The sequence below is a fragment of the Pteronotus mesoamericanus genome, unplaced genomic scaffold (genome assembly GCF_021234165.1).
Source record: "Pteronotus mesoamericanus isolate MK-2021 breed Mesoamerican mustached bat unplaced genomic scaffold, CSHL_Meso_final contig_347, whole genome shotgun sequence".
NCBI lineage: Eukaryota > Metazoa > Chordata > Mammalia > Chiroptera > Mormoopidae > Pteronotus > Pteronotus mesoamericanus.
The window spans coordinates 1,038,828-1,106,308 of NW_026555137.1; the positions used below are offsets into that span (position 1 = coordinate 1,038,828).

At 65.6% G+C, this 67,481-nt stretch overlaps 3 protein-coding genes across 4 annotated transcripts in view; all 3 read right to left on the reverse strand.

The window, feature by feature from the left end:
- Positions 1–10,877: 10,877 nt before the first annotated feature.
- Positions 10,878–25,258, reverse strand: INAVA (innate immunity activator). The gene is made up of 10 exons (XM_054576432.1): positions 25,065–25,258; positions 19,465–19,610; positions 19,057–19,208; positions 18,671–18,787; positions 17,865–18,087; positions 14,586–14,639; positions 13,622–13,808; positions 13,332–13,475; positions 12,052–12,685; positions 10,878–10,970 (listed from the first exon to the last, which is right to left on the reverse strand). Exons 1-10 carry the CDS (start codon positions 25,223–25,225, stop codon positions 10,878–10,880), a joined length of 1,911 nt encoding a protein of 636 aa, XP_054432407.1. The 5' UTR covers positions 25,226–25,258.
- Positions 25,259–36,968: 11,710 nt separating this feature from the next.
- On the reverse strand, positions 36,969–38,033 carry GPR25 (G protein-coupled receptor 25). Its single transcript, XM_054576433.1, has one exon. The coding sequence runs from the start codon at positions 38,031–38,033 to the stop codon at positions 36,969–36,971; it is 1,065 nt and encodes a 354-aa protein (XP_054432408.1).
- Positions 38,034–46,112: 8,079 nt separating this feature from the next.
- CAMSAP2 (calmodulin regulated spectrin associated protein family member 2) overlaps positions 46,113–67,481 on the reverse strand; it is a 35,653-nt gene continuing 14,284 nt past the window's right edge. The window contains exons 4-18 of one of the 2 annotated variants that reach the window (XM_054576541.1): positions 66,807–66,890; positions 62,717–62,749; positions 60,229–60,370; positions 59,912–60,051; positions 57,823–57,916; positions 56,461–56,521; positions 55,162–55,238; positions 54,826–54,895; positions 52,032–54,225; positions 50,567–50,703; positions 49,862–50,082; positions 49,038–49,110; positions 48,299–48,414; positions 46,940–47,058; positions 46,113–46,418 (exon numbers count right to left, since the gene is read on the reverse strand). In XM_054576541.1, coding sequence (XP_054432516.1) covers positions 46,113–46,418; positions 46,940–47,058; positions 48,299–48,414; positions 49,038–49,110; positions 49,862–50,082; positions 50,567–50,703; positions 52,032–54,225; positions 54,826–54,895; positions 55,162–55,238; positions 56,461–56,521; positions 57,823–57,916; positions 59,912–60,051; positions 60,229–60,370; positions 62,717–62,749; positions 66,807–66,890 — 3,867 coding nt within the window. The remainder of the gene's footprint in view (positions 46,419–46,939; positions 47,059–48,298; positions 48,415–49,037; positions 49,111–49,861; positions 50,083–50,566; positions 50,704–52,031; positions 54,226–54,825; positions 54,896–55,161; positions 55,239–56,460; positions 56,522–57,822; positions 57,917–59,911; positions 60,052–60,228; positions 60,371–62,716; positions 62,750–66,806; positions 66,891–67,481) is intronic. The other variant, XM_054576542.1, reaches the window with a different exon arrangement.

Below are 67,481 nucleotides of genomic sequence, written 5' to 3' on the forward strand. Positions count from 1 at the left end.
AGGCGACTCGGGGACGTGCAGGTGCCAACCGCGATGGCGGCCCCAGGCCCTCGTTAGAACGGCTGGACTTCGTTCGGGGATGGTTCGGAGCGCAGACGAGGGTGCAAGCCAAGGGCTCCCGTGTGGCTGCTGGGGACACCACGCTGCGGCCGCGGGGGCAGGGGGGACTCTTCAGGTTACACACGCCCCTCCCCGAAAGCCCAGCAGCCCCCGCACCGGGAGCTTATCCAAGAAAAACGAAGGTGAGCGATTCCACGGAAACCTATGTGCGAATGTTGACAGATACGTTATTCGTAACAACCCCGAACAGGAAACGGCCCTCAAGGGGAAGGGACAAAGTGTGGCCCGGACACACAGTGGGACACTCTTCAGAAGGAGAGCCACACGGCCACCTTCCCGGTCCCACCCGCGTGACGCTGACTGAGAGAAGCCGGCTCTGCCGCTGCGGGGACCGCACAGGGCTTCCCAGGGGTGGGGGTGGCGGCAGGGGGGTCTCGGGGTGACGGAAATGCTCGGTGACTTGACAGGCTACCCGTGGGAGGAGACCCGGAGAGCTGTACGCCAAGGGGGGAACGGCGCCGCCTACAGACTAAATCAAAGAGCTGAGCAAAGGACATGCACAGTGTCAGACGTCCATGCGAAATAAAGTTAGACGGCCAGCAAAACTATGTTTACAAAGGGTTTTGCACTGTGCTCAAGTGTTACAGGGAAAGATCTGCTCATCGGCATATACAGGGCGAGCGTGACGGTTCATTTTTTAACAGCGTTCTGAAAAGGGAGATGAATTATACAACGATCACCACGTGATGGCAAAGCTTGCCTGGGGGCGGGGCGGGGGGGTTAAAGTTTTTCTTTTTGGCCTTTTCAACATCGCACCTGTTCTCAGATTTCCTGCCCTACGCCCGTGTGAGTCTTACAGCCACCTCACCCCGAACAAACGAGGGACGGACCCGCGTCCGCGAGCGCCCACCTTGGGGACTGGTCCTGCATCCCAAACAAGGTCAGGATGACGTCGTCGGTGTAGGCCTGGGCCAGCAGCTGCAGGACCCTGTTCACGGTCCCCTCAGCTGTGGCCTGCGGGACGCTGTTCATGTTGCGGCAAACATACTGCACCATTTCCGGGACCTGAGGTGGGGAGGGGGGGGGTTCTTCCTGGATGCGCAAGCCCGCACGTCGGGGGCCCCCAGCCAGGCGCCCACGGGAAGGACGGGCCGCACACGGTGCGCCTCCGAAACCAACGTGACGTCGTCGGGGACGTCCACAGACACTGAATCGTCCTCAAACCGTTAAACTGCGCTGTTGCGGTTGGACGGCGAGCCAGCCCACCTCGGACGAGAGTCCGGGTGTTCCGCCTCTCACACGTGTCTGTGTCCCTGCCCCACGCACGCGGGAGATGCGTGTACACATATCCGGGCCATGTGTTCTCCCACCAGAGCGAAGAAAGCCCCCCAGCCTGAACAGGACGCATGAGGGCAACAGAGGTCGCGCAGACGCTGATCTACTTCCACGGCTTGGACGCGTGTCCCTGTCCCTTCCCGGGGAGATGGATGCCAAGTGGTTGCCCCTCCCATGGAAGGACCTTACACACAAAGAAAAAAAACACCGCCCCATGGAACCTTTTTCCCCTCTGGGTTCAAGGACTGCGATTCCCTAAACGCCAGCCTCAGGGAAGAGAACGAATTCCAACACAGAACAGAAGGGAAGCACCTCCCGGCCCCGCAGGGGGCTACCTTCCCGACGTCCGGCTCCGAGGACCGCAGGACCGCCCTCAGTATCTGGGACGCCGCGCCGACGTCACTCTCCCGGGCGCTGGCCACGGCCTCCATCAACACCAGGATCACGTCCGCTCTCTCCTCGGGCGCCAGGTACTTCCTGAAGACCTGAAGGGACAAAAGAACCGCTTCCTCCGCTGCGGCAGCCCCCGCTCTGGCTCCCCCAGAGCCTCGGGACTCCCTGCGACCGGCCACCGGGGCGACCGACGGTCTGCAGCGACCTGCCTCCTGTCCGAGTCCGCGCATCCTGTGACACCCATGCGCTCGGACAGCACCCGTCCCACCCCGCCCGGCTCTGGTGCTGGGGGCTGGGGACCCCCAGAGAGGACACCCGCTGCCAGGACAGAGCGGGCTCCGAAGCCCGACGTGGGCGACCCCCCAGGTCCTCGCCTGGTGAAAACAGGGACGGGGGGTCCCAGGCGGACGGAACAGGCTGTGCAGAGGCGTGAAGCGGAGCGGAGCCTGGCTACCACGTCCTGCAGCCGGGGCCTGGCCTGGCCGGGAGCGGGAGCGAGACCGGGGAGGCCGGAGCGTGAGCTAAGGAAGGGGAGCCCTCGGGGGCTGCGGGACGGGGCTTCAGAGTGAGAAGAGCAGGGAGCTAGCGCCAAGCAGGAGGGCGGGAAACAGGCGCTGCTGGCCGCTGAGGAAGCACCCCCTGGCCGCAGCGCCGGAAACGGGACGACCTCCCACTTCCGTCCGCCAAGCGCAGCCAGGGCGATGGGCCTTGACCTCCGGGCACGTCCCCCTGTGGGGGGCTTCCTCCCTGTGGCCCCGCCAGGCCCCCTGTCTCCGCTGCGGACACACGCCCCCCCGGCCGCGCCCGCACGCAGTGGACGGCAGACGGCGAGGGTTACCATCTCGAAATCCTGTATGGCGACGAGCCACATCCCACGGAAGTGCTTCTGCAGATTTCTCAGGACCATCTCTGTCTTCCGTGCCCCACCTGGACCCAGAAACGGCAGCTGGGGCAGGGCCTCACCAGGGACAGGGAGTACGCCTTCCCCACGGCAGAGACGGTCCGCGGGCTCCGCGTGCGGCCCACGGAACCGGGGGCCGCCCCACTGCCCGGCTGAGGCGGGGGGTGGCGCATCTGGGGAGGGGGTGGCCACCCGCAGCCGCTGTCCCCACACAGGCGGGCACGCGGACTGTCCCCAACCCCACCTGCTGCTGGGCAGACACTGTTTTTGGGGGGTGAATCCTCCCGAATCACAAGAAGCCAAGGTTTCTGAGACCCCCTTGGCGGTACTTGCAAATTCCTCCCCCCACAACCCCGCCACAGGCGGGCGCGGCTGGCCACCTCTTTGGTTTTCCCGGGACAGAGAAAGTCCACGTCAGGGTCTCCCCGTTTGTCCCCTGGAAAGGACGCTCACTTCCCGAGCCTCCCACCCAGCGGCCGCGACGGGACAGCGGGCAAGTCCTGAGGATCCACGGTGATCTCACAAGTGGCTGCAAGTCTAGCCCTTCCCCTGTTTCCCCCAAGAATCTTCTAGAATCTCTTGAGAGGGCGTGGCCTCAGCAATGGCCTCGGGGGTGTCCAGGCCAGACGAGCCGCGGAGCCCTCGCGGAGCCTGGCCCAGGGCCCGGGGCCCGGGGCCCGGGGCCGGTGCCGGGCGGTCCTGTGGGTCGCGGGCCCCCAGGCGCACCACACAGCCCTCCAGGCCGCCGTTGCTTACGCCTGTGAAGCACCAGGATCTTGAACAGGTAATGCAGTCCCTCCAAGGCGCCCATGCTGACGTCGTGGTTGGGGTTCATGCAGAAGATCCCCAAGATGCCCATCAGCCTCCCGCTGACGGAGAAATCCTCCATGTGCTGCAGGGAGCGGGAGCTGTCCCCTGGGCCCCGTCCGCCCTCCCTGAGGGCAGCCCCCCGCCCTCACTCAGCCGTCTGCCCGTAGGACACCCCGCCTCGTCGGCTCTGCACAAGGAGAGCCCTTCCAAACCGGCTCCTGGGGACACGGCAGCCAGGCCCCCGGAACCCACCAGCCAGCGGGAAGCTGCGGACCCAACCCAGCAGCCCGGGCCCCCCCACGGCCAAGGGGCGTCCGGCCAACGGGAGCTTGCCAGGCCAAGGGCAGTGCCCCATCGGAGCAGAGCCGCGCTCGGACCCCATCCGGCCCTGCCGGGCACGGTCCCACGCTGGCCAGGCGCCCGTGGGCAGAGAGGTCCCCGGGCCAGCCGCTCACGCCCAGCGCTCACCAACAGCTCCGGGAAGGTGCTGCTAAACCTCAGCACACGGGAGACGGTGCCCAGCGCCCGGGTGTGCTCCTGCTCCTTCTCTGACGTTGTTAACCAAGGTAGGATGATCTGGGGGGCGGGGGGGTCACAAGCCCTTCTGCGACCCCCCTCCCCGCCAGGAGCCTGACAGCCACACGACACGCAGCGCCCGCAGCCTTGGCGAAGCAAGGCCGAGCCCGAGCGCCTCTGCGCTCTCCCTGCCAGAGTGTCCAGAGGCAGCGCTGCCCAAGTCCCCACGCAGAGGCCGGAGAGGGGGCGGGGCCGGGGCCAGCCGGGGAGGGGCTCCCTGGGGCAGACCACACCCCCTCCCGCACCTGCAGGCCGGCCCGGGGCGCAGGTGCTGTCTGCACGCCACCCACTTCTGGAGGTTAGTGCTCCAGGTGACTCGTGCTCTGCACGTTGCTGCCAACAGCCCTAGGAGAGGGCGCTGTTGCTCCCTCGAGCTGAAACACCGCGCTGGGGGCGAGCGGCGGAGCAAACCTTTGAAAAGCGCGTCCCCCCTCCCACCTGTGGACGGGAGCCCAGAGGGCGGCCTCTCTGCCAGAGCCCTAAACCCTTCGCCAGAGGCTGCACCGAGGAATTTGTCCCCAGGCCACTGTGGGGGGGCTTGAGGCCTTGCGCAAGGAAGACACCCCAGGGGTCCGTTCCCCTGCTGCGCTGCCCTGACACACCGCCCGCCAGGAGGCGCTGGGCCCCGCGCGCCGGCTCCCCGGCCGCTCACCTCCAGCAGCTTCTGCAGCAGGGCCATGTCTGGGCCCCGGCGGTCCACCACGAGGGCCTGTAACATGTCGTCCAAGGCCTGGACCGTCTGGCAAGTCGGGACACGTGGAGTTGGGGCGCGGAGAGCCTTAGGCACCGCCCAGGCCCGCGGGCCCCCTCCGGAGCGAAGGCAGCGGGGGCCGGTCCCGCTCCGCCGCCACGTCCCCGTGTTCCTGGACCTCGCGGGGGCCGGGCCAGGCCCACCCAAAGGTGGGGCACATGGGGGGAGCCGGCATGGGGGGTTCTCCCGGTCGAACGCAGCCCCGGGGACCCAGTCCATTAGGGTCGTTCGGTCAGATGGAGGAAACTCCCGTTTTAAAAACCGGAGGGCCTGGCGCCTATCGCTCCGTTACCCCGGAGACTCCGGTTTTCTCGTTAGACAGCCTGCTCCTGAGGTGGAGGCTGGGGCGCCGGGGCGGCAGATGGGAGCCCCCCGGCAGGGGAGCCCCCAGGCCGGGGCCGCTCCCCCATGGGGCCCACCTGGAGGTAGAGGCTGCCGCTGTCCTTGCGGTCCAGGCTGGGTGCAATGGGCGGCAGCGGGAACACGCGGGAGAGGGCCGCGCTCACCAGGCCCAGCTTCTGGGCTACAGAAAAGGGCGGGTCCACCTGGCTGGGGGAGGGCAGTGGGGGCACTCGGGGGCGGGGCCACGCGCCCAGGACCCTGTGGAAGAGCCTCGCCTGCTGCCCCTCAGGCGCAGGGCACCACGCGGGCCCGAGTCCTCGCCACGGACGGCGGCCCCGGAACCTGCCCCGCAACCCGGTCCTCACAGGCTCCCGGCCGTGAAGCGGGGCACCCCCCACCCCCGGAGGCTGGTAGACGGGTGGCAGTCACCGGGCCCTCCGCCCACGGCCCAGAAATCAAGTCCCACAGCTTGCCCTTCCTCCCGACCCCAATGCTCTCAGCGTGAAGACCCCAGGGCCCGGGGGGCGGGGCGGGAACCTCAGGGCCACGATGCAGTGCATGGCTTGCTGGCACACGCTGCTGGTCAGGCGCTCCCCCGCCTCCTCAAGGATCAGGGCCTAGAAGGGCGGGGAGGACACAAGAGTCGCCTTCAGCCCTGGCAGGTGCGGCTCCGTGGACTGAGCGCCGGCCTGCGGGAGTGCAAGGTCACCAGGTCGATTCCCAGGCAGGACACCTGCCTGGGCGGCAGGCCAGGTCCCCAGCGGGGGGCGCGTGAGAGGCGGCCCGTCCGTGTGCACCCATGTTTCTCTCCCTCCCCCACTTCTCAACGTAAATACAACTGTTTTTTAAAACGAGTCCCCACCGGAGAGATGCTGAACCCAGGACCGGGACCTGCCGCCCCCCGCCCCCCGCCCGGAGAGCTGGTCTTTCTCACCTCGATGGTCTTGGCCAGAACGGTTTTGGGTAAGTAGTCGTTCATGGTGCCGCCGGCCTGGGCGCGGACGGCGCCACACAGAGTGTCCACGGCCCGCAGGAACTGGAGCTTGTCGGGCTCGGCCTGGGGCAGAACACACCAGGGCCTGGCCCCGCACTCCCTACGGGGACGCCTGGGCCGCTCACGCCCAGCCCAGCCCTCCGGCCGGCCGGCCGGCGCCGTGCTCTGGCCCCGGGACAGGTGTCCTGGCCCCCTCTGGGGACAATGGGGCTCAGGCTCTATGAGGACGTCCTCTCATACGGATCCACCCTGTGGCCCGGCCACCGGGACGGCCCAGGCCAGGGGCGCCCGCGGGCGGAACCCAGGAGGTGGGAGCCTCCTTTGTCGCCCCATTTTCCCGCTCAGCTCTCACACGTCCCCGAGAATTTCCTTACCATGTCCTCTTGTTCTAGACAATCCAGAATGAGCCCGTAGGCCTGTTTCTCTGACTGGCGCAGTCCTGCAAGGGGACGTCGTTGGCTCCGGCTGCGGCGTCCGCAGCCGCAGCCGCCCCGCCCCGCCCCGCCCCGCTGGCCTCTGCCGAGAAGGCTCCGCGGCCGGCGGGGCCCTGGGCGTCGGTCCCGGTCCGAGAGCCGGCTTCTCCGGGCCCGCGGCCCCCTGGGGGCCTCAGCAGCCCCCGGGGAAAGGCAGCGATGCAGGTGAAGCGGTTTTCCCGATCAGGCAGGGCCAGCGGCGGAAGGTTGGAAAGAGGGAGACCTGCGAGCACCCCCTGGAACCCCAAACTACTTCAGTTGTCCCGCATGGGCTTTGAAATTCTTGAAGGCGAGTGAACGGGCTTCGAACCCCAAATCAGCCTTGGGAGCCCCGCCGCTGGGCAAGCCGCCCCGAGCAGGGACTCGGGCGTGCACCCTGAGGCGGCTCAGGGGTGAGGCCAGGACCAGAGCCCCTCCACCCCCAGGGGCATCGGGGGAGGGGGTGGAGGCGGTGGCGACGTGGACCCACTTCGAGGGCCTGCAAAGGTGTGCCCTGGGGCGGGGCTTGAAGCCGCAGGTCGGCAGTTAAAGGTCAAACCACCAAGTTCAAAGCTCAGGGCTTCCCCTCCATCGCCCTGTGGCGGTTGGCAACTAAAGGCCTCCGCTTCCTCTTCCTGTCTGTGCAGCCAGGGGGCACGGCAGACAGGCTCTGTGACTGTCGCAGGAGCCACCCCGAGCGGATCGCAGCCCCGTTTCGGCTCAGCGCAGGCATGGCGGTCACGGTCTGTTACGGTCGCGAGGGGTCAGGCGCTGCGTCCACCCTGAGGTGGGGCCCGCAAGACCGGCGACGGGCAGGAGCGGAGCCTGAGGGACAGGCCGAAGTGAGGCTGGCCGGAGGAACAGAAGGGCCGAGCCGCAGCAGCTGGGGTGTGCGGCGGGTGTGGGGCCGGGAGGGACGTTTGGGACGCGTTGACCCTGAGACCCCTGCCCTGGCCGGTGTGGCTCAGCACGCTGGAGCGTCGTCCCGTAAACCGAAAGGCTGTGAGTCTGATTCCGGCCAGGGCACAGGCCTGGCCTGCGGGCTCGACTGGCCGTGGGTACGGACAGCGGGCGGCAGACGGGCCTTTGTCTTGCGTTGAAGTTCCCCTCCCTCTCTCCCCTTCCCCTTTCTCTAAAATCAACAAACGTACCCTCGGGGGAGGATTTTCAAAAAATAAAACAAAAGCTAAAATAGAACCGCTTGAGACCCCGGCCAGGCATCCAAGCGGAGACTCGCTAGAACCCGGAACTCAGACGCCGATCGAGGGCTGCGGGGCCGGGAGGGGTCGCACGTGGGCGGAGCCGGCAGGGTCCTGTCCCCGCCTGGCTCCGGGCTCCGGGCTCCCTGGCGGCCGGTCGGCAGAGGGACAGGCCGGCGGAGCTCGGAGGGGACTGAGGAGGCACAGCCCTTGCCGTCGCCTCCGAGCTGCCGCCGTGACGGGAGCCCAGCCGGCCCGCGGCTCACCCGTCCAGTTGGGCTTCCAGGGGGCACGCTCAGCGGGCGGCCTGAAGGTCACTTGGTTTGGTTTTTGCCTGTTGGGGTTGGGGTTCATTTGCGCACGCGGGGCGGTGCTCCACCGCTTCCAACGACCGCAGGGACCGGGCCGGGCACAACGCTCCTTTCGGGGGACGCAGCTGGTCCACAACGGGGGGCACAGACGCAGGAGGCAGGCCCTGGTCCTGTCGGGGACGGGAGGTGGCTGGGCCGGGTGGGGGGGCGCTGGGCCGCAGCACCGGCTTCCCTGTCCCTCCCCGTGGGAAGATTCGGGGCCCCCTGCAGGGCCCGATGTGCCCCGGCTTCCCAGGGGTCTCCCATTTGGGGGCCGCCCCCCCGTGCAGGGGACATTTCGGACTCAGACGTGACCTCCCCCGTCCTGTGTTCACCCTGTGCCCTGCGAGCCCTGCCACCGAGGCCCCGCGTCCCCCGTTCGGAACCCCGGCTGCCCTGGGACGGGGCCCCCGCGGCCTGCTCCCCGAGGGAGCGGGCTGCGGGCCAGGAACCCCTGCCTGACCCAGCTCGCCACGCCCTGCGCTCGGGGCCCCCAGACGACCGCCCCTTAGGCGCCCCGCACGTGGGGATCCCCGTCCCCGCTCCTCTGGGCTGGCCCCAGACCGTCCTGGGGCTGGGAGCTGCCGTCCCAAGGCGTCCCCGACACCGGGGTCCCCACTTGTCACAGAGTCTAAGATGCTTAACCAAGCGCCCGTGTCCACGGCTCAGACGGCGCTGGCTCCCCTCCCCCCGGGACGGACACCCCGGGCCTCGGAGGGCCGGCCCCGAGCCCCAGGGACCCCCAGCCTCCAGGGCTGGGCACCACAGGGCGCGAGGCTGCACTGCCGGCCCCCGCTGCGGCTGGGAGGGGGCAGGCGGGACCCCCTACCTGACGTGCGGGCGCCTCGGCCGCAGGCAGGAGCCCTGCTCCTCCGGGGGGCACCACAGCCCCATGGGCTCCACGCCCACCCCCGCGTCGGGGCGACCCCTGCAGGGCGGGCAGGGCGGCCGGGGCCTGGCAGGAGCGCCCCTCCCCCTCTGTTGTCCTGGAGACGGGGGAGGCTGTTCAGCCCCCCCCCCCCGCCCAGGGCCCCGCGGACGCTCCCCCTTGTCCAGCTTTGCGGACGGGGCAGCAGGGCCTCCTGGACCGGCCAGAGGAGCCGAGGCTGAGCCACACTCACCGCCGACCACCGCCGGGCAGCCCCGCTCCCAGCCTGCCGGGGAAGCAGGTGGCGCGAGGCTCTCCTGCCCAGGGCTGCCCAGGACCGGGCCACGCGGCCACCCCGAGGGCCGGGCGGAGCTGCTCGGCGCAAAAGAACCTTCACCCAGTCAGCTCGGCCGGTCACAGAAAACAGACTTTATTGAAGTATTTGGCACTAAAACCCACACAGGTGCGGCCCCACAGCCGAGGACACGGCCAGCACCCTCCGGGACCAATAAGTTAACACAAAGGACACTCAGGTGTGTGGGAAGGTGGGCACTCAGCCGCCTCCCGGCTCCGGACCCCCGAGGATGCTGGGAGGGGAGGCAGCTGGACCAGGGAAGGGGCCCAGACACAAACCGGACGCGAACAACATCCAAAGTAGGACATTCGAACATGCAGGTGCCACCCCTCCTCCCTCCTGCCTCGGACGGCCACCGGGTACGCCGCCCTCTGTCCCGTGGGAGGCGGGGCCTCTCGCGGGCCAGGCACCGCTTTCCTGAGGCCGCGGCTGTGTTTGCAGCCGCCGACCACCTCCGGGGACCCCGGAGAGGAAGCGTCCGCCTGGGCGAAACCGGAGCCCGGGCTCGCGCCTTTCTCCTTGAAGCAGGACCTGCCCCTGAGCACCACACCCAGCGGCAGAGGCCCCGAGCCCAGAGCTGGGCCCGCCGGGCGCTCGGGCCTGCTCAGACGCCGGCAGCGGGGCAGGTCGCCGACACCCCGCAGCGGGGGCACTCCTGCCAGTGAGCGCCAGGGCCGGCTGTGGCCAGGAGTCCATTCTCCACGCCGGGGCGGGTGCGTGTGGGGCCCTGACCCCACCCACCCACCCCAGAACGGCCGCAGAGGCGGCGCCTCCCCACAGTGTTTGCCCAGGGCTGGTCTTTGGGACTGCGATGCCCCAAGAAGGGGGTCACGGTGAGCCTTCTCCAGCCAGCACCGCGGGCCGGCCCCTGGCCCGGCCTCCGGACGCCCACGGCTCAGAGGTCAGCAGGTGCCGGGCGCCCGCAGGGCCCGCGCCGATGGCGAGGGGGGCCCCGTGTGGGACTTGGGGGGCCGGGAAGACAGTCCTCTCCCGGGACACAAACCGGCCACCCTCACTTGGTGTGTGCATCACAGAGCACATTGCAAGGGGCGAGGCGCCCGGCCCGGCGTCCCCGTGCGGCCTGGCCCTCTGGGGAGCCGGGCAGGGGTGCCAGGCTGCTCTCGGGACGGCCTCCGACTCGGGACGCAGCGTGTGGGCACCCGCGGGGGCCCCGGCCGCCGGCCGTCCCACCACGCGGGCTGCCCGAGGAGACACGCCGCCAGTCCCACCGCCAAGGGAGGCCCCGGGTCCAGCCGGCCAGTCTCCGAGGAGCAACGCCTCGCCCTGTGACAGGGGTCTCGAGGGCGAGTGACAATGTAAATCCACAGACCAGGACTTCTGAACAAAAACTGGTAAAAAAAAAAAAAGGAAGTCTCAGCTCCAGGCCATCGGCCGGCGACGGGACGGGGAGCTGCGGAAGGCACAGGCGGTGGCGGCGGCCCGAGCCCCGCTGGGGCGCGGCGCGGGGGGCACGGGGCGCCCCGGCCACGGCTACACCTGGCTGATGATCTCCCCGTTCTCAGGCACGAAGACTTGCACGGGGGCCCCCTCGGGCGATCTGCGGAGCACACACACAGCCGGCACCTGCCAGGGTCGGAGCAGAGGCGGGAGGGTAAGCAGACTGGGCCCAGCGGGGCGGCCCCGTGGCCTGCCCGGGGCACCAAGCCCCGAAGGCCCCCAAGTGGTAGCAGCCCCGGCCCCCCACCTGGGGAGGCCACTGTTCCCCCAGGGACCACCCTCCCCCGCTTTCCCCGCCGGCGGCCTTCGGGCCGCGCCGGGAGCTCTGACCTCCTACCCGCCTTTCCTGGGCTCCCCTCTCTCCACCCTCCCCGTCTGACAGGTTGGGACGGGCTGGGCCCGGGGCCGAGGACAGGTCCGAGCCTGCAGGAGGGGAAGGGAGGAGGGTGCGGCCCAGGACGGGGCGGCTGGTGCCGGGCCCAAAGCGGCGGAAGGAGGGGACCGCCACGTCCCGCTGGGCTGCAGGTGACACCTCGGGCGTCAGGGAAGCAGCCGGTGGACCGTCAGGAGCCCTCAGTCCCAGCGGAAACAGCACGCGCTCGTGGCCGCTGCCCCCCCTTCGGAGGGGAGAAACCGGCCGCAGAGCCCTGGCGGCCGCCCCAGCATCACAGGCCTCCGGCCGCCCAGCCTGGCCCGAGGCCAGCTGTCCGGCGCTTACCACGCTCCCCCTAGTCACTTTACGCGCAGTCGTGACAAGTCCTCGGCGGTCTGGGATAACGCCTGCTTACCTCCCCCTTCTCCGAGGGCGTAGGAGGCGGGGAGGAGCCCCCCCCCGCCGGCCCACGGCCCGGGCATGGCAGGGCCGAGCGGGGAGCCTCCCAGGCTCCGGCCCCTGTGGACCCTTTTCCCGACTCTCCCCTTGTCCCGGCCCCTCGAGCCGGGACAGCTCGGGGGTTAATGTGGCCAGACTTTGGCGAGGCCTCTGCGCTCGGGGGGACCCTCTCCCGCGCGCACATGGGCTTGTGCGCGGGAGCCGGACACACGGCCGGGGACTCGGGTGCCCCCCAGCGCCCAGAGGCGATGGTTTGGGCCTGTCCTTCGCAGCTGGGATCCCCCGGCCCCCAGGCTGCGGGAGTATTTTTCACTCGACCCTCGGGCCTGCGCGACGGGCTCCCCCCCTCCGGCGGGAAGGCCCGGTGACCCTCACCTGCGTCCGGGGCCCCAGGGACCGCCCCAGGGGCAGGCTGCGCACGCGGAAGGCGCCCTGGCGGTCCAGCGAGTGGGGGCGCGCGCTCCGCAGGCGGGCTCGCTCGTGCCAGCACTGCAGCTCCTGGCTGACGGCCGCCCTGCAGAGCGCGCGGCCGGTGGGGCTGTCCTTGAGGGAGGGCGCGCGCGCCGGGCGGCCACGGGGGCGCACGTGCTGCTGCAGCTGCTGCAGCTGCTGGAGGCGCAGCGCCAGCCGCTCCTCCTCCAGGGTCACGCGGCTCCGCTCGCCGGGCGGCAGGCGGCCCTCGGTCACCAGCATGTACAGCTCGGCCGGGAAGGGCCCGGGCGGCGGCGGCAGCGGCAGCAGCGACGGCCGGGGGGTGTCCGGGCCCCAGGCCCCGTGGCAGCCGGGCGCCCTGGGCGGGGACAGCGGCTGCAGGGTGTAGATGTCGGGGCTGCTGCCGCCGGGGGGGGTGGCGTGCGACACGCTGGAGCCGTCCGAGCCGCTGTCCTCGGAGCAGCCGCGGGGCGCGGGGGGCGGCCGCGGGGCCCCGCGCGGGGGCCAGCAGGAGCTGGGCACCGTCACCGTGTAGTGCGTGGGGCGGCGGCGGGGGCCTGCCCGGAAGGAGTCCATCCTGGGGGAGGGGGAGGACAGACAGACAGACATCCTGAGCCCGAGGACGGGGGCGGGGGGGCGGCCAGGCCTGGCAGGACGGCGGCCCGGGCACTAGCGCCGGAAACGTGCTTTTGCCCACCCCGAACGCAGTAACGAGCTTCGTTCATCGGGACGTGAGTTCCGTGTTCCTAAGCCAACGACCCATGTTAACTATGGCACCTGCAACAGAAAATCCCCGGAAACAAGGTCCCGTGTGCCGGCTGACGCAGACGCGTGGGCAGAAGCTGGCAGGGACCTAACGCCCCTTCTCAGGGGCAACGACCCGGGGTGTGCGAATTCGGTTTCCGTAGCAACTTCACGGGACGCTGAACTACCCAAACCAGTGAGAACCGGCTGCACGCTGTCAGCGCCCACCAGCTCCCGCACTCCGGCGCCGCGAAACCGCGGCGAGGCGGGGAGACTCGCGCCGGAAGGCGGAGCTGGAGTCTTGGGAGGAGAAAGGCTTTGTGCCCGTGGCGCCGCCTCTGCGGGAGGGTCCCCGAGCGGGCACGGGCCAGCGCCACCCCCGGGCGCCTGCCTGTACCTCCTCAGTGCCACCACGCGGCAGCGCGCGGGCTCCACGGTGCGCCCCCCGCCCCGTGCCTCCGGGGAGGGCCGTCCGTTACCTCAGAGACTGCGACTGGGCTCTCTTCCCTTGCATGTCCGGCGTGGTGGGCGCGCTGGTCCGGCCCTGCCGCTGGCCAGGGACGCTGCGGACAGGGACCACGTGGCAGGGGGCAGGCCACTCGTGCGGCACGGTGGCCGGGCTGCTGCAGTAGGAATGGGGGCGGGTCAGGGCAAGACGCTGCCCCCCAGGGCTCGCACTGCGCTAGCAACAGCCCCTGAGCCCCGCAGCACACAGCGGGGGACAGGGCGGCCCCCGGCAGGCCCCCCCAGCCCCGCTCCCCTCCCTGACCTGGACTCGCTACTGGGGTCCGAAGTCTTCCCCGGCTTCTCGTAGGGCTGGTCCAGGCTGGTCTCCTTCCAGGGGCCGTTCTGGATGGGGGCCGGGTCCAGGCCCCCCGTCTCGGGCCCTGCGGGCTGCAGTCCCTCCAGGCTCCGGGGCGGGGACTCCGTGGCGGGTTTCGGCACCGGGGCCTCCTCTGCAGGAGTGGAGAGGCCTGTGAAGGCAGCGGCTGAGGAACCGGCCCGGCAGGAACGGGCCGCCCACGGCTGCTTGTCCAGTTGGGCCGGGCGGCGGCTCGGGCCCAGTCGTCCAAAACGCAAACGCCTTCTCCTCCTTTGGGGCTTAATCCCGGCCTCAGCCCGCTGGACGCCTGCCTCCTCCGAGAAGCCTGCCCCAGTCAACTCTCCCCGGCTCTCACACCCCCTCACCCCTAACCTTTGCTCCTGCTGCCGTGCCGGCAGCGAGCCGTCTGCCTGCCTGGCTCCGCACCCTCCCGCCCTGTTTCCTCATCGGCCAGGGCACTCCCCGGGGCAGGGCTGCCCCCGTCTCAGCTGCCTTGACCCCCGACATCCTCAGGCTCTGTCCGCAGGGCTCTCAGCCAGGACTGCACTCTCTACTCGCCACGCGCAACGGCTTGGCCAGATTGCCCGTGGGCTCTGACAGGTGCACACTGAACTAAAGGCCCAGTGCTGAGGCAGGGGGGCCAGGGGCCCGGCTGGAACGCATCCTTCCCTTCCCTTCCCTGGCACAGGGACCCAGCACCTAGGAGGGAAAGGCGCCGCGTGTCCCCACGCCCACGGAGCACAGGCAGCAGCACTGAGACACCGAGACACCGGCCTCGGCAGGAGGGCAGCCGCACCCACCAGCTGCTGAAAGCCGGCTCCCGTGACGTCCTGGCCCGCAAACTCCGCCCGCGCCCCAGGGTCTGGCCACAGGAGGCAGCCTGACGAGCGTCCCTGCCCGGCCTCCTCACCTTCCTCCGGGAGCAGCGCATCCGACAGGGAGCTGTCGTCCGAGGCGCAGAGCTCTGGGGAGAGAGGGGCGGAGGTGAGGAAAGGTCGCAGGCGCGGGCCCCGCCCCGCCCCGCGAAGCCCTAGCCGGAGGGGCCCGCTGCGCTTAGGTACCGAACCGGCGGTGAATTTATTCCTTGGAAACAGACAAAAACCCAGAAGTTAGAAGCCAGAATCAGGAAACCTGATTTTCCTCCCGGCTGACGTTCGTTTTGCAGCCACGGGTGAGGCGTAGCAATGCCGCGGGCCTCGGTTCCCCGCTCCGTCCCAGACAGCCAGGGTGTGCTGGCAGGCGGAAGGAGAGCTCCAGAAGGCCCGGGGCGCTCGCGGAGGAACTTGGCCAACGCCCCTGCGGCCTTCGGCCCCCACACACGCAAGTCTACGTCGTCGGGGAAGTCCTGCACCACCGCGGGGAGCCGCGGCAAGGCGGGGTCGCCCCAGTGACCAGCACAGCCGGGCCCCGGCAAAGCAGAGGGGCCTGGGCCGGCCCCTGCCCTGCGGAACCCGGAAGGTTCTGAGAGGGAGAACCTGCCTCGCGGGGCCGGACGGGCCTCGCTACGTGTCTGCAACGAGGCTTGAGGACAAGGAGGAGGGAAAAGGGACCGACACTAGCATTCCCATCGGGCCAATAATCAGGCCCTGGCTGTACCGGTTCACGGCTTCTCCCAGCAGCCTCCAAGGTCCGCGCTCCGAGCCCCTCCAGGCGGCGGGCGAGGACCCCGAGGCTCGTGGGAGCGGCGCCGTGCGGCGGGTGGGAATCCCAGCCCACAGTCCGCCTGCCGCTGGCTGGACCACACGCCCGGGTCGTTACCCAGAAAGCCCGAAAGGTAACCATCCAGCCGCCTCAAAATTCTTCACAACAGCGGCGGGCAAGCGACAGCCCGCGGCCAACTCTGGCTCAAGGGCTGCTTCATCGATAAAGGTTTATTGAAACGCGGCTACGGATCCGTTCACGCGATGCCCGGCCGCCCGGGCTGCGTAGGCAGGGTCACGGAGCCACCGTGACGGCTCCCCCGGGCTACTCGGCCGGAAGGGGCTGGGGCCCCGCGCTGTGCACCCCATGGGGCGGTCCTGCTGCGGGAGCCGGGCCGACCGTGCGCGGCCCCCGCCCGCCTTCATTGGGGGTCCCCCTCGAAGGGACGCCCTCTGAATGAAGCCTGGCCGCCTGCCTGCGCCCTTTTGTAAGGGGAGAGATCTTTTTTTGCGAGTGTCAGGTTGAAGAAATGGGGGCTGTTGCCGTCCTGGGGACGGAGTCACGCGCTTTGGTTTTGGTTTGGGAAGAAAGACACCCACTCTCGTCACCCCCATCTTCACAAAGACAAGCAGCGGGTCGGCGGTCCTGGGCCGAACGTCACCGGCGTGGAGGAGGCGGGGGTGGGTCGGGCACAGCTCGGCCACGCTGCCCCCCACGGGCTCCCGCCCCTGCCCTCGGCCCAGGGCGCCCACTGCACAGCCAGGGGGAGGGGCCTGCGGCCAGCACCTCCCAAACCGCAAGTCCTTCGAGAGCTGCAGGCCGACCTGAGGCCACAAGCCACGTGGGGCTATTCTGATGCAAACGGCATAAAATAAATTCAGTTCCTCAGTGACACAGGCACACGGCCTGGGCCGCAGAGCCCACGTGGCCAGTGGTCCCCATGGTGGACAGGCCGGCGGGTGCACACCACGTCCACACCTGGCTGCGAGGCTGCCAGCAGCGACCGCGCCCCCGCCCACCTGGGGAATCCGCCGCTGCCCCCCCACAGAGCACCAGCTAATTACTCCCACCTGCCTCCCCGCAGGGGTGGGACCCGGGAGATAAAGCCCCCGGGGCAGGGGCTGGCTACTTCTTTTTCCCTTTTGGTTTGTTTGCTCTTTTTCTTTCTGTTCCCAACGCTTTCAGCCCCAGGGAGCAGACGTGGGCGGGCAGGGCAGACCCAGCCGGGCACTGCGGTGCAGCGGAGACCCGGGCCTCGCCCCGGACGCTGGAACCCAGGACCTGGGGCCACGACGAGCCAGGGCTTGAAAGTGGGGAGCGAGGGCTCTTCTGGTTAGAGGGGACAGGCAGCCGCCGCGCTGGCGGCTCCTTCAGAGCCGAGAAGCTTGCAGAGCTTCCTGCCTCCCACCGTGTGAACAAGACCCCACGCGCGTCCTGGCCTGGCCCCCCACTCCCAACAAGCAGCATCACCAATGGTAGCAGCAGCGACACCCCCACCCCCTCTGCCACCCCAGCAGCTGCAGACCCGTGGGCAGGAGGCCGCTGAGGACCCAGATGGGCTGAGCCGCACGGAGGCGCCGCCTGCCTCCCCGGCTCCTCCCGGCGCCGAGCTGGGGTCCCGTGGTCTCAGCAGAGCCTTTCGGGGGACACGCCGCCTCCCTTGGAGCCCCGGGGACAGCAGGGTCCCAGTGCAGGTCACAGCCTTCAGCCAGAGACGTCGGGCCCCGAGCCTGGGTCACTGCCCGCCTCTGGGGCTCCTGGGTCAGCCTCCCACCGCGGCCTCCGCTCCCGCTGCTGTGGGAGGCGTCTGGTCACACCCTTTCTACTAAAGCAGACGACCGGGGGCGCGGGATGGCCACTGCCCGAGGCACCGGCCACGAGGCGGAGCGGGAAGAGCTCGGGCTATTCCCCGCAGGGTCCCAACCTGAGAAAGAGCCAGCCCCCAACCGGACTGAAGGGCAGGGGCAGGGACGATCGGCCACAGTCCCGGCCCGGACCCCGCCAGGAACCCAGCTGCGCCCAGGGCCGCCCCCAAGCCCTCCTGCAGTCCCCTCACGGCCGAACCACAGACGGCTGGTCAGGGACCCAGACAACTCGCTGGGCGCCCCACAGCCACCAGCCCCTGGCCGTGAGCCTGAGGGACGTGAACGGACAGGGGGAGGGGGCGCTGTTGGCCAGGTGGGTCTAGAAGGGAAAGGGACGGTGGGGCGGGGCAGTGGCGGGACCGGACCCCACGCTGACCCGCCCAGGCAGCCCTGGGCCCCGAAATCCGCCGCGAAAGGGCACGGTGCTGGGCGGCCGCACTCGGGCCGGGGGTAGGAAGGCGAGAACCCCGGGCACCGGCCCACGGTCAGCCTGGCGGTGCCTTCTGTCCGGGGGTCGTCCGGGGGGCGGTGGGCTTTGATGTGGAAGGAAAAGAAGGGGTGCTCTCTAGGGGGCTGGGGGACCGGGCCTCGCCGAGGCTTGCGGGGGGACAGGCAGGTGGGCTCAGGGCGGCGGCAGCGCCCCCCACCCCCCACCGCCTGAGCTCAGGGGGACGCAGACACACCGTGGCCCAGGGGCGGCGCGGCGGCGGGGAGGGACGCGCGGTGGCGCCTCTGCTCGCCCAGGCAGCGCTCCAGCGCCCGCAGCTTCTCCTCCTCGCGCAGCACGGCGTGCTTCCGCTGCCGGCGGGCCTGGCGGCTCAGCTTCTCCTCCCGGCTCAGGCGCCGCGCCGCCTCCGCGATCTGCAGCTGCAGGGCCAGCTCACGCTCCAGGCTGCTCAGGGGGTCCTGCGGGGGCGGGGGCGGGGAGCCGGGACGCAGAGGTTAGCCGGCCCAGCACTCTGGATCCTGGCCCTGAGCCTCCGGCCGACGGACGGGGGGCCGGGAGGTGCCCAGGAGCCCAGCCCTCGGCCTGGAAAGGGCCGGGACCCACCCGGCGGGTGGGGACATCAAAACGGGACACTCCTCCTCCTGACCCCAAAGGGCTGGGCCGGCGAGCCCTGGGGAACTGTCACAACCCACAGCTCCGGGAAGGGCTCCTAGGAGGACCCGGGCCGCCTCCCTGCCGGAGGGAGGACAGTCCTGGGCCAGAGCAGCCTCTCCGAACGGGCCGCCGCCTCGCTGGGCCATGGCCGAGCTCGAGTGACTTCTGCCCACCGGGGGGCGCAGCTGCGTCCTCCCTGGCGTTGCCAGCTGTTGCTCCCTGGGGTGGCACGCCGTCCCCACGGCCTCCTGGGCCACACCCTCGTGGGTGCCCCGTAGGGGAGACCGCCCAGCGCCGGAGGCAGGAGGCGGCGCACCGTCCCGGCACCGCAAAGCCCTGGCTCAGGACCCTCCTCTGGGGACCCAGGGACAGGGGCCGAACCCTCACCTCTCTGCGCAGAGCCTGCTCATCCAGCTTGTAGGCGGCCCCGATCCTGCGGCGGACTTTGGGTGCCTTCTCCCCTGGTTTGAGGGGGTAGTCGGCTGGCAAGACGCCCGTCAACTCCTGTCGGGGAGGCCGGGTCAGGCCAGGTCAAGCCAGGCCCCGGGCCACCGGTGGGACGGCACCACCCACCTCCACCCCCGCCGCCGCGTCCTCAGGCCCCTTCCCCCGCAGCCTCCTTACTCTCCTGCCCCACAGCACCCCCTGCCCCAGGCCGCGCCTCTGCCCGCTCCGTCCAGCACCCGCACCCGGGAGCCGGGCACCACGCGCGCTTCTCACTCCCAGACCCCCCGCCCCGCAGCCCCCAGGCCCCTCGGCCAGGCCAGCCTCACCGCCTCGCGCAGACACAGCGCCCTCAGCTCCTGCAGGCAGGCCCCCAGGCGCTCCTCCAGGGCCTGCTGCTGCTTGCGCATGGCGTGGGTCAGCTCCCGCACCTCCCGCACCTCCCGCAGCTCCTTCAGCGGGGACACCGGGCTGTCGGGGCCTGCGGGCGGAGGGCGCTCGCTCAGGGCCCCGCCGGGGAGCGCGGGCAGGCAGGCGGACACGCGGGGCCGGGCGAGCCCAGGCCCCCCGCTCAGGCCCCGACCAGAGGGACTTCCCGTCTGAGCGATCGCTGGCTGCAGACAGGCTCAGACTCCAGGCCGGCGCCCGCGGGGGCAGAGCGGGGAACTGCCCGGCCCTCCCCCGAGCGTCTCCGCCCGCAGGCCCTGGCCGGGGGCTCCGGCCTCCGCGCCACTCACCCGACTGCAGGATGACGCCGCTGTCGGTGTCGCTGGCCTCGTCCTTCCCCTCCATGGCGGGCTGCCGGGCGGGGGGCCGCGGCAAGGAGGCGCGGCACCCTCCCCAGCCTGGGCCGGGCCGGGCCGGCCGCCCCGCGTTTCCCCAGCTTGAGAGAGACAGTAACGGAAGAAGTTTCGTCAGCCCTCGGGCTCTGAACAGAGCCGAGGAGTCGGGCCGAGAGCAGGGGCGTTTCGGGGGCTCTCCGCGCAGGGCCACGGGCTCCGTGGGCCGCCCAGCACACCCAGTCCCCTCGGCTCCGCCTTCCCCGAGGGTCCCCTCGCCAAGGCGGTGGCCGGCAGTGGTGGCCACAGGAACCACCGACCCGGGGGAGCAGGTCAGTAGGGAAAGAGCAAAAGGACAGGGACCGCGCGGGGGGGGCGATGACCGCGTGGGGTCCAGCCGCACCCCCAGGGCTCGCCGCCCTCTGCAGAGAGCCCGGGAGGCGTGAGGCCCACCCTGCTGCCCAGCGGGCGAGGAGCTGGGTGCTGGACACCGGGCACTCAGCCAAGGCCCCGGCCCCGAGCCCAGGCTGCCCCGCCGCCCGGCCAGGGTGCTCACCCCAGCAGGGGCCAGAGCGCAGTGCCGCAGCCCCGGACCAACTCCCAGGCCACCACCCACGCCCAGGGGGCCCCTCGAGGGGAGGTCGGCCGGATCCCCGTCCCCCGCAGCCAGGCAAGCCCCAGGAGGGCGTCAGGGCTGCAAGGCGCGGAGGACAGTGTGGCTCGAGCAGAAGCCGCCTGGGGACAGAAAGGCCGCCACGCCTCTGCCTCCCCGGGGCTTGGGAGCGAGGTGGCTCGGGGGCTGTCCCAGCTGGGCCTCTTGGCCCAGCTGGCACCTGTCAGGAAGGCAGCACCTGCTGTCCGCCCCCTCCCCTCCCCAAACCCACGGGAGGCCCCACGGACAGAGTGGGGCGGAGGTGGGGAGGCGGGCGGCGCGGGCGGGCGTCTGGGAGGAGAACCCAGCACCTCACTGAGTCAGCCCATTGAGCAAGAGCCGTCCGTCCTCCCGAGTTCCGCCTGGGGCTCCTCCTGCCTCCCCCAGGCCCGGGACCCCGGGCAGAGGCATGGGTCCACCCCCCGTCGGCCCCCCTGGAGAAAGCCAGCCCAGAGCAAGGCAGAGACGGGCGCGGGCCCTCCTGCTGCCCTCTGTGCCCATGGAGACAGGGGAGCAGAAGGGAGAAGCCTCTCCAGACCCCCGTGCGTGCCACACTTGCCGCGGCGCGCGGGCAGCGGCCTGCCCGGAGACCGCAGCTCTGCCGGGCAGGCCGAGGCAGGACCCCAAACGCAAAGGCTGCCGCGGGGCCTGTACAGACCCGAGAGAAGGGGGGGGCGTCCCGCCACCCCCCATCGTTCCCAACCCTGCCTCTCCAGTGGTCGTGGCGGCGCAGGGCAGGGCGGGGCGAGGTGGAGCGATCCGGAGTTAGTCACACTTGCTCTCTAATCATTAACCCGGAAGGATTTGCCTGGGGAAGCTGTGCCGCCCGGCGCAGAGGGGGCTCAGCAGGGGGCTCAGCGGGCAGCCCCGCTCACACCCCGCAGGGGAGGCGCGGGCCCTCGGGGGTCCCGGCCCCACACCGAGTACGGGGCGCAGGCCCCCGGCTGGGGCCCCACACCAAGCCCCCGTCGTCCTGGGGAAGCCACCATGCCTCTCGGGGCCTCTCGTTGTCCCAGGCACAGTGCAGATGACACAGGCTCAGGCACACCCCGGCCACGGGCCCCCCTCGGGCCCCGCCCCAGCGGCTCGGCTCCCAGTGGGGACCCGCCCCGGAGCCCACCCAGGAGGGCAGGGTTGGCCACCGCGGTTCGCTGGAGGCAGTTTAGGGAACACCCGCGCCTCCCCAACCCAGGAACCCCCTGCCGCCGGCCCGGCTGAGCCAGGTCCCCAGAGGAAGGCAGCGAACAGGAGCGGCGAGGAGGGACGGAGAGAAACGCACAGGGTCCCGCAGGCCCAGCCGCCGGGCGTCCTTCCTTCCCAGAGGTGCCCCGAAGCCAAGTCCGGACCTCGGTGCAGTGACCCCCTTCTGTGGAAACTGAGGCCTCGGAACAGCAGGCTGCTCGTCGGCGCGAGGAGCGCAGGCCACGCCAGGAGGAGACGGGAGGCTGAGGTGCCGGCCACGGCGCGGCCGCACAGGGACCAGCTCCGCCCCGTGTCCCACCCTCACCTGAGTCTGCGGTCAGTCCCGGAGTGCAGAGTCCGGACGCAGCCTCTCTTCCCGGGTCAGGGGCCCAGGGTGTCACATGTCGCCGGGGGGCTCCCTGTGCCCTCTCAGACTGGCTCCTGGGCTCACGCCGCCCTCACGCCGCCCCACCAGAGCCACAGCCTGGCCTCAGCTCTGCGTCCCTCCGTCCCTGCGTCCGTCCCTCCTCCCCGGCGGCTGGGCCAGGGGAGCCAGGTTGCTTGTTGGGACTTGAGTCAGAGGGCGGAGCAGGTGAGCGAGCCCCTCCCTGAGCGGCCCTGCCCCGGCTGCTCCCGGGCCTCTGCACTTCCGGGCTGCAGGGAGGGGGCTCCCGCCGGGGCCCCGCAGGGAGGCAGCAGGTCTCCGTGGCCTCGAGGACCCTGTGCCCCGGCGCTGAGGGGGGAGGGCCCGGGGCCTCCGGCCCTGCCCCCGGCTCCTGTCTCAGGAGGTCGCCGCCCTCCCGTACCTCAGTTTCCCTTTGCAGAGCTCGAGGCTCCCAGGCCCCAGCAGCGGGGCGAAGGGCCACTGTCCACGGGGAGCACCAGCCGGGAGATTCCCCCGCAAACAGGGCTGGGCCCCACACCCGAGATCCGTCCCCCAAATCGGGCTAAGGTCCTCAGGACGGCTCTGGGGCCCCAAGAAGACCAGGCTGCCCCCGCTGTCTGTCCCAGACGTCTCCCCTCAGCCGGAACCCCAGTGCTGTCCCCTCCTCCATGGGAGGGCACGGTGACCCCGGCTCGAAGCCCACTCCCCGAATGCACGGGGACCGAGACCAAAGCGGAACGTGTTTCCTACAAGAACCAAGCCTCCAGGCCTCCCACCCCACCGGCCCTCAGGCTGACGCTCCTGAATTTTGGCCGGTTTCCAGGTAGAAAGCAAGAGCTAAGGTCCCCGGTCACCTGTCCCCGGCCAGCTTCCCCCGCCACCTGAAACCAAGGGTCCTTCTGACCCGGATTAAACTCAGTTTTAACTCCTCAATCTAGAAACCATCTAGAAACCGGGCTCTCTCTGCCCCTCAGGGACCCGGCCCTTCCCAGGAACGCGGCAGCACCTCCTCGCCCCGAGGCACCAGAAGACGGCAGGCAGCCGGCTCTGACTAAGGGTCACAGGACCAACCTCCGCAGGCCAAAGGTCACAGCGTGGCTTCAGTTAGGTCTGGGCTCCGCAGCCCCGAGGTGGACGGCGCCCCTGGCTGCTTTCCAGACCGAAACCAGACCGGGGTTGCGGGGGGCAGACCCCAGAACCGTCACTGCTACCTCGCCTTGAAGCCATCGGCTCCCAGCGGGACCCCGAACATCGGCCCCTCCCCGAGTCCTGTGATTTCCTCCTATAGAACCTGGACCCTACACGCCATGGAGGAGTCCGGGTGTCCGAGCACCGGCTTCCTGTTCCCTGGACGGCGCCGTTCATCAACACAGCAGCCAAGGCCGCTCCCCCATGGTTCCCGGTGCCTGGTGTTCGGCTCTGCTCACGCCCCGTGGATGGACGCTGTCCTGTAACACACCTTCCTCCCTGCCCCCCACTCTCATTCTCTGCCACGCCCCCATCCCAGCACCTCGACCCAGCTCAGGATTCCTCCCCTCCCGCAGAGCAGGCACCTCCAGTGGGGCCCACAGAGCTCCCCAGCCCTCCCCGCACCCCTCACCCCACAGGCACACACAGCGCGGCCTCACATTCCTGCAGCCTCTCTCCAAACAATGCAAGCCCCCGCCCGCCCACCAGGCTGACCACCTCCTCTGCCCAGGCTGAGGCTGAGGGGCCCCCACAGGGGGCGGCCCTGGGTCAGGAGCTGGAAGCCCTCCCCTCCCCCTAACCCTCCCCCTCCCACCCCCTACAGGTTTGCGCATTCTTGCAACGTCAAACAGAGAGGAGTCGACTTTGCACATAATTGACACCCTCCCCCCAGCTCCAGGTGGGAGAGGATGGAAGTTTCTAGAATCAGCCCCGGCAGTAGGTTTGGATGCATCATTGAAAGAGCCAGTTACGCTGAAATGCCGTGCTGAACACGGAGAAGCACAGAGCCGTGCATTAACGTGGTACAGGCGCTATCAGTGGGGAATTTCACAGGAGCGACGCGTGCAGACAATGTTGCAAGGCAGCCACCAGCGCAACAGGACATGGGGCTCCCCAGGGATTCTATCAATGGCAAAGTCACAGGTACGCCCGCTGTTTCCCGCCTTCCTGGCTGAGGGCTCAGTCTCTGCTAAAGGTGGTGAACACGTTCTCCATCGAAGTTTACAAATCCCCTAAACTCTCTCCAGAGGTGCTGGCACTCCTGGAGCCCCGCCTCCGGGCAACCCCTCACCTCTGAGTTCAAAGGCCCCCTGTGCCCCCAAATCCACAGGCAGCATTTCCCAACTCAGCAGAATCTGGGGTTCAGAGCCAACCACCCTCCAAGACGGCCAGGTCCCCCTCAAAATACCAAGGGCAGGTGGGCACTCCACGGCTGGCTGGGGACTTGGAGTTCTGCACCCCACTCCCAGTCAGTCTCACAGATCGGGGGACAGGTGGGTACCCGGCCCCAAACCTGGAACATGGTCACCAGGATGGGCAGCTGGTGAGGACCTGCAATTTTCTCAAGTCGCATGAGAGACTTGGAAACATCTTTGAAAGGAGGACACTGGCTTCTTTGGAGGGGGGGGTCCCTTCTTGGGGAAAAGTCCCGCGTCAGAAGAGCTTCCAGGCCCCTTGGCCAAGCACCCTCCAGAGCTGAGTTCGGTCTTTTAAGTTGCTTTGGGTCCGCGAGACGCAAGCCCTTACTGGCCAGGGCCTGTGCTACTCTGCGCGCCCCGCGCCCAGCACAGGGCCGCCCAGGGCGCCCGGAACTCCGCCGAATGAATTAACAATCGGCGGTCAGCGCCCAGCCCGCTGCGGAGAAGCGAGAGGGGCAGGGCTCGGGACCCCGCAGGCCGAGGGGGCGGGGTGGCTCCTTCCTCCGCCGTTTCCCTCCTTCCCTCGCCTCCCTTCCCGCTGGAAAAGGTGTTCGCCTCCGGCCAGCGATGGTGGCGTGGCTGGGACCGGGGAACCCTAGGCCGGACCGGAACGCGCCCCGAAACCAAACCCCGGACTTTCCTTAAAAGCCCCTTTGTCCACCCGCTCCCCTCCCCCACCGCGCCCTCCGCATCCCGGCGGCGGGGACTTGGCTCCTTTTGTCTGGCTGCTTTCGGGCTTCCCGGAACCTGGCCGGGGAGCCAGGGCGCGGGGAGGGTCCAAGAAGAAAGGTGGAGGCGCTGGAAACAGGCATGTGGGGTAGGAGCGCGGGATTCCCGCCCCTCGAGGGGCCTTCCCCACCCCCGGGAGGGCCCCCTCCGCTAAGGCCCAGGACGGTGGGTTCAGGGGCCGATCCCCCGCTCTCCCAGCCGCGGCCCCCCGTTTCCCTCTTACCTGTCCCCCGGAGCCGCAGCGCCGCGCGCCCGCGCCCGCGCGCCCCGGTCGGGCCCCGCAGCCGCAGGGCGCGCGTGTCCAGGCCGCTGTCCCTCCCCCTGAGCCTCCCCCCGGCCCGCCCTCCCCGGAGGTATTCCAGTTAACTTCGGCATTCGCAGCATCCCAAATGTTAAAGATCCCAAGACATCTGTCCCCCGGGGCGTACCAAGGCGCGGAGGAGGGGGGAAGGCACCCGACCAGGCTCGGAGTCCCACCCCGGAGTCGGGCGGGGCCGCGTACGAAGCGAGAGGGTGTCAGCGGGGATGGGCGGCCTGCAGAGGCCCTGGTTCCAGGGACGAGGCCGTCCCCCTGCGCCCGATTTCGGGCGCCCGCCTGCGGGACCCCCCCGGCGCGGCCGGTTCCCGCGGCCCGGGCGGGAGGAGGCTCCCCTGCAGCCGCGCGCCGCCCTCGTCCGCGCGTCCCGGCCGGGCCTGACCGGGCAGCTCCATTTCCGAGACCCCGGGGCTGGCGAGCACACCGAGGCGGCGGGGGCGCCGCGCCCCTGCCCGCTCCCGCGCGCCCCGCGCGCCGGCTGCGCCTCCCCTCCGCCGCCGCAGCCCGGCCCTCCTCCCGCCGCTGCGCACTGCGCGCCACGTGCCCAGCCGCCCATCATTCATTCCTGCGCTCCGCGCCCCCGTTCTCATTTGCTCAAGAAACTAGTTCAGGTTCATTCCTCGGTGTAGACCCCTGCCCGCCCCCCAGACAGGGATCAAGCACCGGCAGCAAACGCGAAGGCGGGGCCAGGACCCGGGGCGGCGGAGGGGTGGGGGCGGGGGGCGAGCCTGGCGCAGGAGGCAGAGCCCGGCCGATTGGGGAGGTTTGAGAAGGAAGCACCGGATGGACAAACGCTCAAGGCCGTGGACCGCAGGCGCTGAGAGCTGCAGGGATCTCGGGTTGGGGGGCGGGGGCAGGAACCGGAGGTGGAGGGCGAGGAGGCCGCACTGGCGGGGCCGGGGGGCGGTGGAGGGGGCCCCCGGGAGGCAAGGCCGCTGTCCGGGGCGCGCCGGGGCGGGGGGCGGGGGCGTTGTCCCGGCCGTGCACTGAGAGGACAGGCTCACCCCTGCTCCAGCCACGACGCCCAGGTCCGGCCACCTGCCTCCACGCGGCGGTGGCTTCCTCCAAGCGCCGCTGGAGCTGCAGAGCCCTGGGGCTAGCTGAGGGGTTAAGGGTTTGGGGTTTTTTTATTGTTCAGATACATTTGCCTCCATTTTCCCGCCACCGCTCTCCCCTGCCCCACCCGCCCCAGCCTCCCACCCTCAGTCCTGCTGCTCTCTGGCTTTGTCCACGGGTCCTTCGTACAGGTTCCTGATTTGACCCTTCCCCTTCTTTTGCCTGTGACCCCTCCCTCCTTCCCTCTGGAGGATTTGAGATTTTTATCCTGAAATGGACCGCGGGCAGTTTCAGGACCTGCAGGGCGAGCCTGCGGGCTGGGGACCCTAGGACGAGCCTCCCTGGGCCCCAGTGGCCGTGAGCGCGGGTCAGCCTTTCTTCCGGGAACACGGCCTTCAGCCGCGGGGGCGAGGGGAGGCCCACCCGCGTTCCGGAAGGTGGTCTGCGTTTTGTAATCTCCTGTTTGTTTCGAAGTTAATCCCGTCTAAAAAATACAGGCCGTCACAGAAGCATCTAGAATAACGTTCAGCCAACTCCCTGGGGGGACCGTGGGCCTCGCCAAGTTGACACACAAAGCCGCTGTCGTTCCACGGAATAGCGACTGTGCACCCCGGAGGTGCTCCGGGCCAGCTCACCCTGAGGCACGCGTGGGGGCGTTTTGGGAACAGGGAAACTGCGTCTAGACAGTCGCCCAGGCAGGGTGACAGGGCCTGACTCGGGCGGTGGCATGCGGGCTGTGAAGTGCGCTTGAGTCAGGAGCGGCTCCGGAGGCAGAGCAGCCTCCGTGCGCAGCGTGCAGCGGGCTGGCGGGGAGGCGGGGGCTGGGGATTCCCAGGCCACTGGCCGGAGGTTTCCCTCGAGGACCCTCGCGGGCGGGGCTGTCCGGGATGGGTTTGCTGGGAGCGGCGAGGGGGCCTTGGGGAAAACTTTCTGAGTGAGTTTTTGCTGTAAGGAGGAGGGGGCAGGGCAGGGTCGTCCCAGCCGGGCCTCTGAGAGCAGTGGCGGCCTGGGGGCCGGGAGCTGCCCGCCCGCCTCGCCCGCGCCCACAGTGGAGGGCCTGCCCCGGCCTGCCCTCCGGGCGGCCCCCATGACTCGCATCCTCGGTCCTGGGCCGGCCGGGACCAGGCCCGGCCACACGCCCCCTCTTCCCGCCGCCTGCTTTGTGGGCAGGATGAGGAGCGCGAGCCTCCCAGGCCCGGCAGAGCCCCCGCGATGCCCCAGGCGGGGAGCTCTTTGGAAACCCCAGAATGAGCTGGAGCCGAGGCCCCACGGCTTCCTCTGCTGGCCACACCCGCAGCTCCCAGCCGGGTGATGCGGGCGGGCGCTGCCCAGGCGCCCCAGCCCCCGGCAGGGCACCGGCCGGGGAGAAGCTGCGCAGAACCTGTGCGACCGACTCACGGGTCAAGCCAGGGGGTCACTCAGCTGCTCCTGGGAAGAGACCCCCGCGCCTGGGGCCGGCCCGAGTCTGGAGAGCGGCTTGTCGAACACGCAGACCCATCCCTGGGTCCCAGAGCCCGAGGGCAGGAGGGAGAGGAGCCCACTTCCCCAGAGACGCCAGCGCCCTGCAGGCTGGTAGCCCCCTGTAGGCCAGGCCACTCCCAGAGCTTCGGGCCCCGCCCCTCGCCCTCGCGCCTTCTCTCTCTTCCTGTACCCCCCTTTCCTTCTCCCGTTCCTCCTCCACCTCCCCACCAGCCGCTCCATCCTGGTTGCCGGGGCTCCCACACGGTTCCCGCAGGACCCTGCCCGAGCCGCTTCCCTTCTGCCAAACCGCCAAGCCCCCGGGGGAGCGGCTCTCCCTGGCACCACCACCAGGGGGCGGCGGCTGCCAGTGGGCCACCCTTGGGTCTGGAGCATGGGTGGGCCTCCGTGTGCCCTGGGGCAAACGGGGCAAAGTGACAGAGGGTCCAGCATGGGACCTGCAGGCTCTGGCCCAGCCCGGACCCCTCCCCGCTGCCCAGGCCCAGCCAGGGGGGGACATGGACCCCTCCTCTGGGGAGGGCAAAGCCCAGCCCGTCCTCGCTGTGACCCCCACTCCGGCCCCCCTTCCACCCCTCTGGGGCCGCTCGTCCCGAGAGCCGGGCCTCTCCGGCCACTCCCAGGGACTTGAAAATAGCGAGTTGTGTTAAAAATAATACAACCACAGAAATAAAAGCTTAACAGCAGCGGTATTTTTAAGGGGTTTTCAAATAAGGCAGAGACCGGCGTCCTCACCCAGAGGATAGCATGCAGCCCAGCCCAGTCCCACGAGGACGCCGCTATCTGCTCGGCCCTGGGTGGCCCGGAGCGCAGGTGCTGTGTGCGTCTGGTCCTCACCCCGGTGGGGCGGTGTGAGTGGAGAGTTCCAGGTGCCGGCTCCTCAGGAGAGACCGGGGGGCGGGGGGCGGGGGCGGGGAGTCCGGGGCGGGGGGCCGCCCCCCCCCGACGCACCGCGCTTCTCACTTCTCAGCAGCGGGCTGCGGAGATGCGTCTGAAGTCACACCTGCCCCCGGGGGCCCCTGCGGGCAGCTGGGCGCTCAGCGGCTCAGGTGCCGCGTTCGGGGGAGAACTTTCCCATCAGAGAGATGCCCGTTCCTGCCCCCGCGTGGTCGGGGTGACGGTGACGCACCGGCGCAGACAGCACGCTCTCCAGCCCCGGGCTTCCCCTTCGCAGGCAGTGATTTTTTTAAGTGTTTTTCACGTTGCTCGTTTTCAAAGAAAACAGTTTTCGTCTTCTTCCTGACACCCAGGAAGGCGAAATACTAAAACGAACCTGTGCTAATCTCATCCGTCCCGTCCGAAGCTGCTTACCGGAGACGGAGCGTCACTTCCTGCGGTTCCGCAGCCTCAAAGGGCCCCCCGCCCGCCGTGGGCCAGCCCTGCCCGGCTGTGGCCTGGGCTTCTGTCACCAGAGAGCCCCCTGCTGCCTTGGAGCGGAGGGAGCGCCCTCAGAGGAACAGAGGCGGGCCGCTCCCGTGGGAGGGGGGTTGACACGGAGGTCAGAGGCTGCCGAAATCTCCTGAGGTGGCCCGTCAGCTGGCCACGTGCGACCCCACCCCGCCCTCCCACGCAGCCCCCACCCTTGGGTCCCCACGCCACAGGGCGGGTGGATTTAGCTCAATTCCCAGTCCCTCGTGGCAGGTGCCCGTGCTGGAGTGGGACAGGCGGGAGAGGGACCATGAGCAGGACCTGGGAGCCGGTTTGGGGTGAGGGTGGTAGGCAAAGCCGCCTGGGCCGGAGGCGGGGGGCGGGGAGGCCGCTCGGTTTGTTCAAGGAGCTTCCTACTCTGCGGTCGTCTCGGGTGCCGGCAGAGGGGTGATTCCTGTCTCGTCGGCCACCGTCAGGAGCCCGGATTCTGGCGGGAAAAGGTAAGAAATTACAAACCGGTGAAATACACCCCAATGGTGACTTCCGGGGAGGGCCTGGGGGACAAAGGACTTCAGCTTTTTTATTTCCGTGTGTACTTTGTGCTGTGAAAATGTCGTCCTTGTCGGTGGGCAATTTCTGTAATTAAATTGTTTAAAACTTTTATCCTGGACACTTTCCAACCTAAAGAAAAGCAGGCGGGCACACTGAACTCCCATTCCTCCGCCCGCTAGACGCGGGGGTGACAACTGCCCTCGTTTATGGGGAACAGTTCAAGAAAATTCCAGGCACGGGGACATCTCCCTTCTGATGAGTCCGAACGCACCCCTGAGAACAGCCGGCGTGCTGCTGACGCGGCTGTGCGGCCGCTGTGCCAGGACCGCTCTGTCCAGGCCGCTCTCGAGTCCCGTTCCAAGCTCCCCAGTTGCCAGCGGCCTGTCGTCTCTACGCTGAAGTAAGGGTTGCTGTGTCTGGTTCGCTCTTTTTTTTTCTTTTTTCTTTTTCTTTCCTTTTTTTTTTTTTTTTTGTCTTTGGCTCTTTAATCCCTCCCCCACCCGGACTTTGTCACGTCAGTGACTTGTTAAAATCAGGTCAGAGGTCTCAGGAAATGTCCTACCTTCTGTGTCTTACCTGCTGGCCTCCTCGCATTACGAGGGGGGACCGAAATAAGCCCGCAACTTACTGATAGAAAATTGTGTATTTATTCGGACATTTCCCCTTCAGTCACCTGCAGAGTCCTGCCCATTTCATGCAGCATCCACTTCAAGACTTTTCTTCCCACGGCTCAAAACGGTGTTGGAACCTGTCAATGGTGATGCCTTTTAGTGCGTCTGTCGGTTTTTGTCTCACCTCTTCCACATTGACAAAACGTTTCCTTTGGAGAACTTTTTGCATCCAGGGAAACAGAAAAAACTTGCTCAGGGTGAGATCGGGTGAATGGGGGCGGGGGGCACAGGGGTTGTGCAGCTTCTGGGTAAAAACTGCTGGACACTCAGCGCGGCGCGGCAGGCACGCTCGTAAATCACCCGTCATGACACGGGCAAACGTGCTGAGTCTTCCAAAAAAACTCGCCGAAGCGGAACGCAGCCTCTCACAACAACGCCAGCTGGTGCCCTGATGCAGATGGGTTCCCAGGTCACTCCCACAGCGGGGGGAGCCTGTCCTACGAGGGGCTCGCCCTCCAGGACGTAGTTCGGTTTTTTGGGTCCCCCCTTGTAGTAACTCACTGCTCCCCCTGTATGTCCTGGAGCCTGGAAGTTGGCGGCAGAAGCTCAGATGTTTCCTGGTTCACCATTTCGGAGAGAACGCCTCCCCGGTGCTGGGTGCCCTGCCCCATCGCCCTCCCGAAGTGCAGGACCCTGGTCCCCTCTCTTACATGTTGCAAAGCCAGTCGGGGGACCCAGGGGGACAGCCGACCCCAGCCATGAGCTTGCGTTTCCCAGTGTCACGGGGAAACAAGCCCGGCGGCGCCGTGGGGGCGTCTTGCCGCAGTCCAGCCCCCGACCCCCTCTCCCCGGGGGGTTGCTGCCGAAGGGATTTTCTGTTTCTGTTTAACATTTTCCTCTAATCCATCTGTCTTCCAGACTCTGGCTGTGACATAAGAACCCTCCCCGCAAAGGGTTGGTCGCACTTTACAGTGACTCCCCTACTCGTTCAGCCCCGGGCAGGTGCCGCTCACGGTGACCCGGAGCGCAGGGACGGGAGCCCGCGGCGGGGCCTCGGCACCGGACCGCAGAGCCAGGGGCTCTGCCGTGGCCCAGGCGGGGAGGACGGAGCTGCGCGTCCTCGGCCCCCTGTGGGTGGCTCGCCCGTCGTCCTGGGTGGCGTGGGGGAGTTGGCTGTTGGCGTGCGTGGATTCCTCTGCCTGGCTCGCTTTGTTCGTAATGGAGGGGCGGGCGCCTCTGGCCTTTGGGTGGGCTCGTTTCACGAACCGCCTTCTGCGTCATCGAAAAGCAGGGAAGGAGACGAGGGCCTGGAGAGCATCCTGGGCCCGGGGCCCCGGCTGCGGGATCCCCGGGCCGAAGGGCCAGGGCGGGGCCCCGTTCAGCTGGGGTTGAGGCCCGCGGCCGTGCTCATTCTGGGGGCTGCTCTGGGCCCTCTCCGCCCAGGGGGACGGCGTCCTGGGTGTCCTCACAGGTTCTCCCTGACGCCTCTCCGGTTCTGTGAAAGTCAGGAAGCAGCTCTTCCGGGGCACAGCGTTCTCTGTAGGACTTCTCGTCTGAAGAAAGGAGAAATAGAAAAGCAAACTCACATTTCACTGAAAACCACAGGTCCGCACGGCTCGTGTTCCCTCCTCGGAGGCCGGGAAGTCCACGCTCCCCCCGTGTCATGTGCGGGGTGCAGACGCTGGTGGTCAAGGGCTGTCCCAGGGGACAGAGTCACCCGCGTCACCCGTGGGTGCCCACACTCATGGGCGCGGAGCCAACGCGGAGCCAAAAACGCGTTGAGAAGAGAAATCCAAGCCCAGGGCAGAACTCAGTTCTGTGTCACAAATTGCTTGTGTTATTTCTTGAACTCCCAATAATGACAGCAAACATCTAGCGTTTAGTCTGGGCCAGACGGTCCCAGCGCGGCCCCCCGGACGCATCTCACGCGTGCTCTGTGGCTGAGGCGTGTCAGTCCCCTTCACAGGTGGGATTTGGAAGTGGACACGGGGGGCGTGGGGACCTCCCAGTTCCCAAAGGGGGTGAGAAGCCCATGCGGGGCTTGAACCCCTCACTCCCGGGCCCCCCCTGGGCTTCCCTATCAGCACGCCAGGCTCTGAGATCCTCACAAGCGATGACTGAGCGGCGCTCGGTTTGGAGCGGACGTTCAGAGCCCGCTCTGGGCCCGGTGGGGAGCGGCTCCCGAGCAAACCCGACGTCCGGTGGCAGAGGGCTGGGCACTTCCTGTTTGCCCCCCACCCCGCCCCGCCCGGCCGGGGGAGCCTGCAAAAGGGCCGCCCGCCCGCAAGCCTGGAGCGCAGCCCCGAACAATGCCTGTGGTGTGCGCTGCAATTTGAAAACACTCCCTCGCGGTCCCAGCGACGCAGAATGGGGACGCGGCAGAGAAAGGCTGGAAAGAAAGGGTGTTGGGGAAAAAAGAAAAGGAAATTGTTGGAGGGTCCTGAGTCATTTCACCCTTAGCATCACATCTCCTCTCCTTATGGTGGTCGTTTTTGCGACCGAGACCTGAGAAACCTGGGGCTGCAGGGTGTCTAGGAAGTAAGACCTGGCGAGCAGATGGAAGGCACGGGGTGCGCTGGTGACCGGCCCGTGCAGGGACTATGTGTGCGTCGGGGACAGCCCGCGGCCCGGCCTGCTCTCTGCAGGCCATTTGGGGCGAACCGAGTGTGGCATTCGTGGGGAGACCGGGAGCGGGCACCGTCTGTGACAGTCATTTCCAGAGCGGGCTGAGCGAGATCAGTCACCCCTGTCTGGCACGTCTCTGGGGGCGAACCACAGCCTCTTCCCAGACGCTGGCAGCCGTTGTCTGGGGCCGCACTTCCTGCTCTGCAGCGCCGGGGACTTTGGCTGCGCCACTTCCACCGGAGCCTGGTTTCAGCGTCCCTGAGCCAGAGCTGGCACCACTGCGTCCCCCCGCCCCCCGGGCCATGGGACCCGATGCATCTGTGCATCTTGGGAACGCGGGGTAGGCGGCGTGCAGAGATCCTCGGTGGGGCTTACCGTGGCCTTGCTGAGCGGGCGCCTCCCCAGCTCGGGGCCTCGGTGTCCCCGGACGGACTGAATGGGCTTCCAGCTCTGCCGTCCCCGGCTGCGCACACAACGCAGGCAGCCCCGCCTCCCAGAGGACGCGACCACACACTCAGTAAACGCTTTCTGGCTCTGATGGGAACGAGCAGGGAGGTGAATTCACACCTTTGCTTCCCCTCGCTCGCCAGGCGTCCCCCGGGCTCCTCCCTGGGGCCCCCACCATCGAGGCCGGGGCCATGGGGGCGCAGGGTGTGCAGGAGCCGCCTGCAGGCCACTCGGCCACGGCCGGGAACAGCCCGGCCCCGAGGGCGCCCCAGTGTCCAGAGACACCGCTGTCCCCCCGACTGACCAGGGGGCTGAGTCATATCACCAAGCGCGGCTTCGCCAGCCCTGCCAGCCCCTGAACTCCCCAGATCACTCAGCGCCCCAGGGCCTGGTTCCCACACTTTGCCCTAAGAAAGCCACGGGGTCGCGGGAGGTGAGGAGGAAGCCCAGAATTAGTCACAAGCGGCAAGTCAGAAATACCCACGCCCCGGTGCCCAGGGTGCCCGGGGGCTGACCTTTCAGTGCCCGGCTCAGCCCCCGCAGCCCTTTCCTTGTGGCAACGAGGGAGAGGGGACGGGGCCTGGGAACTAGGTGACCGGGGGAACTGGTCCTGGGCCGTGTCCGCCCGTGGCCCCCGCCGACCAGCCCTTTCCAGGACTCGCTTCCTTCGATCTGCCGGGCGGCCTGGCACGGGGAGCCTTGGCGTCCTTCGCACCGCAAGGCGGGGCTGGCCGAGGGGCAGGCGCCCCAGGCAGGCCGCTGGCCGTGGCGGCCGGGCCGGGCCCAGGGCGTCCGGCTCTTCCTTAACTGCCCTGAAAAACGAGAGGCGTGGGGAGCACGTCAAGGAAAAAGAAATGGAAGTGGGAACAAGGGCCGCCAGCCTTGGTCTCCGACGGTCACCGCCGCGCTGACCCTGCTCCCTCGGGCCCGTGTATCGTGCCCTTTCACAAAGCACTCGCGGAACGCGGCGTCCTTCCTGTCCCCAGCGCGCTGTGTCCTATCGTCTCGTGTTCGGACGGGGCCTCCATGGCCCTCCCTTCCCCGGGCCCCGCCCCAGGCGTGGGGGACACAGTGCGGCCTGACACAAAGCCCCTTCGCGCAGGGACCTCAGGTTGCACCCGGCAGCAAAGTGGACGGTCAGCCCCAGAGTCCCTGGGGGTGAGGCAAAGGCGCCTTTTATGCGGCGGGCTCTGTGGCCCCCCCAAAACCAAAGGAACCACTAGTTTATATCCCCAAAGCGTGTGGGCATGCGACAGGAGTTTTTTGCCTTTTTAAAGTCACCCTCCACATTCACCAACCTCCCTTTAAGCGACATCTTAAAATTTGCAGAACAGTCCGTGATAGGACGGCTGAGTTACAGACGTCCTTAAAGAGCCTGAGAGGGAACAACCAGGGGTCCCGCGTTTTGGGGGGGCGGGGAGGACTAGTCCTAAGGCTCTGGCGGCCGACGGACTAACTTCCGTCTGAAGACGCCGCCGCCGCCGCGAGGCGGGCCCGCCCGCTCAAGGCAGGACTCATGGTGGGCTCATTCAGAGGCCCTCCCAGCAAAGGGAGGGAACTTTCTGGCCACATCGGAGGGAAACACTGGGTTTCAGTCGCTGCAGGGTGAGGGGCTGGGGGCAGTGAACGCCCCCCGGGCTCAGAGAAGCCCCTCGTCTGTCTGCGGGGAGCACAGCTCGTCAGTCAGGAGAAGCCGGTGGGGCCTGAGTAGGGGTGGGGGCTCAGCCCACACAACGCGGGGGAGGCCCGTCCGAGAAGCTGAGCTTGCGCAGTGGGAAGTGACCACCGCAGGCCCCAGAAAGCCACAGAGGGATGGGGAGGGCCCAGTGGGCCTGGGCTCTGGGGCACGGAAGTGACGCTGGGCCCACAGGCCGGCCTGGGGGGAGGAGTCCCGAGCTCCGGTCCCCTGGCTGACTGACGTTCCTTTGGGGCAAATCCTCTTCCGTCAGAAGTACTGTTCGCCTGAATCTAAAAGGCCAGAGTGAAAAGCCACAAGCATTTATTTGAGATTGAAAAACGGAAAGAAAGAAAAAGAGGAAAAGAGAACGAACAGCTATTCCAAAAGCAGCCTGTGATCAGGCAGACACGCGCGCAGCGTCCGGGTCTGGGGACAAAGGCGGGGGCGGGGCACGCACAAGGAAGGGGGCAGCGGGGCAGCGTCATCCGCCGAAGCAGGGCGACGCGGCCTCTGAACAGTCCTTCCGCTTCCAGCCTGGCAGCCGTCACCCCTGCCCTCCTGAGACCTTTGCCAACAGCTCTTGGGGACACAGCATTGCCGGGGGCCCGCCCAGAGGTTACCCCGCCCAGCGCTGGCAGCACACGATGGGCTCGGCAGGCCCTTGGGGACAGCAGCTCCTACTGCATTTTAGGGGGCTCCGTCTATATATATATACTACACGTATTTAACATACACTTATAAATACGTGATCTATAGAACAGCACAAACACTGCATGTGCAAGCACCTCCCCCGCCCAGAAACCCAAAAGGCAAGTCACAGAACCACAAAGTGCAAAACGCCTGTCCCGACACTGGGCCCGGGCGGCCTCCGGAAGGGCAGCAGAAAGGCTCGGCGCGCGCCGTTGAAAATCACACGGATGGGTTTCCTCTTCGGAGCGGCCCCTGGCCAGCCGCTGCCCTTCCCTTCGGTCTGTGTCTTTCTCTCGACAGCCTACGAGGTAGGAAATGCTCCGTGGAACTGCGAGAAGAGCCCGCCCATTGCTCTCCTGCAGGGTGACCTCGCCCACGTGGCTGCGGCCAGCTCTGCCACCAGATCCTGGCCACCCTGAGGTCAACCTCAGCCGCCCCCCCTGTGCTTTGCCTGACCCGAGTTCAGCCGCCTCCTGGTGCTCACTTCCCTCCCCCGCCCACGGGAAGGAGGACGCCAGTCAAGCTGGGATGAGCAGCGGCATTTATTGAGAAAGAGGAACTCACGCAGAAGACCCCGGGGTCCCCGGCCGGCGGACAGAGCATCTGCGCGCCGAGCGAGGGATCCCAGTTCCCCGCCCGGGGAAGGACGCCGGCCGCTTCCAGGTGAGTCCCGAGGCGCCGCGGAAGCGGCCCCCCTGGGACATGGCGGGGCGGCCACACCTGGCGGCTGGCACGGGCGCCGGCTCCCAGGGCTCTGGTGAGCTTTGAAAATGAAAACCCGCCACGACAGTGCCTGGATGACTCGGCGAAACCCGCAGATGACCTGCCGGAGGGCGGCTCATTCCCACAGCGCGGGGGGTGCTTTGGAGCGGGGCCGAGGGCTGACTTCAGGAAGGTGTCTCGGGTGGCGACGGGAGGGGGCGCCGAAACGGCCGCCGGAGGCAGTGGCTTCGGGGTCTGAGCGTGTTCTTCTGGCCGGTGCTGCTGCCGACGGGGCCAGGAAGAAACCCACTTCCCTCTCCGGTAGCTGGGGAGCCTGTCGGTGTCCTGGCTGCCATCGCTGGGTCACAGGGCCTTTACGGAGCTCAAGGAAGTCCGCCCAGGCGCCCGCTGGGCTGAGAGGCCGCCGATCCCTCAGGCCGGCTGGGAGAGTTCAGGAAGCGCTGAGGCTGGCACAGCCGACGGCGCAGGAGACCTGGCCGTGGCGGAGCGGTGTGCTGCCAGCAGGGGAGGCGCGGCTGGGGATCCCGCCGCCGCCCTGGGCCCCCGTCGGGGCCGCTCGGGGCCGGCCGCAGCTCGGCTCTCCGTTCACGCGCGTCCCCCGCTTTCGGCCGGGCCCCGGGCCTCGGCGCTGGGGTCCGCGGAGCGCGAGGACGCGGAGCTGAGCCCGAGCGCCAGGCGCCAGGCCCGGACGCGGAACGAGCGGTCCAGCAGCAGGTAGATGAGCGGGTTGGCGCAGCTGTGGCCAAAGGCCAGGCAAGTGGCGACGGTGAGGCCCCAGCGCAGCGCCTGCAGCAGGCGGCAGGGCAGGGGCACGGCCCCGAGGCGCGCCAGGTGGAGGACGGCGCGCAGGATGCCGAAGGGCAGCCAGGAGCCCACGAAGGCGCCCTCGACGGCGCAGATGATGCGCAGGGGGGCGGCGGGGACGCGGCCCAGGCCCAGCGGCCGGCGCAGGCGGCGCGCCAGGCGGCAGTAGCAGAAGAAGGTGGCGCCCAGGGGCAGCGCGCAGGTCAGCAGCAGCAGCAGCAGCCCGAGGGCCTGGAAGGCGTCCGAGGGCTTCTCCCCACACTGGCTGCCCGGGCCTTCGGGCAGCGGCTGCAGGTCGCGGGAGACCAGGGCGGGCAGGCCGACCAGCAGCGCTGCCACCCAGGCGCCCCGGCACAGGGCGCGCGCGCACCGCGGGGAGCGCCGCGGGTGCGCGCCGCGCGGCCGGGCCACAGCCAGGTAGCGGTCGGCGGCCAGGCCGGCCAGCAGCAGCGCGCCCGCGCAGCGCGAGGCGGCCAGCGCGAAGCCGCTCAGCTTGCAGAGCGCACGGCCGAAGGGCCAGTGGCCGTCCTGCGCCGCCGCCACGGCCCACAGCGGCAGCGTCAGCACCAGGCCCAGGTCGGCGGCCGCCAGGTGCAGCACGAAGGTGTCCGCCAGGCGCCGCGGGGCCCGCCGCCAGGCCAGCAGCCGCAGCACCAGGCCGTTGCCTAGCAGGCCGACGGCAAAGGCCGCCAGGTAGAGCGTGGGGACGACGGCGCGGGCGCAGGGCAGCTCCCAGAACGCGCACAGCTCCAGCTCCTCCTCCAGGGCCCCGGCCCCGGACCCGGACCCCGAGTAGTCCCAGGACGCCGTCTCCGGGCTGAGGCTCCAGGGCTCGGTGGCGGGCATGGCCGGGTGGCGGGCGGTGCGCGCCGACGATGCGGTGCGGGTGCGGGCAGCAGCGGCAGCTCTGCAGGCGGGTGCCCAGCACCTCCCTTCCTGCAGCCCCGGCCCAGGCGAGGGGTGGGCAGGAAGGTGGAGGAGGAGGGGAGGCGGGTGCGGGGGAGGGGCCGCGCCTGTGGTGCAGGAGGGGGGCCTACGGTCGGAGGGTGGCACAGGGGAAGGGAGGGGAAGCGGGAAGCGGACAGGGCAGAGGACCTTCGGCCCTGGGTCCTTGGAGGAAGAGTCCTCGGCGCCTGGAGACCGCCTGGCCTCCCACGGGGGCAGCCTGATGTCGGGGCGCAGGCGGTGGGGCCCCGGAGCCCTGTCTGCTCCCCGCCCTGCCCCCCAGTCCTGGGGCTCTGCGGTGGTCTCTAGCTTCAGAGGGGAGGAGAGAGACCCGCAGGGGGGTTTCCTCTGGGAGGCGGGGCCTCAGCCGGTGCCCACCCCCTGCCCTCCCTGAAGGAGAACTTCTGCCGCCAGCTGCACAGCCCGGTGCCGGGGGACGGGGGTGGGGGGGGCGGGGAGGGGGGAGAGCCTGCCCTTAGAGCCCCACCTGGAGCCACCAGAGCTCGCGCGCCCGCGGGCTCAGCGTCCTGAGAGGTGGGGTTGAATGTCTGAACGCAAACCACGCCGGTCCCGCTGCAGCCAGGCTCTCGGGAAGCCCCAGGGGCGGGGCGCTCAGGCTCAGGAGTGAGGGGCGACAGTATCCACAGGCGAGGGCAGAGCCCTCGGTTCGGATCCGAGCTCTTCCCTCCGTTCGGCGAAACCTGCCTGCTGAGCCAAAGGCAGATAGATGGGAGGTCGGCGCAGCGGGCGAAGATGGTGCCCGGCGCAGCACAGGACGGCTGCCCTAAACGCGGAGCCAGGAGCTCATGGGCGGAGGGGGCACCGCCGGGGAGGGTCCTGGGGCGGGGGAGGGGCTCCGGGAGATAAGGGTGGGTGAGGCAAGCCGCACCCTTTCTGCAGCAGGTGGGGCGCGGCGGCGGGGGTTCTGGGCGATGCCGTTGAGGGCCACCTCCTCCCCCGAGGCGCCGCATTGGAGCGCACGTTCCCGCCCGCGTGTGCCTTCCCAGGGCCCCCCCACGGTGACCAGGAATGAGTGACAGCCGTGGGCGACGCGGTGCCAAAGCTCGGGGGAAGGGTCATCGGGTTTTTCCGAGGCGCTGACAGCGGCAGGCGCCCTGGGCCTTCGAGGCTCACGGTCCAGGCCGGCGCGGCCGCGCAGTGGGCCCCCCGGCTCGGTGTGCAGAGGCACGTTGTGGGGAACGAAGTCCCCTCCGACGGCGAGGGGCACGGAGCAGGTGGCCCAGGAGGCGGCTGAGCCCAGGGTGACCACAGTGGGGGTGGGGGCGGTGCGGTGGAGGGACGTGGCGGGAGAGGAAGCAGATGTCGAGCTTGCGTTTCCTTCTGCAGGTGGCGAGGAGCCCCGGGCCATTTTTGAGTAGACACAACACCCACTTTTGGCAGCACAGCGGGCGCGAGGGCAGGCTCAGGCCGGGGGACCCCGCCGTGGGCTCTGGTCGCTTGTGTGGGTGTAGGGGGTCTGGCAGCAGGACAGAGGAAGAGCATCTATTCAGGGGAGCCCAGAGGATGGGCCTGGGCACCCTGCCGGGGACTCCGTGGGTGTCGCCCGGTCCCTTGAGGCACGCGCACGCGTATTGGGTTTGGCGTCGATTTGACAGAGGGTGACAAAGGTATTTATTTATGACTCAAACCAAGACACCCCCCGAGTGTGTAAGCACCCGGACCTCAGCCGGGCACCCGACAGCAGGCCTCAAGCTGGACGTCCCTCCGGCCACGGCATCGTCCGGGGAGCGGGGACGTGTGGGGAGCGTGGGGGTTGCCTGTGCCCGGCTGGCCCTCTCCTCGGCTGGGCACAGAGGGCTTCCGCCCCTCCCCCGCGGGCATCCGGCCCCCGCGCCCCCGCGGGCGCTCACCTCGGAGCTGCTGGAGAGCCCGAGACGTCCTCCTTCGTCCTCCTCCTCACGTCAGAGCCCCCGGGCGCTGGCCGGGGGCACCCCGCGCTGAGGCCCACGGGCCGAGCCTCCCGCTGCGGGCAGGGCCTGCTGGCCGGCCCGGGGCTCCGGGCCGCGCCCCCCACCCCCGGGCCCCCTCTGCGTCTGCAGCCCTCGGGGCCCCAGGGACCCTGACACCGACCAGGAGCAGCCGGGGAACCACCAGGTGAGCGGGAAGATGCGGTGAGCAGGCGACAGGGGCATGGGCGGGGCTGGCGAGTGGAACGAGGTTGTTTATGAGAAACGCAGAGGCTTTTGCTTCCTGGGCTGTGGCCTCCCCACCCCACCCCCAGGGGAGTCTGAGGCCAGCGCACAGGGCAGCCTCTCTCTGCCGGGCCTGGACGGGAGGGGCGGCAACGGCCAGCGCACCCCGCCCGGCCCAGGTCGTGACCCAGGAGGAGGTCCCCGAGGACCCGGCCACCGGCTGGCGGGTCTCCGCAGGGCCCAGTGGGCGGGGCCCTCGCTCACTCTCCCTGACCGGCCGGGGCCTGGGGCAGAGGCGACCCCAAGACGCGGGCACCCGCCCTGACCGAGCGAGCTCTCAGCAGCTGGTTTTCTTTTGGCCCCTTTGTGGGGTCCTGCAATGTGCCCCTCCAATTTCAGCTTTTCTGCACAAGTCATCTTAACCCTTTAGGGAGAGGGCTGAGAATGACGCCTTTTTCACCAGGAAAGCCACCCGACCACATCACAGCACACACCCCCAGTCGCCCCGGGCCGCCGAGCGCTCTGCCAACCAGCCGGGCCTTTTCAAAAGGGGACAGTTCACTTACAACCCCATCGTTCTTGGGATTTTCTGCTTTTTCCCCCCGCATTCTATTTCAGATATTCGCCAAGTTTGGAGTTTTTTTGGTGGTTTTACACCACCAGTCAGAGCCACGTTTGTGATTAGAAGGTGAATGCTGTACCGCCTCACAATTTGGGGGGTGGCTTGATTTCTAGTTCCTTAATTTCGGACATTTAGGTTGTGATCAGTATTGTTGCTATTGAAGAGATTTGTAATAACTGCGCTGAGGAGCACTTTTCTCCTTTCCAGACGCTGTTTTCACGGCGTGAGCCCCGCGTTGCAGGCAAGAGGCTGCAAAGAGCTCAGCGCCGAGTAACTGTGCGGCCGAGAGTCCCGGGCGCCCTGTGATCGTTCGACACGCCCATCGATAAAATACATTGTCTCCCTTTTCACGGGTACCGAGGTGAAAGTGTCCCTTGCTTTCGTGTGCATTTCTCCAAACAGGAATGCGCGCGGGACACCCCGCACGCCTCACGCCCCGAGCTGCTCTGATCACGTGTGACTCCGCGTCCCGGCACCCGTGCCTCCAGCTGTTTCCCCGGGCTTTTTCCTTAGCGACTCTTGTGTCGAGTTTCACATTTTCACATAGTCTACTCTCTCGTGCTGAGCAATTTCGGAGTTTAAAGTGTTGACTTTCTTACCCTGGCCTGTGCGGCTCCGTGGGTGGGAGCATCTTCCCGAGAGGTCGCGGGTTCCAGCCCCGCCTGGGTGTGCGAGGGGCGGGGACAACCCCTCGACGTGTCTCTCTCCCTCTCCCCCCTCCCCCCTCCCCTCCCCTCCTCTAAGAGTGTGTCCATGGGTGAGGATTTTTTAAAAAGTTACTTTTTCTTTGATGACTTACATACATTCAATGCTGTTCTTGTTAAAAACTAAGCTTGTCTTTTTCCCCATCTATGTACAGTGCTTTTTTCTCGGATGTCTACCCAGCTTTCCCAAAACTATTCAATCAAAAGCAGAGATTTTACTTGCAACTACTGTAAAATAATGTGGACCACCCGCCGCAACGGACAGACGGAGCGTAGCTGTGGGACCCTCCGTCTGGGCGGGGGACCGCCGACCACCGAGCCGGCCCAGCCGCGGCCGGGGGCTGCCCTCCGCGGCCGCTTGCCCCTCGGCCCCATTCCTCCATCTGCGGGGAGGTGACCCCGGCCGCCCTGGGCGGGGTGGGAGCAGGTTCAGCAGGTGCCCACTGTGCAGGGGTGCCACGCGGCCTCACAGGGGACGGCTCAGTGGCCGCGGTCCCTGCTGCTCCTGCCCCGGGACGCGTGCTTTCTCTGCGCCCAGCGGGAGGCCAGTGGGTGGGCTTGGGACGGCGCCAGGTCCCTCCGGGTGGAGCAGCTGGCGGCTGGGACACACGGAGCGTGAGGAGGACCTTGCAGGCCGCCTGCCCGTGGGTCCACGCTGACTGGGGGGGCACTGAGCTGGGAGTGGGGTGTCCCCATGGCGGGCTGGCCACCGGGGGTGGGGGGCTTCCTGCAGACAGTGCCCCAAGCCCTGGGCGTGTGTGTGTGCAGGCTTGGCGGGCACACCGGGGGAAGGGTCACCCCCGCACGCCCGAGGCCGTGCGGGGCGTGTCGGACGCTGTTATTTCAGAGGCGTCCAGCCCCACACAGGGGCGGGGTGGGGGGCGGCTGGGAAGGGCCGGCACCTGTGACACGCCCCCTGCCACCGGAGGTGACTCTGCGAAAGCCTGTGGCCTGCAGCTGCACGAGCCTGGGGGGAGGGGCCCACTCCCCTGCGGCCCTCGGGTGGGCGAGGGGAGACGGGCCCTCAAGGAAAGAGAGCAGGGCCCCACCTCACTCCACGTCCGCGTTCTCAGAGGCGAAAACAAGCCCGGGCTTCAGGGCGAGTGGGAGGGGAGCCCCCCAATATAAAAAGGGCGCAGAACCCCCTGGAGAGGGCGGCCCTCCTCTCCGCGGCCCCTCCGCTGCCCACGGAGCTTCTCCGCGGGGCCGTGCCCTGGCTTCCCAGTGGCTACTTCACAGACGGTACTCGCTTCTCGCCGTTCGCGGCAGGACCGGGAAGGTCCCCTCCGCCCTGCGGGGGCTTCCCCAGGGGCGCTGTCACCATGCTGCCCGAGCGATGGACCCTGCTCCTCCGGTGCCCCTGACGTCCAGGGCTCTGGGGGCAGCCCCTCCCCACCGCAGGGTCTGACTCTGAATTCCAGGCCAGGACCCACTCGCCGGACGCGTCTTTCCTGAGACCCTGCGGCGGAGAGGCCGGCGAGGCCCCAGCCTGGCAGCACCCTCTGGGGACGGCGCGGAGGGAGTGGTGCTGGCAGACGCGGAGGCTCCCAAGAGCCCCCCGCGCCCGCCGGAGGTGGGGCCGGGCTGCCCGCGCCCACACTCTCCTGGCGCGGCTCCTTGGGGTCCGTGTGCCGACAGGCCAGGGCCCCGCCTCGGCCCGGCTGAGCCCTCACCCGGGGCGGGGGACGCAGCCTCCCTGGCGTCCGCAGACTCTTCTCTCGCACGGCCGCAGCGTGTGGGCAGATGCTCGCGGCGGGGAGGGTGGAGGCGTCCACAGCCGCCCGTGGCGTCAGGTGGCTCTGCTGCGCCACAGGAGCGCCTGGCGGAGGAGCGAGGCAGGTGCCTGTCACGTACGGTGATGTGGGGAGATTGTTTTTTTGGTGGTTTCATTAGGATTTTTTAAAAATCATCCTGGTCTCAGTGAGGAGAATTGGAAAAACACAAGTAAAACCCCGAGGATCCCAGTGAGAAGCTGACGCCCCAGGGCCGGTCACGGATCCGAGCGTCACTTGGCCGCTCGGCGTGCGGGTGCGGGTGCGGTGCGGGTGCGGGTGCCGGCTCCAGCGCGACTGTCACTGGCTCCCCGCAGGGAGCGGAGGGAGCAGCACGGCTGGGACCAGCACACGGCAGGCGCCACTCACGCGCCCCTGGAAGGGGCCAGCTGAACACACAGCGCCAACGTCCCTCGGCAGTAACACTTGCCTCTCGTAAATGTGCAAGCTGTTCGATCTAAACAGAGGCTGAGACACAGCTAACCTTTGTTGTGAGCGCGCCCTCCTCCAAGGAGGGCCACAGCAACGCCACGCTGCGCTCAAGCAGCAGGCGGTCCGGGGCCGCGCTCGATTCAGGCCACAGGCGCGGCCCCACGCCTGCCCCACGCCCGCCCCAGCACTGCAGCGGGGCCCCCGCCAGCCCCGCTCGGCGGGGTCAGCGCACCCCACACCGCACGCTGCCCTGCGGCGCCTGCGAAGCCATCACAAAAGGCTGCATTTGGCTTTAAACAACAACGAAACAAAAACACACGACACAAACACCCCGTATCAGCCGTCCTGAAAGAACCGAAAAGCCGCAGGAAGGCAGATGGCAGCCGCCTGGCAGCCGCGCCGCGATTCGGCAAACATCACCGAACAGTTGTCACAAGCTGTGACCCCGAGGACAAGAGCACCCACATGTGGCAGGCAGGTGAGAGGGCAGCCCTTCCACCTGGGGAGCTGTCGAAATGTGGTTTCCTAAGGGCAGCCCGTGCGGCGGTCGCCGCTTCCTCCGCAGACTTGCGTCCCGTTGCTGGTGCCGTGGCCACGGAGCAGGGAGAAGGCGGCTCAGCCGAGGGGAAGCTGGTTTGAAAGAACAAATTTAGTCATGGGAACTACTTACTAATTTTCTTTCGACTACTATTTATCACATTTTAATTCGATTCATTTACTATTTTTTCCAACCAGACTTAATCTAAAACATTACTTGACAACTATTTCCTTCTCATGGGATAGAACTGAAAAGTAAATGTGCAGTTCCCGTTTTTAATGTTCATAGATTATGTACATGTTATGTATACACTTAAAATATAGCAGTGACATGGCCTGGTCTCTGACATGCAAACAGCAGGTCACGGATAGTTTTGAGCTACACATGTATCTTGCACAGATATTGGAAAAAGATCTGTGAACTTTTTTACAGTTTTAACAAATATACATAAATATAAGAACATAAATTACAGTAAAATATTGACAGCATCTGAGGAACAGTCAGGCCTGCGGGGGCGGGGGCTCTGCTCAGGGACGCGCTCCTGCGCTTTTCGAAACACGGAAACACGTCGTAGGGGACCCTGGTTCCTCCTCTCCACGACCGAGTTCGGAAGCGTACGCACTTCAGCCTCGACCTTCCCGCCACAGGAAACGCGCCAGGCGTCTCGTATGCGACACAGCACCGCCACCCCCTCATGACACAGCAGTCACAACACCGACACACAACAGTCACATGATCATTCAAGTCTCTTCCTGAGAACGAAGGCTCTCCCGCGGGCGCCCCGCACGCACGGCCGCCGGAGCGAGTCACGCAGGGGCGTCACGTGTGTGCTGGCCTAAGCTGTCCTTCTTGAACGGCATAAAAAAGAACTCAATGTAAGTAAAGGAACAGGAAGCTATTTTAAAAGTAAAATGTAGCCCTTTGTACATGTTTAAAAATTCTAAATATAATTTTGTAACAGGTATAAATACGAAGGAAAGATGGTGAGAACCAGCGGACGCCTTCCGCCTGCAGGACGGTGTCCCTCCCTGTCCCTCGCTCCGCCAGCTCGGGGAGCGACTCGCGTCAGAGCGTGAGCCTTGTGCGGCCCGAGCCCCCCGGGCCCCCCGGGGCGGCCGGAGAACGCCGACTGCATCAGCGACTTCTCACCACGTAGTCTTGGTTAAGCTCATGTGGTTTAAAGCAAATCTACTAGCAGCTCTTCACGACCCCTCCCCCTCAGTTCATCGGAAAGCGTTAATACTTGCGTGAGTAATAAATACGCGACGGTCAGCGCCGGGCAGGGCGCTGGCACCACGAACACACGGCGTCCCTCTGAGCACCCCGGGAAGGCGCGCTTCCCACTCGCAGGGTCTCCTCGCGAAACAAAACCCCAAAGTAAGTTAGAATGGACCCCACAGACAGACAGGACAGGACAAACCATCTGAAGACAAGCACGTACATGAGAAGTTTTAAAAAAGCAACGAATAAACCCATCATTTGCAACCTCCGCCCCACTTCCACCTAAGTCCGACTAGTGTGTGACCGGGAGGGCGCCACGCCCCGGCACCTGGTAGCGCCCGGGTGACCCCCTCCCCGCCGGCCAGCACAGCGCTGCCACCACCTCCTGCCCTCACCGCCCCCCATGCGGCAGGCGCCTCCCGCGCCCCGCCCGCAGCGCCGGCGCGGTGCGGCCGCGAGCCCCCGGCCGCGAGCCCCCGGGCGACGGGGAAGGCGCTCCCCGGGGAGCAGAGGGGCGCGCGGGCCGCGGGCGCCGGCCCTACGCCTTCGTGGGCAGGAGCTTCTTGGGCGTCACGGGTCGCTTGGTCTGCCACAGGTGGCTGTGGATGGTGATGGCGTCGACGCTGGCAGACAAGGTCTTGGCAGGGATGTGGCTGAACTGCTTCCTGTCGGAGTTGTACTTGTAGAGCCCCTCGATCATCTTCTTAGTGATCGACTTGGGGCCGATGCCGGTCAGCTTGGCGATGTCCTCCGTCTCTGGGCAGTACGTGTACAGAGACCTGAACTGACAGCCCGAGTCCCGGAAGAGGATCAGGAAGTTGTTAGTGTCTGCCTTCTCCATTTCCTGCGGAATCGAAAAAACAAGAGAAACCCTTAAGCATGTTTCTGAGTAACCGTTACGTCTCTCGGTCAAATCGGATGGCGTGTAACCTAAAATATACATCCTGAAGAGCTGAAACACTGCGCGTGTTGCCCCGGCACAGCAGGCTCTCGTTGGAAAAGCACGGACCAGCTCACGCCGAGGCTCCGCGCGCTCCGGGGGCTGCACGCCGACCGGCTGCGGAGCCCGGCCCAGGCACACTGCCCCCCCGCACCCCACCCCACCGTCACCACCGGGCGCGGGTGTGGTGCCTTCACGAGGGAGCTTCGTCGGGAGAAAGGACACCCCGCCGCCCGCGTTCCTGGCACACGAACACCCAAATCTGGGCCGGCAATTGCTTACGACTTCCATGGTGGCGAGGCCTGGAGCCCCCGCACGGCCGGGACCGCGGCCTCCCAGTCGCAGGCAGCGACAGACCTTCCCCCTGGGCAGCCCTGGCTCCGCGGCAGTGTGGTGGGCGCTCGCGCCTGGGCGGCTGCACTCACCTCCAGGATCCTCTTCTTCTGGCCTTCGTTCACCTTCCCGGCCAGGCAGCAGTGCGCCAGCGCGTTCTGGATGATGTGCTTGTTGGACTTGGCGCTGGGCTCCTTATACAGCTTTGGTCCTGTGGCAAGAATTGAAGGACGATGGAGACCCCGGCCCCAGGCCAGTGGCGGGCAGCATCAGGTGGCAGCAGCGACCCCCGCCCCCCCGCCGCCACCAAGTGGACGTGGTCCGAGGAGCCCAGTCCTGTGCTGGGGGTTGGGGGGCCCGGGCGGCCGCCCCCAGCCACACCCAGACGGTTTGTCCGCAGAGGTGCCCCGGCGGGACACCCACCCCAGCACCGGCCGCCCGCAGCGTGGCGGGTGGGCGGGCCTGCGGTCCCCCGCCCACTCCCGCTTCCCCGGCCTGGAAGGGCTCCTGGGGAGCAGGGCGGGGGGGTGCCTGTGCGCCGCGGGTGCGTTTAATTGGACGAGGCCCCGTGTCCCCTCGCTCCTCACCCCCCAGGGTTTGGGCACTTCCACTGGCGGCTGCTCCTCGGCCCACAAACCCAGAGGCCCCTGTGCCTTTCCCGCGCCCATCACGAGGGGGAGCATGCAAAGCCCAGCCCCCCCGCCCCACGCAACACCCGACAGAGCCCCATCCTGGACGCGGGGACTGGGCCGCCCCCTCCGCAGCGTGCTGACCAGTTCCTCGGGGGAGGGAGGTCGCCCTGATCGGCAGCACCGACCTGCTCCTGGGCTACTGACCACCCCCCAGGGCGCGTCTCCAGCCACCGGCAGGTGGGCATCTGTGCACGTCCCCCCAGCGGTCAGAGGGGTCCGAGGCGGCCACTCTGCGGCGCAGGGGCATCAGCAGCTCCAATCTCCCGCCACCCCAGCGCGGCCACGGCAGGGCCGCAGGAACCGGGTGCCCTCCCTCCGCCTCCGGCGTGCCGCAGCCTCCTTCCCTACACCCCGGCTCGTCCATTGGCTGACGCCCAAGACGGCTGCCCCGCCCCAGGCTGCAGAGGACCCCACGCTCCCGTGTGGCTGGACGCCCCGCAGTGTGCAGTGCGTCTGAGCTGCTAGAGCTGCTTGCCCATTTTTAAAGCTGCAGGTTCTAAACACGGAAAACGTCTTCAGACCCAGAGCACGGCCCGGAGTGGCCGGAGCAGGAGGGGCAGGAGGTGCGGTCCCGTGCAGAGCAGCAGAGCAGCAGCCCGCGCGCCCCTCCCTGATCACGGAGGGGACTGGCCTGAGCTGAGCCCCGCGCCTGCAGACTCTGACGGGGGGAAGCCAGCGAAGCTCTGGGGGGGGGTGGGTCTGCATCTAGTCCCGCCCTGGGTTTGGCTGCCGCGCTTCCCCGAAGGCGCAGGCACGAACCTGTGTACTCTGTTCCCGAAGCCACGGACGACGTGGTGGACGCGTTCTCCCAGTCCTTCTCTCCGTTCCGGCTGCCGCAGCGACTGGGGGATAGAAAGCCTTCCACAGACTCTGATCTAAAGGAAACACAGCATTTTCACGTCTCTCTCAGAGAAAGACGACTCGGGGAGCAGAAGGGTGTAGGCAAAGCACCCGCAAAGTCCAGCTCAAGGCTGAACGACGCGCAGGCAGCGGCTCAGAGCTGTGCCGGGTGACAGCGTCAGCGGAAGCGGCTGCGCCCGCGGGGGCCCGCGGGCACGAGATGCCAGGCGCGGACCTCACTCCCCATCTCCGCTCGACCAGGGGCGGGCGACCTGCTCTGGGACGATTCTGATGGGGAGAAACTGCATTTGGTGGGCGACAAACGTGGGGGCTGGCGGGCTTTCTGCTCCTGCCGACTACGATCGGCCACGCGACCGCAGCGATCACCGTCAACATCTGTAGCTTAGGGGAAGCGTCTTATCGAAGTCAGTAATTCTACACTGGGTCTTAGCCAAAGGGCTGAGAAGCATCCATGTCAGTGATTCTAAAATTCTAAATGAGAGACAGTGGACGGTGAATAGACCCCTTCATACGCAAATTTCTTTTAACCACTGTAATAGTCAACGAAACTTATAAAAAGCTGTGAGTATGGTTCGTTTGTTGCAGAAGGTAGAATAAGGGGGGGGGGCCCCCAGACACGTGTCCAGCGACAGGTTACCTGGGCGTCCTCTTGCCCGAGTGCACACTCTCGTTGTCGCCCATGGTCAGCGACGCCAGGGAGAGGCTGGAGACTGAAAGAAACGCGGCACGCTCACGGTCCGGACGGGACACAGAGCCGAGGCCCGGCAGCGGCGCGGGGCGGGGGCGGCCCGCGCGCCAGGCGGCGCCAACTCCGGGGCCTCGCTCTCCTTAGTCTAAACACACACGCGCTTCCACACATGCATGCAGTTTATTAAAAATGGGCAAAGAGCCTGCTTTTCAGAAAGAGTGATAAAATTGCCGTTATGAGTTATTCCAAAAGGCATGCGTCATAGGAGACACACGGTGATTATGTGAAAAAAAGTGGACATAGAAGAAATTAACAGGAAAAGTAAACTCTACTTAGGTGAAAAATTGATTGATTTTCGCCAATACTGAGTCTCAAAAAAGTTTCATTGAGTAGAAAAAGGCAGACTTGTGTTATTTTTCCCCTCATTTTTAGAGTAACTACGGGAATTCTCTGGAATTCTCAACGGTCTTCAGTTTCAACAAGTTAAACACTGTCTTAAAAAGTGAGGACAAGTGTTGAATTTAACGAAGATACATCCTCTTATCTCCAAAGACTACAGCTGGGACTCCTGAGCACATCTCGGCCAGAGGAGGGCCAGGAACCCAGGGCCCAGTCCCGCCCGGGCCGCTCGTGCGGATGCGAGGGAGTGGGGTGCACACAGCACCCGTGGGGGGGGGGCGGCGCGCCCCCTGCCATTTCCCAGGCAGGAGCCGCGTGCTCAGGTGGGGGGCGGGGTCAGCCAGGCCGGGGCTTCTCGTGCCGAGCGCAGTTACCTGGGGGGCCCTGGGTGGGCGTTTTGGGGGACTCCATGTGGTCTCTATGGACGGACTTGGGGCGCGGCTTCTTCTGCTTGGCGGCCGGGGCCCGCGGCTTGAGCACCGAGTCCATGTCCTCCATGAGCTTCAGCTGCTTGCGCCGCAGGTACTCCTGCCGGATGAACTCGCGGCGCGCCCGCTCGTCCTCCTTCCTCTGGCGCTCCTCCTCCGTCTTCCGCCTGCGGGGGGGCGGCCGCCGCACCATCAGCCCCTCGACCGCAGCGCGCGATGGGGACGCTTCAGACCCGTCCCCGCGCGTCTCAAACAGTTCACTTAAAACACGACTCCGGGTTGAGGCCGTTATGATCTACACAAATGTGCCATCGACTGTGTGTGTGTGTGTGGGGGGGGGGGGGCGTGTATGTGTGTAAAACCCAGCGCAGCGATTTTAGATTCCCGTCATTTCTGGAGAACTTGAGAAATGCCTCCAACTTTGGTACACACACACAACCAAGTAATACTTGGGGAAAACAAAATTAACTTCTAAAAGCACCGAACGGTCAGCAGGAGCTCAGCGGCCTCTACCCTGCACACGCCTGAGACGCCAGCCCGCCCCGCCCCGCCCCGCCCCGCCCCGCCCCGCCCCGCCCCACGGCCCCGCCCCGCCCCACGGCCCCGCCCCGCCCCGCCCCGCCCCGCCCCGCCCCGCCCGCGCGGCCGCACCTGGTCTCCTCCTTCCTGTGCTCCAGCTCCGCTTCCAGCTGCTGCCTCCGCAGCTGGGTCTCCTTCTCCCGCCGCAGCCGCTTCTCCAGCAAGGCTGCTCGCTTCAGCGCCATGTCGTTTTCTGCCTTTTCGTCATCCTGGGGACGAATGCCATCAGAAGAAGTGAAGTGCCGCGGGCGCTCAGCTGCTCATCTTCCGCCCCTGTAACCGAACTCCTGAAGCCCCCAACGCAGCCGCATTCCAAGCCCACCCCGCACACGGACGTGCTCCAGAAACTACGGAGAAGTGAATTAAAGGGGGGAGTTCTATCAACTAACACAGGACACAAATTTATTCTGTTACGTGTTTCTAGACCTCGGAAGTTAGCAAACCACCACCAACCACAGAAAGGACAAAAGGGACAGGGTTGTTTCCCCCCAACCCTAGTGAAATAATTTAAGTGACGAGCCCATCCCACTTTTACAATTGCATTTCAATAGGATTTAAGATAAACGCTCCATAAAACAAACTCAAATCCCGGCACCTCCGTGGAGCTACCGCTGCGGTGCCGTGACGGCCCCGGCCCCCGCCCGCTCACTCCCGAGGCGGAAGGACCCGAAGGGAGGCTGCCCGCCGCCCGCCCGCGCCCCCTCGGAGCGGCGGCCACCACGCACTCCCGCTCAGAGCCCACACGTGCTCCCAAGCCCCTGTGGCTGTGTCCCAGCGGGGGACAGGGTGGGCGGGGGGCTGCTCGGCCCCTTCATGAGAAGGAAAGTGATAAACTCGCATGTGCGTCTGAGAGTTGAAAAAACCCCGTTCTTCCCTGCAGGTGATTTGGAAAACACAGAAAAACGCAGAGACGAAGAAAATGAATGACAATCAGGATAAAAACTTAAAACTACTATGAGGCTTTTCTTGTCTTCCGAACATCTATGAAAAACGTCGGCATCCCCGCCGCGAGGAGGTGGCGCTGGCCAGGGCTGCTCGGCAGCCACGGCGCTGTTCGGCGTGCCGTCCAGCATCTGCCGCGAGACCAGGACGGTGCCAGGCGCCACCCAGGGCGGTAAAGAGGCTGCTCCAGCAACAGCTGCCAGGGAGGGGCGGGGGGGGGGCGGCGTGTGTGTGCGCGTGTAGCTCTGTGTGCTTTTGGATGTGTCATCTCGCAGGAGTCCACGTGGTCAGTTTTTAAAAGACTTTAAAAACACACACAAGGGAAGATACTCAAGGTTCTTAAAGACCCCGACGCATGCTGAAGCGCAACGCCAAGCCACCAGCCCTTTACAAATCAGCATGAGGCCTGGAAGGGTTCGAACAGCTCGGCTTTTAAAGGCGTCTGGGAAAGAGGCAGCAGCAGAGCAGCAAGAGCGCAGGTCCAGGCGAGCGCGTGACCGGAGGGGCCGTCCCGGGGACCAGCCCTCCCCCGGGGCCTGCGGCCAGCGGGGACCCGCCCTGGGAGCGGGCACCTGGGCCCGCCGCGCCGACGTACCTTGAAGAAGAACCCGCAGCAGACCTTCTGGTCATCCTCGAGCTGCTGCTCATCGCTCTCCCCGTCCTCCTTGTCGGCGGGCGCGTCGGCCTGCACAGGGGGCTTCAGGTCCGAGAGGGACACTTCGATGAGGCTGACGTTCTTGGGGGCAGCGGGCGGGAAGGCAGGCCGGGGCGGGGCTCCCGCGGGTGCGCCCAGCGGGTCCTCGTTCGGGGTCAGGCGCACGGTCTCCGTGATGGGCTGGGACAGGACCTCCGAGACGGTGGACTCCAGAGGCCTCATCTCCTCGTCTTCCGGGCGAGGCACATGCTGCTCCGGGGCCTCCTTGGGGTCCAGGTCCTCCGGCCTCGCCTCCTCCCTGGGCTTGGGCTCCTTCAGCTGTGGCTCCCCGTCGTCCCCAAAGCACACGAACGAGCGCGTCTGAATGGGCACCTGACTGGGCGAGAACCTCCGCAGCCGAGGGAGGCTGTCCACCGACCGCGGGGGCGCCAGCGTGCGGGTCAGGGGGGGGATCTTCAGCTCGTTGGGCCGGGGAGTCCTTTGGTTCTTAGCGGAGGAGGACGGGCCCTTCCTGTGAGAAGACTGCGGAGACGGGTGGGAGGGGCGCGGGGGCTCAGAGAAGGGGGCGCCGGCCGGGGTCGGCCCGGCCTGCCTGGCGGGCCTGGGATCCCGGCCCTGCTTGTGCGGGGAGGGCTGGGGCGGGGAGATGACCCAGGCCTGCCGCTCCCGCATCTGCATCAGCACCTCCTGCTGCAGCGACAGGCGCTGCATCTCCTGCTGCAGGAAGTGCAGGGACGAGTTCAGCTTCTCGATGGAGCGGGTATACTCCAGCATCTCCCCCTCGTTCGCCGTCTCCTCCGAGGGGCTCGCCAGGCCCCACTGCTTCTCGGGGTCCACCGGCGTCGTGGGCGACTTGGGCCAGCGGGCGGGGGCGCTCTCCGCGCTCTCCTTGATGTCCGCCAGCGACTTGCTCCGCTGCCCGCCGGCTGGCGGTGGCTCCCGCGCGGGGTCGCCGTACACCTTCGCGTCCTCCGCCCCGGCCGCCTCCTCGCGCAGCGGGGCCGCCCCGTCCGCCCGCTTCTTCACCACGGTGAGGAAGGCCGTCCGCCCCATCTTCTGCCGCTGCCTGGTGAAGGCGGCCTCCACCTTCTTCTTCTGGGCCTCGATGGCGCGCCGCTTCTCCTCCAGCCTCATCCGCAGCTGCAGCATCTCGGAGGCCAGCAGCTGCGCGCTGTCCCGCGGCTGCGGGGGCGCCGCTCCCTCCGGGCTGCGGGCCCAGGCGACCACGTGCGGGATGCTCAGCTCCGAGCCCTCCGGGGTCGTCTTCTGGGAGCTGCTCCCGCTGCTCTTCCCGTCTGTGTGATTCAGCTTCCGGAACTTCTGTTCCGCGAAGCTGGTCATCTTGACCCCGGAGCTGGAGGAGGCGCTGCTCCCCGGCTGAGACCTGGTGCTCACGGTGCTGGGACAGGGACTCAGGGCCTCGCGGGCGCTGCCAGGGCGCAGTTCGTAATCCTGGAGGAACTTTGACGTGTCGTCCATGTCGGAGTCCAGGCTGACGGTGTAGTCTCGCAAGGACGACTCTTCATCCGCGGTCTCGGGGACGTCCTCGGAAGGGACGTGGATGCCAGTGTCCACCTCTGTGTCGTCCGTGACGGGGCTCAAGGCACCTCGGGCGTCCGTGATGGGGTCGGGGCTCGGCTGCCGCAGCTGCAGGTCCGCGTGGAGGGCGCCCACCTCCTGGCCGTGGAGGAAGAAGCCGTTGGCCACCTGCTCGGTCTGGGGCGTGTGCGGCGCCTGCTCAGTGTCGTGGATGATCTGCAGCGCCTCCTCGATGCTCGGGGTCTCGACCTGACCGCCCAGCCCGTCCAGGAGAGCTCTGTTCTGCAGGGCCCCGTTTGGGAGCTTGCAGTGAGCCTTCTCACTGGGACTCAGTTCGTTCGCGCTTAGGGCCACATGGGCCTGGGGGTCTCTGCGGGAGCCGACACTCAGCTCCTCCTCAATGCTCTCTGCCGCCTCCTCTCCATTCACGCGCTTGAAGGGCGGCTGTTTGCGGATACTTCTAGGTGCACGGCTGTTGCTCAGAGAAAGCCCTTCGTTACTGAGCGAGCGTGTGATCCCCTGGTTGGGAGCGGGTCTCGGGACCGTGTTTTCTTTGTCAAAGGAAATATCAAATGAAACTCCATGCACTGATGATCTGAAAAAATTCAAAGAGAAAATTCTTACATACTCGCCAAGGAGAAACGATTGTCTGTCACTGAACAACAAGCATTTAAAGTTACAGCCGTCCCTGGTCCCCGTGCGGACGGCCTCGCACGGCACACAGCGCGCACACCCGGCCATGTGCCGCAGGCCCGCTGACACCGGGAGCGCCCGATACGACGTCGATGCTGCGTAAACACAACGCTGTGTTGTTCGGGGGGTGACACCAAGAAAAGCTCTGTGCACACTCAGTGCAGGTTCCATCACAGGCGCACGCAGACACACAGGGCGCGTTAGCAGAGCGTAGCTTTTTTTCCCTGGAATATTCTCAACCCAAGGGTGGCCGAGTCCATGGATGTGGATCCTCCAGATACGGATCCCACGGGTGGGGGGCTGACTTTGCGATCAGACTGCCCTCAAGGTCAGGACCACATCGCTACCTTCCACATGTAGCCTCTTTGATCTGCCACCCGCCTATGTTGCCCTTTTCAAATTTAGGTACTAAGTCAAGTCTGTTATAACCTGGCTAACAGCAAAAAAGCAAACGAGCATGTCTTGGTAACGTGAATGTACTAACACAGTTCTCTGTGTTTACCTTTTCTCTTTGGGCCACGTCCCTATGAAGCCATCAACATAAGACATAGATGAAGACCTTCTAATTCCTCCTACAAATACAAAAAAAAAAAGTCACTGAAATTGTGTAAAAAATGTTCCCTTGACAGTAATTTACCAGGTTTCACACATTCAAGGATTCATTAACAGCACTACAAAGTAAGTAGGTGCATATGGGGAGTATCAAGAAAAGCAAGCAAAGACGACCAAATCGGTCTTGCGGTGTGTTCAGAACATCTTCCAGAAGACAAGGCTCGATTGTGTGTTTGCTCCCGTGCACTCTCCAGCGTTTCCCAGCGAACTGTTTCAAACCCGCTACCTGAGGCTGAAGGATGAGCTTGGGAGCGCGACGGTCCAGAGGGCAGGCGGCAGCGTGGAGACGTGGCCCCGTCGCCCCTGCAACGCAAAACCGACGCAGCGTGTCAGTCGATGAGCGTCAGCTCTTTCAGTGGACGGCTGCCGCCGCAGCCGACACTGCCACCTCTGAGTCTCCGCCCTGCGCTTCTCCCTCTCCCTCTCCCTCTCCCTCAGACACACACACACACACACACACACACACACACACACACACAGGGAAACATAACGCATGTGTCTCTACCCATTTTGTCTTTTGGTCAAAGAGCCTGGAACACTTTCACCTATAGCTCGATGTCCTTGGGAGAGATGATGGGAACGATATTCTCTTTTCACAGATACAGAAACTCAGAACTAAAACGGCTAAACGAGAGTGGTCAGTCCGCACCCTCTGGGCGTCCTGAGCCGGGGGTCTGCTGGCGGTCGGGCGGGACGGGCCCGGGAGCCGCCCCGGAGCCCCGACGCCACGGCCTGGGGCGCCCTGTCGGCTCTCAGCTGGCCCGCCCTGGCCCGCTCAGGCGGGGACGGGGCCGCCTACGTCTCAAGTCACAACGACGGCTGGCCAGGATGGACGTCCACTCGCCCTCGGTTTTCGCCTTGGCCGGGGGAGGAGGCGGGTGACACAGCCAAGCGTCCCCGCCCCAATCTGTTGAGAGTCAGTTGGGGGGCAGGCGACAGTGACTCCCACACCTCACACACGTTATCTTTCGCCCCATGAAGACGTCAGCCAGCAGGTGAAGTAGCTCAGGCAGAGAGAGACAAATACTGCGCGGTCTCACTCACACGTGGCGTCTAAGGACACCACACACGAGGAAACGAAACAAACACCGAAGGCCCGAGGGAGGCTCCCAGGAGGGCAGGGGCAGGGAGTGGGCGAGACGGGGGAGGGGCACCCAGTCACCAATGTCCTGACAAGTCTGCGCGGTGACCGACGACCCCTAGGCTCAGGGGGATGATCCCACCGCGAGGCATAAAATGCCAAATCGCCGCACCGCACGCCTGGGGCTAACATAACCGACGCAAGGCTGCATACCAGCCACCCTTAAATAAAAAAGTCTCCCCCCGCGCCCCAGGAGTTCCCTCTCATCTGAACACTTCTCAGTTATCAACGAGCCACGCATCAGAAGCTCGGTGTCAGGCCGCCTCTTCGGGCCTTAGAACACACGCTCCTACTTTCAGTCTGACTCGTATCGGCCTGTTTCCGGCACATTCATCTCTCAGGGGTTGCGCGCCGATTCCGGGGCGAGCAGCCGGGACGGCCTACCTGGCGGAGCCGTCCGTGGGGCTCCCTCGGGGGGCTGCGGGCGGGTCGGGCGCGGGGTCGGCTGCAAGATTCGAAAAACCCACGTTACACATGTAGCACGTTTCCAGTGTTATTTCAAGACTTCTAGACCACAAATAAAAATGTAATCTCAATTTCTCTTACTAGTTAGAGAATTCAGAGCATATTTAAAGCTACCTTCTTAAGTAATTTTCATAAGGTAAAATTTTCTTTTAAGTTTTACTTCTTAAAGTGTTCTTCTGGCTCATAAAACCTCACTTGATTAAGGCTAATTAGGGCGGAAAAGCCTAACAAAATAACTACAGATAATTTAAAATAAAAATAAATCTTTTTGCTAAAGCTTTCACAGAACTTTAGTTACGTAAGTCCATGTTTGCTTCCTCATGGAATCGTTGGTATTTTGGAAATCAGAGAATTCCATGGGTTAGTAATTAAACCCCCCCCCCCCCCGCCCCGGTATAGTTTTACACCTCGGTAAGTAACTCCGGGGGAAGACCCATTTACTTTTGGCCCTTGAGACCTAACGTGACAGCTGCTGAGCACCTCGAGCAGGCGGCTTCCCGAACGAAACCGCAGAGTGCGCGGGAGAGTCTGCGCCGACAGCGGGAAGCTGCAGGGCCGCTCGGGAGGGGTCTCGGCCGCCGCCGCCCGCTCCGCTGTCAGAGCCTCCCCGCATCTCTCTCTCTGAGTGCTGGGGGAGGACAGGGCCGTGGAGAAACGGGAGACCGTGGGGGCAGGAGGAGAGCACGGGAAGGGCCGGCCGCAAGCCGAGCGGGAGCGGTGGCCCGGGGGCTGCGCGTGGCGTCTAGGGTCACTCTCCCCTGAATCAGGCCTCTGGCCTGACAGTGGACGTCAGTGGAAAATCTGTTTTGCTTCAGAGCAGATGCAGGAAGATTTTTGTTCTTCATTTCTAGGAATCTTCACGACAACCCCTTTGTTTCATGAGTTGTCATTACGGCCATCAGTACATCATGATGCGCGTCCCCACAGAACCTATAGGGTGTGTGTGTCTCTCCTTTTTACGGTTTAACGGCAAGTTCGAGCCATAGGTTAAAGCCAAGCTGTGACTGGAGGGGGTTCTGGGTGACGGTGTTAAAGGCTCCGGCCCCCGCCGGGCACACAAGCCGGGGACGGGCGAAAGGTGCCGACGGAAGGAAGCGAACCAGCCGCGCAAGCCAAGAGCCCGCAGGACCGGGCGGCTGCGCACACCCGGCCCCCCCCCCCCCCCCCGGTCCCACGCAGCACGTGGCGCTCCGAGCCGCCGGACGCTCAGCGCACGCGCAGGCCCCGGCGGGGGGCGGGGCGGGGGGCGCAGCAGCAGCCGGGCGCCGGCGGGGGACGCACCTCCTCGGGGGCCGGCGACGCGGGGCTGCACGAAGGACGGCCTCACGACCTCGAACCACCAGAAGAGCTCCGCCAGGAACACCAGGTAGTTGCTCTGCACCAGAGGGAGGAGAGGCAGGTCAGGGGGCGGCGCCGGGAAGGGGCCCCCAGTGAGATGCAGGGCTGAGCCCCGTCCGTTCGTTAAAACAATGCGGACATAAGCTGGTGGCGCCCCTCGGGGAAAACCGCAGGGAGGCTCCTCGGAAAATTTAAAGCAGAACGACCACGGGACCCAGCAAGCCTGTCTCTGGGTGTTTATCCAGAGAAAAAAACCTGGGCCTCAGAGCGCGCGCTGCGCTCCCCTGTTCACGGCAGCCTCGGCGTCCGCCAGCAGACACAGACGGGGAGCTCCCCCCCGGAATGTCAGCCAGCCACCAGAGAGAGGGAACCCCTGTCGCCTCCAACAGTGGGGGCAGAGCTCGAGGACGTCCCGCTAGGTGGAGCGTGTCAGGCAGAGAAAGGCAGACGCTGCAGGAGCTCATGCGTGTGGCATCGGAGGCGGCCCGACTCACAGAACCGGAGCCGAGCGGCAGGTGCCAAGGGCGGGAATGTCGGAGGGAGGGCGAGAGCCTCCAGGGGTGAGGAGGGTGAGTTCCGGGGCTCTCCCGATCACAGGGAGCCATGCTGCGTTATATACCCGACGGCTGCGCGGGGAGCGTGAGCGTCTCACCGCAGAAGAGAAATGCTCATTGTGTAACGTGATAAAGGGGTTAGCGCTACGGTGGCCATCGTTTTCCGCGCCTCCAACTCACACCCCGTTTTATGTCAATTACGTCTCAAGTACTCTAAGCACCTCGGTAGGCTAACTGTCCTACGATAGTTGTACTGTGTTCGGCCACAAGATGTCAGCAAAGAAAGAAGCCATTTTCCCGGCGGATAAAGCTTGGGAAGATCATTTTTTCCCTGAAGTTGTGAAGGTCAAGCAGGAAGACACCTGCTGCCTTGTTCCAGGAGCGACGCCCAGGCAAGGTCCTCGTGAAGCCCTCCCCTGGCCGAGGCCCTCCCGCCATTGTGCCCGCGCCAGCCAGAAGCAGACACAGGGAGGCTTGGCCTCCCCGCCACCCCCCGCCGCCCCACAGACGGAAGCACAGCTAAAAGCCTTGTGTCTGGGCTTCTATTGACGACTTCTCATGCATCGAGGTGTGTATCTAGATTCGCACACGATATAAAAAGGATTTTTCAAAAAGTAAATGGCTTGCATCACACGACACAGAACGTTCGCTGCTGTTCTCCCTGAACACGCCTGGGAGGGCTTTCCGTGTGGGCAGAAGTGCCTCTGCCGCCTGCCTTCAAACGGCTCAGCTGCATCACGAAACACAGGCGCGGCGTCCCCAGGAGGAGGCCCTGCTCCCGGCCCCTCGCTGCCCGCACGGTCCGTCCTCTGAGGAGGCCCAGCAGCTCCCCGCGCCCCCGGGGGGACGGGAGTGCACGGCCCACCCCCTCCGAAATCCTGGAGGTGAAAGCGAATGTGACGGCCAGCTGCCCCGCTTCAGAGGCCAGATGTCGTGACATGTTCGCGTGAAGCCGCAGCGGTGGTTCCATGACTTAGCAAAGCGCACAGCACACGACCACCGCCCTCCCGGGGACACGTCTCTCTCTCGCGTGGGTCTGCGCTGAGGAAACACCTCCCTCTGGACGGTGCCCAGGCCGCGGCAGCCTCCACACCGGGGGTGAATCGTGTCCAGCGGGCGTCCAGGTTCAGAGCGGAAACAACCGGCTCCAGGGGTTTATGGAGGCCGCTTTTTCCTTGGAGATGATAGGAGCGGTGCTTAAATGTTTTAACTGGCAAGTGCCAGAAAAGGCATTAATGAGACCCATGTGGAAATAACATTCCCTGATTTAGATTTTGATAAAAATGGGAAGGAGCGAGCCTTCCAGCATGAGGGTAACAGGCTCTGTGCTGACTTCCAGCTTAGCACTGCGACAGAGAAGCCCCTTGCACCTGTGCACCCGGAAAAGCTAGCAGCAGCCGGGCCCCACCATCCACTTTCCGAGAGGCCCCGGCGGCCGGTCTGCGGGCCGCCTGCTTCCGCGCGAGGGGCGGGCGCACCTTGATGGAGGCGGCGGCGTAGAGCATGTCCTCCAGGGCGAAGTGGCAGCACTGCGCCAGGTGCTCCCGGCAGAACCGCTGCACCAGCTGCAGGTTGTACAGGCTGTCGGCCAACGACATGGTTTCCTTCAGACAGACATCTTCAACAGGAAAAGAGCAAGGTGGTGACTCCAGGCTGGTTCCGCGCACCTCGGACCCTCATTAGCACTCGGGACGCACACACAGGGCGGTCGGGCTCCGGATACGGACACCCGCTCAGCGCCTCCGGGCCACACGCAGACGCCTGCGCAGCTCGGGGACGGTCTGCAGACACTCACCCTCCAGCCTGACCACCCCAGGGCAGTAGAAGTGGATGAGGGCGGCCAAGGCACAGCCGTCCGCGCCGTCTTTCAGCAGGTTCTCCACCAACGGGATGCAGGGCGGCTGCTTCAGCAACGTCTGCTCTTTCCTGTAACGAGCCTGCAAGGCAACGGGAGAGCGGAGACTCGATCAGTGCTAAGCGGCACACGGGGAAACCGCCCGGCACCGCGGTCGGAGGCACCGCAGCCCTAACACAACCGGACGAGAGAAACAGGGACGGCGTGTGCCCTGTCCTGAGCGACTCGGCGTTCTGCCTGCCCAGTCGCACGTGCACACAGCGGCTCCCAGGCTTGTGGCCGGCGCGCCCCCGCACCGCTGGCTTAGGGGACAGGACACGTAGCCAAACCGCTTCACCACGGCTCTGATGGGGGCTCCCCCTCCATGGCAAGCCCGTCCACGGAGGGCGCCCAAGCAGCGCGGCAGCGAAGACCTCTAGGGTCAGGGGTCGGGGCGGGCGTTTGGACCCCAAAGGCGGCCGGGCAGCACTGGGAACAGTGCCCGGAGGCCCTCGGACTGCGTCCCAGGGGACGCTGGCTTGTCATCCGAATGTTCTGGTGGCAAGAGAAAGCGTGACGACTCCGAAGCGGGAAGAACCGCCCGGCCGAGGCGGCACTGCCCGGGGGACAGGTGAGTGCAAGGGGCCCTGCGCCCACAGGGAGCGGGGAAGCCTGTCTGGGGAGCGCGGCCTGACTGCCCGCGACTCAGAGGCCGCTCTCCAAGGAGGCGCGCGCAGCAGCTGAGACGAGCTCTTGACTCAGACAGCCCCGGTTCAGACGCTGGCTCGGCCACTTGTCAGTGCTCACATCTCAGATGCCCCACCTGTGACATGGGGATAAGCAAGGCACCTACCTTCACGAGGCCACCGGAGGACCAACCACGCCGCCGCCACAGGCACCGCGTACACCACCAGGCACGCGGCAGGCGCTGCCTAAAGCCATGAGCTCTGCCCAGGCCACCAGAGCTGACGCTGAAGGGTCTCATCAGCAGAGCGCATGGCTACAGTGGTCACCATTACTTAAAGAGGCTTTTTAAACAATCAAAACTAATTTTTCTTCTAACTTCATCTGACTGCTCGCCTCTATATTTTATAATTAAAATATAATTATGAAATAAAATATTCTTGTGAAACTAAAACTAAAAAAATAATGTACTAAAAGAGAACATGAGCTCCCTGGTGGCGCTGGAGTCCCTGCGGGTGGTGACCCACAGCAAAGCAAATGCACCCACGAAGAGGCCGCTCCTGTCTCTCCCGCTGGCTGCCCGAGAGCCAGGCTCCGGGGGCGTCCGCCCGCAGGCCCTCAGGACGCCCGTTCTTGCTTGCCGGGGCTGGACGGGCACCTCCGTGGAAGGGCAAGCCCCACACTCACAGAGTGCTCACACTCAGGAGACCCCACGTGCGTGCACGGCGTAAATGCTTTCCCTGGTCGCGGACGGCACACAGAGCTTAGGAAACCGCCTCTGGCCGACAGTTGAAAACTCAACCCTGAGAAAGGGGAGCAGGCACGGGACGGGGCGAGGAAGAACTAGCCGGGAGCATCGGCTTCAGGCGCCCGTCCTCCCGCCTGCTCAGCGCAGACCAGAGCCTTCCCCCCAGCAGGAGACAGGGCGGCCTCTGCTCAGAAACCGTCTGGCCCGCCCGCTTGCCCCGCGCCCCAGGCGTCTGGGACGGCGCTGGGCGCTGGGCGCTGGGCCGAGCCGGCCGCCCAGGGCCGCAGACAAAGGACCAGCCAGCGCCCTGTTCCACCGCATCTCCGCACGAGGGGCGCACGCGTGGACACACACAGAGACACATGGGCACATGCTCATGAACTCATGCAGGCACAGACACACGGGCACACGCGAGCGTGCACACAACACATGTGTGCATGGCTTTGGGGCATGAGCGGTGAATGCCGACGCTCAGAGCAGACGGCCAGAGGGTCGCGGGCGGGGGCATGCCAAAGCGCCTCAAGGGACCTAACTGCCCCCCCAGCCCAACCCTGGAAGAGCCGCTCTTCAGGGCGATGGGAATGCAACACACAGCGCCCAGCACTGGTCAGAGTGCGGAGGACGTCGCCTGCTCATCACATAAAGTGTCCCCTACAGTTCAGGCTGGAGAGGAAATGATTCTTTCAAAACACGATCTTAAAATACAAATAATCTACACATGCAATTCATATCACTTACTAATGTTATTAAAACTAATGAGAACCTAAACAGTCATGCTTTTTCTTTTTTAACCTAGTCACTGAGGCTCTGTGACCACAAGCAAACGATGCGCCCACGCGAATGACGCTCACAGCCTCCGCCCCACACCTCGGCTGCGTTTCTTAATCTACTTCACATCCAGTCCACGCAGTGACTGACAGATTCACACGAAAGGACTGTACCAGCAAGTCACAAACAACAATGCCATGCTACGGTCACGGTTCTAGAGAGCAAACTGCAGTCGCCAGGCAAACTTACAGGAACCAGTTTCCAAAACCATTTGGAAGGAGACTTCAGAGGAAGCAGCAGAAACAAAGGGAAAGGGAAAATTCATCAGAATTATTTTCAATTAAGTTACGGTCAAATTTCTGACAGTGGAGTTCCACATTTATAGTTCCCATAACACTTTTAAATGCCAATTAATAGGTTAACTCAAAATGTTTATTTAAAAAACAAATATGTATGGCTGGAAATAGATTACAACCCATGAAAAAGGAATCCATCACTTCGTACAGATGAGAGAGAGATGACAGACGAGGGCAGGCTTGCTCACAACAGACCCTAACGCACGAACGTGGGACAAACGATGGCATGAGGGGCCGCCCTGCGGTAGCCACCACGGTCGCGCTGGCCCAGGTAGGCGCCGCCAGCGAACACCAGCGTGGGGGTGGCAGGGAGGGCGCGGCGGGACGGGGCAGTCACGGGACTTGGCGGAGGCTGAAATCACGGCACCGGGGCAGCGACGGCCCTTCTCCCAACCCTCCTTACGGACGCTGCTTGGAGAAAGGGCCGCGGTACCACCTGAGTTTCTTAATGTTTGACACGCCAAGCTCCTCACTGAGCTGCACCAGCTGAGTTGGTAATAAAACAGGGATGTGGTCGAGATCGGGGTGTCGTGTTACGGGTAAAGGGTGTGTTGGCAATAGGTATAAAGAAAGAAATTAATAAGCGTTGGCCACAGAAGTCCACACAAGGTGAATTGTAGTTATAGAACAGAACCTTACAGGTAGAATTCTAAACAAAAGTTACCTGATTTAGGCAGGTCCGGTCCTCACAATTATTTCACTGAAATGATAGTACGAAGAAGGAACCCACGGTAAAGCTAAGAGTCAAACCAAATGAAGCATCGGAGACTGAGTCCCCGGATCAGAGCTTCAGCGTTTGCTCTACATACTTATAAACGCATGAGACAGACAGCAGAGTCAGTGACGACGTTAGAGGTTAGAAATTAATGTTCCCAAAGAAGGCTCCAAAGAACACTAAGTCCTTGGGATGTCAGTACGTCATTCATAGAAGAGGTCAAAGATCAGATGTGCTCGGGAGGGAGACGGACAGGTGTCCTAACTGGGCCCTGACTGTCCGGAAGGGGCCGGACCCTTCTGAGAGGGGCCCAGGCGAGGCAGCGCGTCCCAAACGGGTTCGATGTCAGAACCCTCGTCTCGAATAGCACCTCCGGTGCTGCCTGAGGAAGCGGAGCTAAGCACAAAGTGGGTTACGGTGCCGAACGGCTCGGGTCCTGGGGTCAAGGTGGAAACCAGGGCGGGCTGCGGGGGTTCGGCAGTGCCCACCGCCTGCTGCGCTGGGCGGCGAGCTCTATTTTGAGCCGAAACCTTAAAATGAAAGGCAACCAGAGCAAGGGGCGTGGCCTCCATCCAATTCCCAGCCCCCTGGGAACGCCTCATCAATATTTCTCTTTGAAAAGAGGCGAATGTGACACTGAGTAGACACATATCTTTAATGTTTTGAGAAATTCTGAACATAGTTTTGCAAACCCACGAGTTTATAGCTCTTTCAAAAACCATCCAAACGGCCTGCTGACCAACTCCCAAATGCGCCCCTCGCTTCCGACCGAGCATCCGCTCCCGCGTGTCCTCAGGGCCCAGCGCCCCACTTTGCAGACACCCCCGTGCGGCTGGCCGGGGCTCCGCTCACTCCCGGCTGCTGGGAGCTGGCCAGGCCTCTCTGTGGGAGCTCACGGCGGCCAGCCGACTCCGTTCGGGAACCTCTCGTGTTGGAGCTTAACATTCGCTAACGTAGCGAGAACAGAAATTTTGAGAATCATGTTAGTCCCAGAATTTAGGAGCCATTTAATTTCTACAGATAGAGAAAATGAGGCCTGGGGAGGCCCGGTGCCGCAGGCGGGTCAGGACGTTCCCTGTGGCAGGACCAGCCTGCCCACCAGCCCAGCGCGCGCTTCGCCGCCGCACTCTGTGCAGGCACTTGTGGGGAACGGACGCGGGGCCTCGCGTCATTAGCCGGAAACCTGAGGCTGTTAATGCAGAGCTGCCGGAGCCAGCTCACAGGTGCGAGATGCTCAAGGAACTCATACCAAAAACTTTTTTATCTGACGTTCAAATTTAGCTGGGCCTCCTACTTCAGACTCAAAAGGAATATGAAAAGCAAAAAGCAATTTGGAAAAAAAAAATAAAGAAAACCACATTCGTGAACTTGCGGACTCTCCTCGGATGTGGTGCTCCTTCCCACGCCCACCTCTGAGGACGCCGCCGGACCCACCCCCCGAAGCGTGCGCCCGAGGGCTCGCCGCCTGAAGAAGAGCCCCCCGACCTCGGTCCTGGCCGACGCTGCCGGCGCCCAGTGCGCGCGCCCCCACCCACCCCCCGCGAGCACACGTCTCACCAAGGTGGCAGCTGGGAAGGAAGCCCCGTGCCCTGAAGGAGCCGGCCGGACGAGGACGGGAGGGAGGGGGCTGCTCCCACCGACTGCGGGGGGCGGGGGGCGCAGACTGCCTGCCCACGGCCCAGCGATAAGGCAGAGCAAGTCACTCAGCTCTCGTCCCCGAAAGGAGGGGAGGACCGAGCATTTTGGTTTTACAGGAAGACTATGGGAAATTAACACTATTTTCACAACGATTCTAACGATGGGAAACGGGATAAAAGCCATTTGAAAAGGCAGGCATAAACGCCATTCGTGCTGAAATTAACACATGTGCTGACGCTGACCGTGGACAGTGACGCAGGCTCCCTGTCCCCGCCCCGGCCCGGGCGCTGAGGGTGGCACGGGCGGCGCCGTGGGGCGCGGAGCTACAGGAGGGTCCAAGCGGCGCCCAAGCCCCATCCCCGCGGGTCCTCCGTCAAGGCCACCGACTCCCTGTGCTCGGAACATGGACGGCGTCTGCTGTCCACAGGAGCGAGGTGTGCAGGCTCCACGTCGCGCACAGTCCCCACTGAGCTCGGCACGTGCGCACACCACCACCAAGGGGACCCTCACGCAGTGTGACAGCCCCGCGGGGAAGGGCGTCGGCGCGACGCGGGCCGCCGCCCTCTCGCCTCGTCCCGGCCTGCCGGGACCAAAGCCGGGCGCCGCGTTACGCCTGCCTCCAAAGCCAGGGCCCAGCTCGAGGGGTGGGAGGGCGGGGCTCAGGGAGGGCTGGGGGCGCGGGCGCAGGAGGGCCAGAGCTGAAGGTGGGACCAGAACGGGAAGGTGGGGGGGCCAGAAAGGCAACTTCCGTTCCCATGTAACTGTGGGGAAAGGCCGTCGAGCGCGCACAGCGTTCCCCGGAGCGAGGCCGTAAGCTCGCGGGGGCCAACCCCTGCGGAGCCCCAACAGCAGGTGCAGACACGGCGTCCGGCGCCTTCCACGGAGCGCCTGCGCCGGGGCTGGAGCCCCCCTGCCCCGCCTGCCCGCCCGCCTGCCTGCCCTTCCCGCCGCACCCGTGACCGCGGCCCCACAGGGGCACAGGGCCGGTGCAGCAGGGAAGACGCTCAAACTCGTCCAAACGGAAACCACAGGCTCTGGGGAGAGGTGCCGTCTCATAGCTCAATTCAGATGCTGTCAGACACTGTGAAGGGCTCGCACTGGAATGCATTTTAGAAGATGGGAAGATAAGCTCTGTTACAGGAAATGCTTTTGGTCTTAGTATATGACAAACAACCAGTTTTCAAAGCAGAAAACTGTGAATGCCTGTTCATTCCTTTTAAAGAAAGGACCCATGTTCATGTTTCTTCTTTCCCCACAGCATAACCAGACAGACAACCTACGCCTCCTGGAAGACGATCTTAAAGGCTGGTCTCGCCACGTCATTACGAGGCTGAGGCCCTGAAGCTGTGTTCTTGGTGTTTCGTTCATTTGACCAAAGTCAAAACCATTATTTCTGCCAAAAGAACGTCAAAATGAGCTCCAGCCATTAACAATCTTTCCAATTGGATGGGGCATCATCCAATTCACCTCCAGTGCATGCTTCTACCTACCTGGTGTCTACGGCGGAGCTGGAGGTCGGTTACCACGGCCAAACAGTGATTTAACGACCACAGCTGTGAACGCGCCCCAGAACGGCAGCACGTGGGGGTGAACGCCCGCAGAGGCACCACCCTCCCTGCGAGGTACATACCTTTTGACCTCCCGGGGCTTCTACAGGGTGATGTTCTTTCAATTTCTGCTCTTGCTCTATTATGTCCTTCAAGTGTTCATTTACCTTAAAATACAAAAACATTCACTTGAATTTATATTCAAATATAATAAAATAACGCGCACCTTAAAATGGATGTGGTCAGATTTCTGATGCCAAATATCAGCACCACTTAAATGAACATTTCATTTTCCCAACCAGAAAAAATTACAGGATGCTATATTTAATGATCTAAAATGAACTTATGAACTTACTAAACTCTACTGAACAACTAACTATGTATCGTGAAAGAGGCTAGAGTGCTAGAGGAAAGAAAGGTACTCAGTAACTTGTTTTAATGCTTAGGAAGCCATAAAACTTCGGTAAAAATTGCACAATCTCTTTTAGGACAGCACATGAAAATCAATGCGGCCGAGCTCCTCGGCTGTAATTCGGACGCGAGCCGGGTCGCAGTGGGCTTTCGTGCGTGGCCAGGAGGCCGCCGACAAACCCCACGACACGCGCCTGCACACAGGCACTTTCTGAGGCGGCCCGCCTTATTTCCCAGCAGACCGTCCAAGTGGCTCCATATCCAAAAAGGTTAAGAGACTGTCTACCTGGTGCATGAGACATTTATTGAGAATTTTTAGACAATTTTGGATTTTGAGTTAATGATTT

What these genes read in the sequence shown, in the direction of transcription:
- INAVA (XM_054576432.1), bottom strand. Translation starts at nt 25,225, where the DNA reads ATGCTGCGAATGCCGAAGTTAACTGGAATACCTCCGGGGAGGGCGGGC. An exon ending in CGCTGTGTCTGCGCGAGGCG is followed by an intron (nt 18,788 to 19,056) that starts GTGAGGCTGGCC and finishes CCTCCCCGACAG; the next exon opens with GAGTTGACGGGCGTCTTGCC. An exon ending in CGCGCCGCCCCTGGGCCACG is followed by an intron (nt 14,640 to 17,864) that starts GTGTGTCTGCGT and finishes CTCTCTCCCCAG; the next exon opens with AGCTCTGCGCCTCGGACGAC.
- GPR25 (XM_054576433.1), bottom strand. Translation starts at nt 38,033, where the DNA reads ATGCCCGCCACCGAGCCCTGGAGCCTCAGCCCGGAGACGGCGTCCTGG.